We start from the raw sequence: 72,089 nt of genomic DNA on the forward strand, positions 1-72,089 counted from the left end.
TAATAATAATAATAAAAAAAACTATATTTTATTCAAACAAATATTACTAGAATTATTGATTTTTTGAAGAGTAGTAATCATAAGAATTCAAATTAGATGCATCGGACGCAGGAATTCAACTCCACACTCCAAACACATATATGAACTCAACTCTACACTCCAAACACATATATGAACTCAAACAAAACAATTTTAATTTGAACATTACAAACATAAACATATAAACACATGAGATCTCCATGTATAAAACCTTTCTTAGATATCTAAAATAAACATTAAGAAGGATTTGAACTAATTTATCATAAGATTGGAGTTTCATCTCCAACTTCCACCCCTTTTTATATTAGAATAAACCAAAACAATTTTAGTTATCAAAATGGCTATTCAAGGCAGTGGTAGGATATTTCAACCTAACCTTCTCTCAATAAAGTGCAAGTTGGAATCCTTTTGCACACAATTCCTTTAAATTCAATTTATATTATTTTATAAAAATCATATATATTAAAAACATTTTAGACACTTAAAACTCTATTATCTAAACGAAAATTGCACTAACGACTAATGTGAAACATCTGATTATTTATTTTGTTTATTACGATATAAGTTCGTTTCAACTATTCAACAATGTTAACCAACGCAACATTCAATTGATCAATTCACTGTCTTCTTAATTAAAAGTAGGTGCATCTGAATTTTCACTTTCACTTGCTACTAAACTTACTAAAAATATAATAATAAACTATTTTGATATGTTTGAATGAATACAGATAGTGACATGGCTCATGGACAAGCGTGATTTAAACGATGGATGTATAACGACGTAGATAGGCATAGAAATTGAGTTTTGAATGTTGATAAATTTTTAGTTTGGGTTAAATATGTTGAAATTGTTAGAAGTATTCCAACAAAACATAGTAAAAAATCCTAAATGATATAATAATATCAAAATGTGAATGTAGTAAAATAAAGTATAAATTATAGAAACATGGCAGGTGTTAAGAGAAGGAAATCATATCCGTGTAGTTCACTTCACTATGTTGTAATTAACCAAAATTAGTTCGCATATTTATTTGAGTTTTATTAAAATAGAGTATACATGAGAATTTAGCGGCTATTTATATGTTTTCTTTAATCTCAGTGTTTCATTTTCTTTAAATAGAAAACTACACCCAGCTTATAACACCATCCTTCACCAATTCAACTTTTTTCTTTCTTTCTTTTCTTTCTTCTTTTTTCTTTTTTCTTTTTTTCTTTTTAATTTACAATTTTTTTATATATAAAATCTTTTTCATTTTATAAGTTTATTTCGAGTAAACGAGTCATTAATGAATATTCTAAAAAGAAGGTGTCATTAATGAATTACACATTTAGATGAATGAAAAGTCAAAAGTTGGGGGATTCTATAACTATTTGATTTTTCTTTTCTTTTTTTTTTAAACTTAAGGTTAAAAATACAACTGCTTTTTTTTTTTTTTAATCAATATTTGCCTACCAATATTTTACATCTTTAAACCAAAATTTGAAAGAAAAAAAAAAGGTGATGATTTTTGTTTTTATTCGAAAGTTTCCTCATCGTAAAAGAATAGTGAAAAAAAGGTAATAAAGTCCGCTAAATACAAAAAGAAATGGTAAATTTAAAAGAGTATCCAGCCATATTATGAAGGTTGATTTAAGAAATAAAAAAAGTTATGTACCAAAGACTTAATTTTAGTTTATGTTTTCTCAAAAAATTAAATCTTAAAAGTAATTCATGGAGTTGGTTTATGGTTAGTGTCTTTTTTAAAAGTATACTCTATTATTTAACTAATTTTAACGTAATTAATCGATGTGAGAGTTAAGAGAAAATGAAATTGAAAAGTACAGAATAAAAAAAAAACTAAATTTCTCACATCATTTGAATTATTTTCCATCTCCATCATAAAAAATGAAATATAGTAATGCTTGTGAGGGAGGAATTCAAATATATTGAATTAAATGAAAAGTGAGTTAGGGGAAGATGAAAAAATATTGGATAAAAACTATGAAAAAGAGGAAGAAGAAAGTTGAGTAAATAAGAATGGAGAATGAAATAGGATGGAAAAAGAAAAGAAAGGAAAGAAAAAAGAAAAAGAAGAATGAAATTTAGAAGTTTAGATGTTGAAAAATAGTATTCATAGAGAGTTGAACTAAAAAAGAGAGAAGAGGGTGAATTAAATCATTAAGAGTGGAGGGTATTACCGAATATAGGCTTGAATTTGGGAAGTGAAAGAGGCATCCAAGAGGGGGATGCAATAGTGAATTCACAATAAAACGGGGAGGGTGTAAAATGTAATTATGTAAAGAGAGGGAGCACTTTTTGGGGGTTTTGGAAATGAAGTATTGAAAGGATAATTAATATTACAAAATAATTTTAGTTATATAAAAAAAAAAGGGGGGAAAAACCGGGAGAAAATTTAACGGTGAACGGAGAAAATGGGAAGCGGGGAAGGAGTCTCGATATTTCCTATATAAACCCCCATGACACATTGCCTTCCCTCATATTTGCATTCTCTTTCTTCCTCGCTCTTGCTTGCTCTGACTCTTAAATCAAAGAGCTTCCTTTTCCTCTCTCTCTCTCTCTCTCTCTCTCTCTCTCTCTCTCAATTTTGTCTCTCTCTCTCCACTTATGCATTCAAGGATTCAAGGACTACCCATAAGGTAAAATTCTCCTACCACAAATACCCACCAATTTTCTTTTCTCCCTTTTCTTTCAGCCTATAAATTTGTGGGCGTTCCTAAGATCAGTCTTCTTCCAGTAATGAGATTCAAATTGCTTAATTCTTGCCTTTGACTATTGGTTGGTTACATTACTTTTGAATCTGTACTGCCTATTATTTATTAGATTTATATTCGTCGGTTCGATCTCTAAGTTAGGTTGTTCTTGATTGGAATTGTAATGAGAGATTGGACTCTGGGATTCAACTGCTTTCGGTTACTTCTTGCTGCTTTGTTAATTTTGACGACTGAGGAAGAGGAATTGATTGAAGGCGTGTGCATGATTTATTTGTTTTTCTCTATTTCCCCCTTTTTGCCCTAGAAAGATGCTTGTTGGTCGTGATTAAATATTGGGTTTATTTGGTTCAATGGCGGCTCCCTTGATCTGGTGCGATTTACTGGATTTTCACTCGAACTTTCTTGCACTGTTTTCTGGTGCCTTGAATACCTAATTGGTTTGACACGCGGACGTTGTTGTTCTGTTTTTGCCAATTAAGCGTCGTGGTTGAGTTAAAACCTGCTCCATACTTTGCTCCATCTTTACTTGGTGTTCTTTGTCGTGGCTAGTTTGGTAACGTTACTGGTTCTCGTTTGGAACCATTTTTGGACTTCTGAATCACGTGCAATTTAATAATCTGGATGGTGTTGTATGTAGTTTCGTAAGTTGAGGATTCTACCGAAGGTTATACATTTTACTTCAACAAATTTTGTCGTGCACACATGACTGATATTTTAATATCACTTCTCATATAAGTTTGTTCCCTATTGAAGACTTGATTTGTTTACATTGGAGCCCATAGGATCCCTACAACGTTGAACCATGATGATTAAACCTTTATGAATTAAAACTTGGATCTTTCCTTCTTTTTTTTTTGCCTCATTTACTGTTCTTGTCTTTTAATTTCTTGCACTTATTTTCCTTTTTCATCTTATAATGTGGTGATGATTCTTTCTTTTCTATGTATGGTATATGACTGTATTTCATTCATGTATCGACTTGCAGTTGAGGTTCAAGGTTTATTGGTCTCACATCCTTTTCAAGTTCGTCATTGGAATATCAATAGGGACTGTTAGCAATTTAGTTTTTATGCATTTTTGTATGACATGGGTTCTCGAGGAAGATTACTATTTGATCTTAATGAACCCCCTGTCGAGGATAATGAAGATAGTGATGGTCTTGTCTTCCAGCCTCAGAAGGCTCAACCACCTTCAAATTCCCATGCGTCCGACTTGTTTCCAGCATCAGGAGGTTCCCAAAGACTATTAAACAATCATGCGTTTTCTCATGCATCTTCTGTCTCAGGTTTTCAGCCTTTTGTTCGGAGTAAACTTGGTTCTAATACTGAAATAGGAGAAGAACAAAAGAAAATATTAGATCAAAATTCAAGGACTACGTTATCATCTAAATTAAGTAATGTTGAGACTGCAGCCCCTGCATTGGTTTCTGGTCCTAGAGACACTCAATCAGTGGAAAGGGAAGAAGGAGAATGGTCAGATGCGGAGGGTTCTGCTGATATAAATGGGGGCAGTGTTTTGCATAAACAGTTAAAAACTTCACAAGAGAAGGGCCTACTTTCTCCTTCCCGTGATTTTTCTGAGAATAATTTATGCAACCTCAAAATTTCGGATAGCACATTAGACAAAAGTAATAATCATGTTCCTTCAACATCAGATCCGGAACCAAATGATAGGAAAAGTAACAGTATCCTAAATACAGAAAGCAATGTAAAACTCGATACATCTACGGATACTGTGCAGGAAGAAACTGGGTTGCTTCCAAAACAAAGAGAAGTAAAGGGTATTGAAGCAAGTCATGCTCTAAAATGTGCTAATAACCTGGGAAAGAGGAAGATAGATCAACATTTAGAAGCCAAGCTTGGGAAGAAGCGTACTAGGCAGACAATGTTTCTTAATTTAGAAGATGTGAAGATGGCTGGGCCTATGAAAACTTCAACTCCTCGAAGGCAAACATTTCCACCTCCTATAACCACTCGCATTGTGAAGGAAGTTCATAATAATGCAACCCAAGTTAATGAACGTATTGGGGAAAAACAAACTAATAAAGACCAGAAACAAGGTGATGTTTCAAGTCAGGAAGGAGGTATTTCCTTGGAATCTGGTGAATCTAAATTGGACAACAATGGTGATATGAGTTCGGGATTACTTGCTCGGCCAAACAGGCCAAACAATGATGGAGATATCCCACCAGAGGCATCCTTACCTCCAATTCCTAGACAAGGTTCATGGAAGATACCAACAGATTCAAGGTTGCAGAGAAACATGCAGGCCTCCAATCGAAAACCAATTATATCTAATCAAAGTTCTGACCACAAGCAGATAAATAAGAAGCATCTTCCTTCCAAGAAGCAGAATTCTGTTAGTACTTATCAAGACTCATCAGTTGAACGACTTATACGGGAGGTGACAAATGAAAAGTTTTGGCATCACCCAGGTACAATTATTATTTTATTTGTTATTTCTGAAGGGGTGTTGATTTCTTTCTAGGTTATCTCATTATGCAGTTGTGTCCAAAGGTTTCCATCAAATTCAATATTGGTTGGGCTGCTTTAACTTTCAACCGTTTTAAATTTTGCATTTGTATCCCATGGATCTGAATTTTGCTTTCTAGTTCTCATTATCAAGTACACCCTATAGTATGTGTACATTAGGATGAAATTGGATTGTGAAACAATGGTGTTACTAGTATGCAGTCAATCATTTACCTGCTCATTTTGATTCTATCTCTTATTCTTACTGAAATTGTGGGTTAAGTTGGATCCCTCTAGTCGTGGCTATAAAGTGTGATGTTTATCTTGCTCAGGCCCACACATAACAGACGGGATCCTTCAGCGATATGAGGTGGGTTTTCCTCTAGGGATCCTGCTGGATAGAAGGACATCCTTTCATGTTGAATATTAAACCACAAATTTCTTCTATGCTTTAGCTAAATCGCCCTTTATAAAAAAGAAGCAGTTTACTTGGTTTTTGAATTAACTATTACTAGCTGTTTGTTTTTCCACGTTTCTTTCCACTCAAATATTTTTTGCATTTTAAGCTTGTGGTGTAGTTAAAGTCTTAACTTTCTAGGTATAAACAATGAAATATATTGAATAATACTAGTGTTACTATTTCTATGACAGTAAAATGACAAAAACAACTTCCATTACATGCAGCTATTGCCTTATTTTCCTTTTCTTTCTCAAAATTTTATTGTTTGGACCACTGCCAATTTGTTGTAAATTGTAATTTGGTGGTTGGACGGTCGTTCTCTGGCAATCAGTTTATTTATTTATTTAATTTTGTTCTCTATCATTTAACTGAATGCATTTTCATGTAACAGAGGAAACTGAACTCCAATGTGTTCCTGGTCGGTTTGAGTCTGTGGAAGAATACATCAAAGTGTTTGAACCTTTGTTATTTGAGGAATGCCGGGCTCAACTTTACAGTACGTGGGAGGAACTATCTGAAACATTCTCGAGAGATACACATGCGATGGTCCGTGTCAAGAATATTGATAGGAGGGAAAGAGGTACTTGCAGTTTTATTTGCAGCCTTTATGTTTGCATTATAATATTTTTAAAAAAATCAATTTCAATTAGTTTCATTTCAAGCTATTCAGTGAGTTGAAAGTTTATGTTTATGTTTTGGTTAGCTTCATAATTAGAACAAGAGAAAATAGGCTTGAAATTATTTTAGTATATTGATATGTTGCAGCTTATTAAGTTGGGTTAATTTATAAACGGTGCTTTCGACCAGCAAGATTAGGATTTATGTGATGTGCTATAATATTTTGCAGCATATTAAAGTTTTTTTTATAAAATATATCTTTAATTTTGTTGTTATCACTATCTTCATTTGTGTTTTGTAAAAGTCTTCCCCTTTGTGGAAAAGGGCAATCTGTTTCTTTTCTTGTTTACTAGATCTGGTAAACTATAAAATTATTGCATACAATGCCAAAAACAAAGCTATCTTCTTACTATGCACACTGAAATGTAGTTGCTAAACCTGCCTTATTTTCTTAGGATGGTATGATGTAATAGTTCTTCCTGTGAACGAGTGTAAATGGTCATTCAAGGAGGGTGATGTGGCAGTTCTTTCGAGTCTTAGGCCTGGATCAGGTTTGATATAATATTTCTTCCAAGCTTGTAATAACTGTGATGTGGCTGCTTTTCCGTTTCTTGCTAAAACTATCCTTATATATGCTGAGCAGTTAGATCAAAGAGGAACAACAGTATGTCTGTTGAGGATGATGAAGACCAGGAATCTGGTGGACGTGTGGCTGGAACTGTTCGAAGACACATTCCCCTTGACACCCGTGATCCTCCAGGGGCTATTCTTCATTTTTATGTTGGGGACTCGTATGATCCTAGTAGGTAGGTTCATATTCAATTTCTTCAACGTGATGATGGTTGTTTCCATGCCATTTTATGTGGGGAGTGCATCAGTGCACAAAATGTCCATAACTCCTCTTGTAGAAGAATTTTGAAGATAAACAATTTTCATTTTTATGGATCCTACTTGTGAGTTTCTAATTAGTAGCTTATTTCAGTGTATAGTCTTAGCGATATTTTTGTTATCCTTTAAATGATGCGTGTCTATAATGCTGCTCTGCTTGAAGGCACTTGTCAAGTATCTTCTCAATGTAGTTCTGAGTGGTGCCATGTGAATTCTACTCGGAAGTATCTTCCAAGTACTATAGTCTATGTGTACTGCAAAGAAATTAGCACTGCTTGCAGATATCTTCAAGTCCCATTTTTTATACAACGGTAGTACTTTTGAGTTCCAGTTATAGAGATTACTGAAAAATTAAACAGCTTATTTACTCAGCCAATTGTTTGTTTTGGGTCTTGAATGTGAATTTGGTTTGCATGTGACTTTGACATTTTTTAATGGATCTGAACGGTGGAGGATAAATTGGTCTTTACTTTGCTTGCTCTAACTTCTATTTAAGGATGTATTTTTGGCAATTCAACTTTTATCACTTTTATTTCTATCCGTAATTAGTATGAAGAATTGTTGTGTATAGTTGGAAATTGGGACTACTTTGAAGTAACGTAGATTTAATGATGTCGATTTCTTATCATTAGTGCCATTATTGTTTTTCGACCAGAAAAAGAGGCTATTTAATTTATTTTTCAAAATTCCTGTGGGTTACTCTAAAATTCACCTTGTTTCCTATATGATTTTCTTAAATATGTATAGATTTCTATGATTTTTCATATCATTACTTTTTCTTGAGTCGCAGGATTGAAGAAGATCATATACTCAGAAAACTTCAGACAAAGAATGTTTGGTTTTTAACAGTGCTTGGTTCTCTTGCAACAACCCAGCGAGAGTATGTTGCCCTGCATGCATTTCGTCGGCTCAATATGCAGGTAATGGTGTTGGCATATCTTTGGATTAAAGGCTGCCTTATATATTCCCCTTCTAATTATTATCATTCTGCCAATTGTTTACTATATGTATCAGATGCAATCTTCGATCCTTCAGCCTAGCCCTGAGCAATTTCCAAAGTATGAGCAACAATCGCCTGCTATGCCCGAGTGTTTCACGCAAAATTTTGTTGATTATCTGCATAGGACCTTCAATGGACCCCAGCTATCTGCAATCCAATGGGCAGCAACACATACAGCTGCTGGTACGAGCAGTGGGACAGTCAAGAGGCAAGAGCCATGGCCTTTTACACTCGTACAAGGGCCTCCTGGAACAGGTAAGACACATACAGTTTGGGGAATGCTGAATGTTATACATCTGGTTCAATATCAGCACTACTATACTTCGTTGCTCAAGAAACTAGCACCAGAAAGCTATAAACAAGCTCATGAGAGCAGCTCAGATCATGTCAATACTGGATCCATTGATGAGGTACTCCAAAGCATGGACCAAAATCTTTTACGCACTCTTCCCACATTGTGCCCTAAACCTAGAATGCTAGTTTGTGCACCTTCAAATGCTGCAACAGATGAACTTCTTGCTCGTGTTCTTGATCGGGGGTTCATTGATGGAGAAATGAAGGTGTATCGACCTGATGTGGCTCGAGTTGGTGTTGATTCACAAACTCGTGCTGCCCAAGCAGTTTCTGTTGAGCGTAGAACAGAACAACTTTTGGTAAAAAATCGAGACGAAGTTTTAAGATGGATGCACCAGCTAAAAGTTCGTGAAACTCAATTAGGTCAGCAAATGAATAGTCTTCAGAGAGAACTTAATGTTGCTGCAGCTGCTGTTCGCTCTCAAGGTTCTGTTGGTGTTGACCCCGATGTTCTGGTTGCTCGTGACCAAAACAGAGATGCGTTGTTGCAGAACCTTGCTGCTGTGATAGAAGGTAGGGATAAAATTCTAGTTGAGATGTCACGCCTCCTTATTTTAGAAAGTAGATATCGTCCTAACAGCAATTTCAATATGGAGGATGCACGAGCTAGTCTTGAGGCTAGTTTTGCCAACGAGGCTGAGATAGTTTTCACTACAGTATCAAGCAGTGGTCGCAAATTGTTTTCTCGACTTTCTCATGGTTTTGACATGGTAGTCATTGACGAGGCAGCCCAAGCAAGTGAGGTAGCTGTTCTTCCCCCCCTTTCACTTGGTGCAGCAAGGTGTGTGCTCGTTGGAGATCCACAGCAGCTCCCAGCCACGGTTATCAGTAAAGCAGCAGGAACATTGTTGTACAGTAGAAGTCTCTTTGAAAGATTCCAGCAAGCGGGATGTCCCACTATGTTGTTATCGGTGCAATACAGAATGCATCCTCAGATACGTGATTTCCCTTCAAGGTACTTCTACCAAGGACGCCTTACTGACAGTGAAAGTGTAGCTAATTTACCTGATGAGACATACTACAAGGACCCTTTACTTAGACCTTACACTTTCTTTGATATTACACATGGGCGGGAATCTCATAGAGGGGGTTCCGTTTCATATCAAAATATTCATGAAGCGCAATTTTGTCTTCGAATGTATGAACATCTACAAAAAACCGTGAAGTCATCAGGCATAGGTAAAGTTTCAGTTGGTATTATAACACCTTACAAGCTCCAATTGAAATGTCTCCAACGTGAGTTTGAGGAGGTTCTGAACTCTGAAGAAGGGAAGGATCTGTACATTAATACTGTTGATGCTTTCCAAGGGCAAGAAAGGGATGTGATTATCATGTCTTGTGTGCGTGCCTCCAACCATGGCGTTGGCTTTGTTGCAGATATTCGTCGAATGAATGTAGCATTGACTCGTGCAAGGAGGGCTCTTTGGGTATGTTTCTATTTTTTCTCTCCACTAAGCTTTTGTAGTCACTCTCACTTCTACATAGATACTTTTACTATTATCTGACAATTTGAATACTCTGATATTGATCTTCTTTCAAACCAGGTAATGGGTAATGCTAATGCTTTGATTCAGTCTGATGATTGGGCTGCGTTGATCACTGATGCTAAGGCAAGGAACTGTTACATGGATATGGAATCTCTCCCCAAGGACTTCCTTGGACAGAAGGGGTCTACTCAATCTACTTTGCCTGGTAAGAACTCTTCCAACACTAGGGGTTTGAGATCTGCTCTTCCAAGACATAGGACTCTGGATATACACGTGGAGTCAAGGTCTGGAACACCATCAGAAGATGACGAGAAATCGAATTCTGCTGTAATCACTAGGAATGGGAATTACCGGCCTTCTAAGGCTGCTGTAGAGAATTCCTCAGAAGACTTAGATCAGTCAGGTGACAAATTGAGAGATACTTGGCAGTATGGTATGCAGAAAAGGCAGGGTTCTACTGGGACTGTTGGGAAAAGAGATATTTAATCATGGCTTTTGAATTGGATTAAATGATTTAGAGGAGGAAGCCTCTTGATAATTTTATGTATGCATCCTCATGATGCTCAGCTTTTGAAGCCTACCTTTCATGCTGATCCCAAGCAGTGTTCAAGTACGATATTGTTGTGACAAACTTAAACCTAATCAATTGAAGATAAGAGCAAAACCATACAGTAAGGACTTAGGTTGCACAGCATCTGCAGACATCTGTTGTGGGGTGAGAGGGACCCATATTTTTGGTTTAATGGATCCTTTTGGGTTACTAGCATAGCGAGAAAGGTGAGCTTATTGTTTGAGACTTATCATGAAGTTCGGCCATTCGATTCCTTTGCCTCACAGTATAACATATGCGTGTTTAGGAACCATATCATGGCGCCTGAATGTTCCATCACAAGTTACAGGCTATAATGGAATTGAATTGGGTCTTGTGGTCAGTGGAATTACTGTCCTCAATTACCTTGACTCGCTCGACGGTGAAACCTAAAAGCACTCATGGGAGATGGAGATCCAACTCCCAGGGGAGCTGGCCGAGGTAGGTAAAAATTCACAGGTAAAAGATGCTCAAAACATTATTTTGGACAATAAATGCATAAAAGATGCCAGTTCAAGTCCTCACAGGCAATTAAGAAGGTGAGGGGTTGGAATAGTGTGTTTTCTCGGCCTTTTTTGAGGAAACATTATCTTCAGCCCTTGCTTATTTTGCATATATGGTTAAAGGGAGCTAAAATTATATATGGGCAGCAACAGCTGGGAATAGAAACCAATTTGTACAGAAACTAATGGGGAGCAGGGGTTGTGTCTGAAGGCATCAAAATTTTAAATGGGCGTTAATACCAAATTGATTTGTGCATATACCCCCCTTCATTTGAAATTATAGTAATTCTTTTGTTGAAGTTCCTCTCTTTTTCTACCACAATTTAAACTGCTTACCACGTTTAATATTTATTTATATATGAATTGAAATTGTTCTTGTGGCGTCCATATTTGTTGGTTATTTGGACAGGAAAAGCATTACACGTTGGAGTTAGGTTATTAATGCCAATTCATGGGGGTGCGTCTTTCTGTTTAGAAGCTTTGAATTGATAATTCCTCTTTGTTTTCGCTTGTTTATGCTGTCTTGTCTGGAAATGAAAGGAAACCAATATCCTTACTTCAAATAGAAAGATAGCAATAAAAGAAAAAGTAGTGGAAGGTGTTGAAAATGGATTTTGAAACCATCAATGGTAAAAGAGGAGACATTTCTACAAATGAGTAAGAGGTCATGTGTTCAACATTACATAATGATCATTTAGTTCGAAATTAACGTTTACCAGTTTTTTTACCCTCAAATGTTGCATTTCAATCCTTTGTATATAAGCATTGTTAGTCTGTTTTGGACGTCTTCACTTGAATTTTCTCTGTATTTTCCTTCTCCCAGTTTTATTTGTTGCATTTATTTCAATATTGTATGCCTCATCTTAGATTGTAAGCCTCATCTTAGGTTGGTGTTGTGCTTTCTAGTTTCGGATAGGATTGAAAGTGATTATGTTTGGTTGGAGGATTTGGTTTTAAAGTTCTTTAATGCTTATTTGTTGATATTTCTCCGTTCTCGGATGTGTTGAGTATAAAAAAAGATAATTGTTCTGAGTTTGATATCAGCAGTTTACAAAAAGGCACTACAGGATCTTTCTTTCACGTGCTCCTACCACCTTTTGAGACAATTGATGCTTCACTTTCTGTTTTTGTTAATTTAGGTGCAAACATTTTTACAATAATAATAATAATTATTTTGACCTATCCTTTCCTTCAATTTTTGTTTCTTGCTATTTTGTACTTAAAAACAGAACTATTTTGTTTTCATTTGATAATCATACAACGTACAGGAACCCTTCTTTTTTCTTTTCTTTTTTTTTCCATTGAAGGCCATTTCATTCAAAGGATCCAACCATGATTACAGGACTCACTTAAAAAGAAGAGATGAGAGCTAATTCATAATAATACGATGAGCCGGAGTCGCTTTTTCAAAGCTAGAAAAAGAATGGGCTAATCGGTGCGTGGCCCATTTGCATTACGGGCCAATCAAAAGAAACAACATTGGCTGACTCAGCTAACTTTACAGTATCATCAACAAACCCGGTTAACTCCAACCAAACAAGAGCCTTAAGCTTAACATCGTTGATAAGGATAACACAATCCCACTCCACAAAAACGTGGTGGAAAGAGTCGTGGACAAAAGAACCAACATCTGGAGGACCTCAATGGGCCTTTTGTGGCCAACTCTTTCACAGCCAGCTAGGATGAGAGAGTCAAAAAGAGTCACGAACCACCTAACTGATCTTGTCCATCCTCTTAGAATCCACCAGTCATGATACCAACCAACTCCTCCAGATGCAGGTTGATCTTGCCACTCAAAAACCAAAACTTCTGCTAAAAACCAAGTAAGGAGTGGAAGAAAGAGATCCAAATGCTTCTAGAGAACTTGAAACCCCATAAGATGTGGTTCACCGATTCTTCATGAGTCCTGCAAAATAAGCAAAGAGGGTTAGTAACAGTTAATGATATTCCCAAGTGTAAGCAGAGCATTAACCACTGATTTTCCCACCGTTATCTGCACCCTCGGGGGCACTTTGGTTGGTTTTGCTTCATTTTTTTGTTCTCATACTATTGATGTTCTTTTTTTTTTTTCTTTGATCTCAACCATCTATTTTTCACTCTCTTACATGATCACATCTGCAATGCATTGAAATCTATTCCAATAAAATTTATCTTTTTATATAACTTCATTGTAAGGGAATATGGCATGCTTTATTATGAATTACCTCTTACATGTTTATTATTCCATTCAATTTTCTTATTCACATTAAATAAAATAAAAAATTTCAAGTAAGGATCGGATGCAACAAAGAATCTTAATTTTGAAGTGAGTGTAAAACTAATCACAAATAAACTCCATACGTAAAGATGAAATACAATACAAGGATAGCAGTGTAATAGGAGAGCTGGACCTCTTACCTTAATGAAAGAAATAGAATTATGGTTGAACTTCGGGGAGTATATCCTTTTTTTTTTTTCAGCAGATAAAGTGCACCAATAATTATTTTTAGGTATTAACATGAGCAAATCTTTTTTAATTTAGGGTTAGTTTTTTAACACTCTAAGCTTAGTTTTCAATTATTGTACCCTCTACAATTTTTCAAAAAACCATCTATAATATGATTTGAAGTAAATTAGTATTCAACCAAAATTTAAAATTTTTAAAAGTTGAAAGAGATACAAGGCTTTTTTATGGTCGCTAGATTTTGCAAACGGACATAAATGCAACAATTATTATTATTATTTAAGTATAAGAGTTGTAAAAGATTTATGAGATTTTGTTTAGAATATCTATAAAGTGGGGGAACAAAGATTATGTGAATCAATGGTTGAATTTTTGCCATCAACTAGAATTTAGGATATATGAAAACATTTTTCTGGATGAAAGTGGAGATGTCACATCAATTTTGAATTAAATTATTGATCCAACCTGGTCATTCTTTTTAATATATATATTCTTCATATTCTCCGGCCAACACACAAAGTACAAAAGTTCACTTAGATTTACTTAAGAAAAACGGATTTCATTCTCGTGCTCAGGAAGATTTTGAAGGTTTTCAAGTCATAATAAATTTTTAAATAAATTTTATTGTTTGTTATTGTAACCAAGGAAATGCTTTGGGAAATAGATTTCAAGGGCCATAAAAGAAAATCTGCTACATAAAGTTGTTTTTGTTTTTGAAAGAGTTCAATTTTAAAAGATATTCATATCATTGTAAAACAAGAAAAGTGCTTCTTTTCAAAACAAAAAATAAAATATTTACCAAATAAGATCTAAATTAGTTGGATTGGATTTATTAGGTTCTACAAAATTTGAAGATAATTTAGAGTGTTTTTGGAAGTGATAGTTGGATAGTTGAATATGTTTATAATTGATTTTTAGTTACTGTGGTAAATATCTATTTTTATTTATTTTATTGTTAAATTATAATAGATCTTTTTTGTTTTATTAACAATTTAATAATATACGACTTCATTTAATCCAATCACAACCTACGTGGTCAAAGATTGGGTCAAATGATGTGACTGGACTCGATTAAAGGAAGTTGTGTACTTTCTTAAAAAATTAATTCTCAAAATTAGTCCATTGTTTAAATTATAAATGATAGTTATTTGAACTTTGGACACAAAGAGAAAGAATGCAAGAGGAAGCACCGTACTTGAACTACGTTGGAGAAGTATTCTGACTTGTCACATACATTCACGAAACCTCAACAATGACATTTTTAATTTTTTTTCATTTAAAATTTTTGTTTTGATGCAATACATTTGGTTGTACATTTTCAGTTATGTCAGTTAAACAAATTTTGAAAAAAAAATATGCACATTTTTAGGTAACTTTTTTCTTTAAGTTTTCAAGTTTATTTTTGCCCCTTAAGTTTCTAATATGACCATAGTTTTGGTGTAAATAAGAATGTAGTTTCGCATAATTCTACATTCAAAATTGAAATTCCTATGAATTAAAATTTACAATTACGAACTAAACATGTTCTTGATCTCTCTCTACAACATCTTCGTCTTGTCATCATCTACATCGAATAGGTCTTTGATCCGTGTTTACAACATTGAGTCATCTTGTCTTCTGAATAATATATATTTTTCAAGGTTTGATCACACATCAAACTCAAATCCTTGTAAATCATGTTCCACCGAGTAATTATGTATGTCTTGAACAAAATTATTATGAACGATTATAAATAATATAATTAAATAATGTATATGTTATAAAATTATAAAACAAATTATATTAAATTTCTTACCATACAATAATAATAAGCATCATAGAGTGTGATAAGTCATCTTGTAATTGACATGTATCAGGAAAAATAGTCATATGATACGGTTGGCTTGTGTGTTGCTTCTTCTTGTACACAACAATCATAACGTGTATGCCACATTGTGATATATTCATCATGAATCTTACTTCATTCTTTATTATATTTACCTCTTAAATCAATTTGGTGTAGTGTCAGGTCTATAAAGCACAATAATATGGTACGATTTGCAACATACCAAACTGTCGCAACATAGGATTTGTAAATGACACTCTGCGATATGGAAGCATATTAGATTGCCCAAGTATGTCTACACCTATTTACCATTATGACATCAATCAGAAGGCCCAAGTTGGTCAAATATTTGTCGATATATGAACAATATATTTGCTAATTGTTTCAATGCAAGTAGGACATTACTCCATCTAATGTGTAAAAAAAAAAAACAAACAATAAGTTATAAATAATGTAAATATCTAATTACTGGATATTATAAAAAACAAATTTATAAATAAAATAATATATGGAACACAATGGTCGAGCAATTGAGACTGTAATGCAACTTGTGGTGCTATAATAGAAAATCTATCATATGCCCATATTTGCTGTAGCATTAGTGACGTAGATATTTCCAAGGATTGTGCATTCCTGGCTCGACACACTATAAAGCTATGCAAGACATGCAACGTCCCAAAAGTACGTACAAGTGATAACTCGTAGAATTACAAGTTATTAGTCTCTTTTATAGAATAACGAGGCCAAAATGTAGAAGAAGCATATCAAAACGCGGACATTTAGTTAAAAACGCATAAGTACTTAGAAATATACTTTACATAAGTGTTATGTCTATTTTATGCAGTTTTCAGTGTCTAAACGCAGGTCTATGAACAAAAGAAGAAATTAGCAAATCATAGAGTCTCTCGCGAGAAGAATAGGCAAGAAGACCAAATCACAACATGAGAAGCAGTTTACTAGACTACAAAAATATTAGTTGGAGATGATATGACATGTCATAGACAGTTTTCAGCGTACAACACTGAAATGTTCAGAAGAACAGAAGTTTTCCCACCAAAAGCTGCTTATAAAAAGTCTCTTTCACCAAAGAGAGGGGGCCTATATGGGCCATGGTAGAGGCTTGCATGGGCCATATAGAGAGAGATTGGAAGGAATAGTCTTTCCTCCGTTTGTAAAGCCATTCTCTTCTTCTTTGGTTAGTTTATAGAGTGAGAGCTTAATCTTCAAGTGGAGAAGATCCCATATTTCCCATTTTTCTCTAAATTGTAATATTCTCCATCTTCTTTATCTTCCACTTTTGTATTTCTCTGTAATATATGTGTTCATATTGTACAATGGCCGAAGGTCTACATTCTTTAATATATTGCATCATTATACCTTTTCAATCCATCATGTCTTTACTCTCCATCAATCAATGTGTTATTTTTGTAGTTTAGGTTAGTGATAAATTCTTGATAAGAAGTTTTGCTTATAAATTTTATTGCGTTTAATTGAAATATTCTCATGTTTGGCTAGCGTAAGTCGTCAACTACCTAAGAGGGTAAGTAGCAAGGACATGATTAACAGGCGCAAGGAAGAATTTTATCTTCCTTTGCGTGATCACTTTCAACTTTTGTATCCTGAAAGTCGAACAAGTTTGGACATTAGGCGCTGAGAGATTGCTGTTCTTAATCACGAAGTCCTATACTATTTACAAGTGATGTCTTCTAGATATACCCCACCTACTCATACTTAGTCAAATGGATCCCGAGAGGTGACCATGTGGCATATAATGGCTTTGAGAGAAGCACACCTTAATCATGAGCATGGTTGAGTATGTTATACCAAATCAAGGTTGTCACATTACTTAATCTTATATGATAATGCATAGACATTCCTTCACTCACTTCTCATACACAAGTTAGTTTGTATTGTCATTTCATCATCTTAATCCCTCTTTACAGACTCTCTAGGCTTAGTTTAGCAGTTTAGTTTAGTCTTACATTCTTCACATTTGTTATTCTTTAATTCATTTATACCGCCTAGACGAGAAGTAGTTTCTAGAACTAATATCTTGAATCAATTTCCTGTGTTCGACTCTAAATCATCCAAGTAAACGTACTCTTTCGTCGCTTGCACTTGGACAAGCAGTAGGAAAACTTGTACTGAATGAGGACTTTGTATTTGATATAAACACAATGATCCTACGCGTTCGTGTAATTGACATACGAGTGAGGGTATCCTATACAATGAGTTTGCATAAGACCAAACCACAAAATAGTTACCACTAGATGTATCTCTGTTAACTAGTTAGGTTTATATTTCATTAGAATGACCTAGGTAACTTAGTCTTAATCCTGAGTATATTATGAACTTCTGTTCGTGAGGGATTGTCCTTTGATTTATACGAGTGAGAGTGACTAGATTTTCGACTCAATATGATTATCATTTTGGGGACAAGATCGAGTGAGGAGCTAAGAACATAATCACACAAGATGAAAATTCACTCTACTTCCCAACATTAGGGTAAGTTGTAAGGCCCTGATCGCGTACCACCAACATGATAAAGACCTTGCGGCAAGAGTGCTTAACGAAGAAATTTCTGATGGTAGAATATATTCTGCACAAGGAGTATGTGTGAGGCCCTGACCTGAAGAAAGGTCATTCGGATCAAAAGGATCTTTGATGAGGCTATTTTAGATAAGAGTATAGGACATCCTGAGAGGATATACACAAAAAGGGGAAAATGTGACGCAAAGAAGAATACATGTCTAAGTTATATGACGCGAATAAGTTGTGAGGAAGAAGCCTGGTGTTGGTTGCCAAGAGTTAAGCATTTAATTTAGTAATATGAGAAGAAGTACTTATGCTTAAGGGAGTTGGGCGAGAAGTTGGTGTCTTGTTGACAAGACTAGACGACTCTATGATGGAAGTAAATGTTTGTTGCTTCACAAGAAGATAAAGAGAGTTAGACATTTTAAAAAGTTTGATTTTCCAAGAAGATAAGGTTGGTGTCTCAAGGGAACGTCCAATCGCTGCTGGCATTTTAGCCTACATGTTAAGTTCGGATTGGATGCACGGCGTGACAAATCGGCAAGGAGACACATGTAAAGTATTAAAGTGACCATTGGATGAGGAAAGTTGCTATAAAAGGATTGAAGGGCGAACATAAAAGGAAGTTTTTTTCTTTTACTTGAAAAAGCTAGTTTTTTAGATGAAAATAAAAATGAGAGATGAAATTCTAAATGGCTGGTCGAGGGAATCGCTGGGCAAGACGAGGAATCCAAAAGCAGAGAAAGAAGGAGTTGAGGCTAAGTATATGTGTGAGTTACACAACAAGATTCAACGTGTTTTCTGAGTTGTGGTTTACTTTTAATTCTTTTATGTGTTTGTTTATGAATTATGAATGAATGTTGCGTGTGATTTTTCCTAAACCCAAACGAGTATCTTTGTACTGAATAATGTTTATTTCTGTGTATTCTTTATAGGTAGAATATTTGTGAATCATTCATCAATAGAAGAAATGTTTTACAGATGACTTACATATATAGTTAATGTGGTGTTTGTAAACTTGATGAGCGAAAAATGTATTATGTTAATGATTATCTTAAAGTATTCCTTTGTTAATGCTTAGTATATGATATATTGTACTACTGCATTATTATGTAAGGAAAATAAGTTGGAAAGACTAACCTTTCTGTTTACTATTTGTAATTGTTGCATATCGAGAGAAGATAAGACCTATCTCATGACACTGATTGGGTATGAGTCCCAGGTAAGTTGGGGGAGATTCCCAGATCCCAGAATGAGCTTGTTGTGAAATGACTCCAATGTATGAAAATTGTAGAGCTCGTTGAGAGAAAGATGTTGATGAGATGCTGGTGTAGTATAACTCCCGAGCGTAAGAATTTAAATGTGGTGAGATGCTGCTGAACATCTTAGGTAACTTAAGTGATCTTGGCAAGGAAGAATCCCAGGTCAACGAGGGGAGATTCTCATGTCAATATGAGCTTGCAATTATGATTGTTGTACTAGTTGGTAACTTATTATGTGGTTATTGATTGGTGGTGGTTATGGGGTGTGCTCTAACCGTTCGATGTGATGAACTTTATCTATTGTGGCATATTGTTTATTAATATGTGGTTATTGATTTCTTGTGATTTCTCAAAAAGTTTTTCTTAAAACCATCGCTCACTAAGTCTATTTGACTTATGTTTTAAGTTTTCCCCTCCTCAGGTTGTCAGATGTTGAAGTTGTAAGCCCTTATTCCATTCTCTTTTTATTTTCATTAATATTTTCTAAGCGGTGAAAAACAAGTTTAAATCAAATTGGAAATTCTTTAAGGTTGAAATGTTTTAATAAGTTATTTGGAAAAAATTAGTTGGAATAAGACTTGTGAATATAAGTATTTAAAAAGAATGAAGATAAGGGTAAATAAGTAGTTAAAATTGAAGTGAGGACAACATGGTAATTTCATTTTATATTTTTATATATTTATTTATTTCAAAAATAAAAATAAAAGGAGAAAGTTGTTTTCTTCTTCTTGATTCTTGTTCTTCACTCACCATATTCTCCCATTCTCTAGAAATTTCTCACGTCGACGCTCTTCCATCTTCCTCGCACATGGGTTGCGAGACAAGTCGACAACGATGTAACTCGTCGATGTCGACGAAGCTCCTTTGACGTTGGATGATGACCAGCACAGTGCGTCGCCACTATTCATACCGTTTTGAAGCTGACGACCTTGATCGATGTTGCTCTGTTCGGTTCCTCCGTGGGTTTCGTCATCTTCGAAGTCGTTCAACACCTAACTAACTTTTGTCATCATTTAAGAAGCTGAATCGCTACTAACCTTGTTCCTTCCAACTTCCTCTCGTCGGATGTAAAATTCGGGGTAATTTTTCCTTATTTTAGTTGGGTTTGTTGAAGATTTTCCAATACCCATTAAGTTTTGACTTTGATTTTGTAATACCCATTACATTTCGTTATCGGATTTTGAGTATTGGAAGATTTTAGTCACTATCCAGTTGCAAGGAGAATCAAAATTGGGTGTTGACACAAATTTGGGCCAAATTGAAGTGGAAAAAATGTATATTCGTGGGGATCTAGTCATTTATTGTGAGTGGTTTATTTTCAAGTATATGTTTTTATTATAAATTATATATGCTACTATAGTACGCTATGATTGTTTTATAATCTATGTGTTAGAAATGTTTTGAATATGATTTTCAATTTTCCATGAACTCTTGTTTCGAGACTGTGGTTGAACTTAAACATACTAAGCAAGTTTTAGATGACAACTGGTTTATAAAATATTCATTGATTTATAACTAGACTTGAAGGAGTTCTAAAAGAATGTGTTGATGGCTGCAAATTGAAAATGATTTAAAAATGTGTTTTAAACCATGATTGGTTTTAAACTTGAAATATATGATGTTTATGAAATAATATTAGTGATTTTCCTAAAGGCTATGTGAATGTGTTTTGGTAGCGCCACCTACGATTGTCAGGGGGTTTCGAGGCTAAAAGAGGTCATGATTGAAGATCCGAGAACCTAAGCCTAGGTGAGGAAATGGATGGAGGATTGAGATATGACTTTGGGCCTTGTTTAACCTATAGTGAGTGGTTTTATGTGCACGTAGGAGTGGATATGGAGGTTGTTACTGTGGTAGGTGCTAAGTATGCATGGGCTTCGTTTGACTGCTTGTTTCTTTGTGAATATGGATGACGTGTGAGCTATTCCGAGTCGTGTATTTAGTATGCTATCATAGTTGAATTTGATGGAGGTTGTTACCATGATAGGTGCTAAGTATGCATGAGCTCCGTTTGGCCGTGTGTTTCCTTGGGGATAGGGATCACGTGTGAGCTATTCCAGACCGTGTATTTAGTATGCTATCATGGTCGGATTGGATGAAAGTGGCTATCATGGTGGGTATTAAATATGCGTGAGCTATGTTTGGCCGCATGATTCCTTGATCATGTGCCAACTATTCTTGGTCGTATATTTAGGCGTCTTGCCATGGTTGAATTGGGTACAAATTTGTTGGCTTGACTTGCAATGTATGGTAATTTATGATTTTAACGTTTTAATTATTACTTCATTATTGACGTTATATTTTAAACAGTTTGAGAATATGTTTTGCAAGCTCTTATTTTTTAAAACTTGTCACTCACTTAGATTTAGCTCATGTTTTCAATGTTTTGTTCCCTCCCCCAGGTAGCGGTCAAGGACCAAGCTTCTGTTGAGTTCCCCGTCATTAATTGTGGACTCTGATTCTCTTTGAATGTATATAGTAAATTTTGTATTCCTTCATGGGGTAGTTGGAAGTAGCCAGAGTTACACTGTTATGTGTGTTTTGAGAGATTCTTATTTGTACTGTAACTATGTTATAAATAATATCTAGTTCGGATATGAACCTTGCTTGAAATTCTGAAATAGTTTGGATGAGTGTGTGGTGAGACACACTTGATATGATTTTTGTGTCTAAAGACTGCATATATGTATAGAAGTGTAATTTAATCTCTTTTCAGGTTTGGCTAACCCATATTTTAGGGGAGATGCTCTCGAAAATTTTATAGAATTTCTTAAAAAGTATTTTAGCAATCTTACGTTTGCAAAAGAATGTTTTAAAGAGCCGATTCACACCATGATCCAGATTAAAATTTAATATGTATATGATACACATTAAAATTATATGTTATATAAGAGAAATTTATATTTGAATATAATTTAAATTTGGATTAAATTAAATTTAACAAATAATTAATTGAAAAATAAATTAATAGTTTAGTTTAGTTTTATTTAATTAAATTTGGTTTAATTTAATTAATTAAATTTCAACCTTATATTTAATTTAACAAATAATTAATAGTTTAATTTAATTTGATTTAATTAAATTAATTAAATCAAAATATGTTATATGAGATATATTCATTTAAATATGATTTAAATGAAATATTAATGAAATATGATTTAATTAATTAATTTTAAATTATATTAAATAAAATGGAAACGTGGGTGGTTCTCCATGTAACTCATAAATCTCTCTAACTCCCTTCTCTTTATCGTAAAGAAGAGGTTGGTAGGTGTACAATAATGAAGAGTTTTTCTCTAAAAGCTGATGCTCTACGATTCTACGAAAATCTACTTTTTGTAAAATTTCCTTTTTCCATTCTTTGGTTCCACAAATCAAGATCTCTAGCTCAAAGAATATAAATGTTTTCAAGTGGCGGTGCCCTAATTGGATGAGTAGCATATACAAAGTTGACAATGAAAGTAAGTGTACTTTTTTCCTTCTCTCGATTTTTTTAAAGCATGCTTAGCAATTGAAATTAGTTTATATAATTGTTTTTCCAATGCACTGGTATTTTTTAAAATTCAAATTAAATTTGAGTCAAGGTTTTGTTTAATTATTCTGTCGCGTAGGGCTCTTATCCCTTCAATTGATACGAGAGTTATGCCTCTAACTTAACCATGCTATATGATCCTTAGGTGTTGAACAAAGATGAGTGGAACCTTGAAAGCCTTAAAAGTAGTTCATAATGAGATCCATGGTTAAACTCTATTTGAGGGGCAGTGTGCTCCGAGAAGAGGAGTTAGCTTAGATAGAGCTTGGCTGATGGATGACTATTTGAGCGGATGATTGTGATCATTTGTTCGAGCAGAGAGGATTATTAATGCTACCAAAGTCCAACATCAGTTAGATACGGGGATGATCTTAGGTATATTAACTTAGGAAACATATCTCTATACCATGCTATGAATTTAAGCCCATTTACACTATATGAACAAAAATCATAAACTTACTTTTTTACAATAGTTTCAATCTCAACCTTATTTTTGTGTTATCTTTTCTAAGTGTGTACAAACCAAAATATATGAAAATAATAATAATAATAATAATAATAATAATCATACCTTAGAACTCCTAAGCAATGAATGATTAATGGTGTGACGATGACGGTGACGAAGATGGGGAAGACGATGACAACGGAAATCCAAAATAAGGCTTCTGCGGAAAGAGATATAGGATTTTTGAAGTTGGAAAAGTCGTATACCCAATACACTACTCCCTTTTGGAGGCGTGGACTGGGTACACGACTTGACATTGAAGTTGTGTACCCTGTTCATAACTTCGTGTATGCCAGACAACATGGTAGCGTTAACTGTCAAACAAGACAGACATCTAAGCGATGTCATGTATCGGGTACATGACTTCAATGCTGAATCGTGGGCTTGGTTCACGACTTCAAAATCGAGTCATGTACTGGGTACACGATTTAACCTAGTCATAGACCGAGTACACAACTTCACTACCCTATTTTTGACAATATTTCTCCACCAACCTTATTTTTTACAATATTTTCAAAGATAACATTATAAAAAAAATTTCAAAGCATTGATAAAACCTTCTATAATCAAACTTTCTAGTTACCCTAAAAAAAGTTGAAATACATTCATTTGAAAACTTTGTATTAAAAACGTTCCTAAACTTTCAAGAGTTTAAAAAGTGCTCTAAATTTTCAAAAAGAGTTAAACAATACTCTTATTGTTAGTTTTGAATAAAAACCATTAAAGTTTTGTTTAAAAAACACTCTAAACTATTGATAAGTTTCATACCCTTTCATACATAACCTTAAACTTAAAAAAAGTTTTTTAAAGAAAATAATCTCATTAATTCAAAATTTACAAATATTTTTATCAACCAAAATTTTTAAAACATAAAATTTCACCAAATTTTAAATAATTTTTTTCTTAAAATATACTAAAACAATAACAAGTCAATAAAAATAGAAATTTGTGAAAAATAGAAAAAATAATGAAATATTTACAAAAAAGAAAAAACTTAATGAATTTTATGTTTTCTTTTTTTTTGTATGAATACAAATAGTTTATTTTTTGTTTCATTTTTTAAAATTATCATAAAGACACACTAAACTTTTTAAAAATAAACAAACTTTTTTAAAATACTCTTACGCCAAAATATAAAAGTTAAAAAGTAGCACTGGCGTTGTACAAAACAAGCGGTTAATATCGTCTTCACCAATTTGCTTCTTTTTTTCTCCATTTCTTCTTCAATACAGATAAATAAATAAACAAAATTGCACACTTTGTTAGCATCCACACATTTTAAGTCTTAAACGTTTTTAAAAGGAAAATTACATAAGATAACAATTTTTTTAAAAAAGAAAAAAACAGCTCACATCAACTTTTTTTTTTTTTTTTTGCATATTACAAATATGACAAGTAATTAATGATATCAGATAGCTATCAGATAGTTATAAAAGGACTATCATAGAGTTATATGCTTTTAAATTTGCTACTAAACCTTATTATCGTAACATTTTTTTGCTATTTTTGCAAATGTCCTTTTTTAAAAAGTTGTATGTTAATTAGAGATGTCCATGGACTAGAGATGAGAATACCACTTCTTGTCCCTGTCCCCATCATCACGAATTTTACCTCTAGGTACGAGGCGGGGGTTCCTCACGGGTTTTTGATAAATAAATATGAATGACATATGCATACATATCTTTTTATTTTGGAATTATAGGAGATTTTGTGTAAATAATTTTTTTTTCAAATTTCAAATATAATTTAAAATAAAATCTGGAATTGAAACAAGTTTTTGAACTTCAAAATGAGAAGAGATTTGAAAATGAAATCTTATTAACCTTTTAACTTTGGCCAACAATTGCAGAAGTCCGATCTTGAAACCTTATGACTGATTGATACGGAAATAACATTTGTTTTTTTGCCTTCAAGAACTTCCATTTCAGCAAAATTCTGGATACCCAAGAATACGATGACAAGTTGAGCTGTTGAATTTACTGACTTTTGAAAGGAAAGGAATCCAAATCACTCGAAAAGGAAAATCCATAAAAAGAAAATAAGAAATAAATTAATGGCATTTTCCAATTTCCCCGCTTTGAACTTTCAAGTGTTGAATTACCCAAATCACCAAACAGTACCGACAAGAACTCGAACCCCCTACACGGTGTCATCAAAATCACTCTTTTTCAAAGCAATTGAATCTGGATTTCAAAGGGTCTCCCCCAACTCCAATCCTTCAACCCTCTCTTCGCTAATTCCTCTCAGCTGATAATTCATTTTATCCATTTTCTTCACACTTACTTACTCTACGCTCTTCACTGATGATACCCTTTTTCTCTCTTCAACTACTTTTGTATGGTTTGAACTTCCAAGAATTCGCCCATCCAACCAATACCCACTTCCATTGATTTGGTATATTTTTTTGTTTTAATTGTTAACCTTTGATTTATCATACTTTTGCCTAGCTTTATGAAGTTGTATGGGTTTCTATGTCTACCTTTCTGAAGTTTCCTTCGTCATTTTTCGATGCTAGATCAAATATCTGAAGGAAGATTGTTTTTTTTTTTTTCATGTATGGTTTAGCTTTACATCCCATGTACTTTGAATGGAGAATTAACTATGTCATTTTGAGGTTGATGGTGGAAAACAGACAACATAGGGCACCCATTTCTCCGTTTAACGACTGAAAGAAAACCTCTTCATGTTGTGGATTGTGAAGACATTATTAGTCAGTTTAATGGGAGTACTAGAGGTGGCACTTTGTCTATATCTAAGTTTAATTTTCTAAGAAAAGGTGGAATTGATGAATTTTCCAACTGTTTAGTGCAATATTGGATATCAGTAGTTGAAAGTATTTGAGTCCTTATGATTTATAATCTTGATCATGATAATAAGTTGCAAGGACTGTTCAAATTGTGATAGTTAACATTTTGTTACTTCATTGATAGTGAAGCTTAAAAAACTAGAAATCAACAGTGTTGTAGTTAACATTTTATTAATTCTTATTATGTGTATAGATCCTTTCATCAGATCTTTCAAGCTTTATAGTTTGTGGGTGAGATCTCTCTTCTTGTGCGTGCCTTTTAGATGCTTCTTTTGTTATCGTTAGTTCATGCATCATCTTTTGCCATATTGGTAAGTGTTCTTGAGATACAGCATATATGCTCTCTTCTCTATCTGAAATAATGAAATTCTCTTTGTTGGGTAGTTTGAATTATAAAAAAATGTGGTACAAACAGGTATTGAGTCTTGGAATTCTGGAGGCTGCTTAAATCTGAAATTTGTTTTTTGGCCAGGTGCACAATTCAAAAACCATGTCTTTAAATTTAGAGGTACCTCCTTCAAATGGTTGTGAGAAAGTTATATTATCTGAAGAACAGCATATGAAGGTATTTTTGACAGTTACAGCATTTTTTAGCCTCTTCATACCAGTGCTAACTGTCGATTGCTGCTAATCTTCTTGTGCGTGACTAAGAAGGTTGAAATGCTGCATTTTTCTAGTTGCTTAACTCTTACAGTTTTCCTTTATTTCATCCTACACAGATTTGTGAGGTGCGAAGGCTTTTAGGACCCTTGTCGGGTACGTCATCAATTTACTGTTCGGATCTATCCATTTTGAGATATCTAAGAGCAAGAAACTGGAATGTGAAGAAGGCAACTAAAATGCTGAAAGCAACTTTGAAGTGGAGGTCAGAATACAAACCCGAAGAGATTCAATGGGTACATTACTGCTTACTTTTGCCAAATCTTTCTGAAGTCATGCCCATAAGCTCAAAACGACTCGGTCTTATTCTTTCTTGTTAGCTACCTGGCTTTTTTTGTTTCAATACGAAGAGGAAGCTATTACTTAATTCAATTTCTGTTGTTTTCTGCTTTTTTATCCTTCTTTTGCCACATTTTTTTTTCAATTCAAAGGGTTCTATATGTTGTAATAGTTCTTGTTTGACAAGGTTTTAATTCTCTACAAGCTATGGTGTTATATGCATTCAATAGTTAGATCTTTATTGCAGGATGAGGTTGCTCATGAAGCTGAAACTGGGAAAGTTTATTGTGCGGACTGTAAGGACCGACATGGAAGAACAGTGATAGTCATGAGACCTTGTCGCCAGGTTTCATTTGCATTATGCAGTCCTAACAGAAATCTACTGGACATTTCTGAATTTTGGAAGTTCTTGTTGCTTGTAGCTATTTTAGAAATAAGTGCTGGGGATGGGGTAGTGAGATTGTCTGGCACATTGACTCTTATTAATGAAGATGTTTTTCATTAAGTGAATGAAATGTTTTGACTTATATATTTTAAATGGGATCTCTAATGAATAAGCAAACTTGGAATCCTTTATATTTAGCTTCCAAACAGCTAGCTTAACAAGTTCGTGTTTTCCGTCTCAACCACAGAACTCGAAGACTGTAAAAGGACAGATTAGATACTTGGTGTATTGCATGGAGAATGCTATTTTGAATCTTCCATCAAACCAGGAGAGTATGATCTGGCTGGTTGATTTCAAGGATTTTGACATGTCAAATATCTCATTAAAAGCAACAAAGGAGACTGCACATATTTTACAAGAACATTATCCCGAACGCCTCGGATTGGCAATTCTGTATAACGCGCCCAAGTTTTTTGAACCCTTCTGGATGGTATAATTTATTTGAAGAACTAACTTTATGGTTTCTTGTCATTCAAATATCTGAATTTACTGTACATCTCACTATGATTTGTGGCCCATAGGTGGGAGTAGTAGTAGTACACTGCCATTTCTGTTTTACTTGCTGCAATTATTTGTTGTTTACACTACTGGACAAACGTACTGTTCCATTTACAGGTTGCAAAGCCTTTCCTGGAGACAAAAACTGCCAACAAAGTGAAATTTGTTTACTCTGACGACGTAAACTCAAAGAGGATAATAGAGGATCTGTTCGATATGGACCAGCTGGAGTCTGCGTTTGGTGGAAACAATAATGTTGGTTTCAATATAACCAAATATGCTGAGATGATGAAAGAAGACGATAAACAGATGCGTTGTTCCTGGTCCGCGGTAAATCCTAATAGCCTAGCCTCGGAAAAAGCTCAGAGTAGCGGTCTAGTCGGTTCTCAAATCACTAACCGTTCTGAATCCTCAGAGAATGAGAGGACAGATGGTGATATTCATATAACTAGAAAAGCAGATGGCAACTGAGGCAGAATTCAAGTTAACTCATATAAGTTTGAGTCTGATTTTTTTTTCTTGGTGTTTGGCATTCTTGCTATGAACAAAACAAAGCGTTTTGTATTTCTTTTATTTAACAATTCCTTGTCCAATTTCTTGTGGACATGATTAGAGCAGGGGTGGGTTCTTGAAATTTGTCCATTATTATCTGTGTGAGTTGACAATGACATGAAGACTACCACCATACAATAATCTAAACATATTTGGTTCTGTTAATATTTTGTTAAAGTCAATAGTTTATTTCAGAAAAAGAAAATGAGATGATTATGAATTGAAAATGAAAAGAAATGACAAAAGTGTAATGATTTGTGGAAAAAGAGAAATGTTCAACTAGTGTTGTGCATTCAAGCCATCCTTCCAAAATACCTTTCTTTTAACAAATAATGAAAAAGGTTCAGTCCACTTCTATCAAACCATTCCCCCCACTAAAAATTTTCAGCTCAAATTTCTCTTTTATTTTCTTTACCCACAAGTAGAGCAAGAGATTCAAACAATATACGTTACATTTTCTTCAGGGATCGAGACGTGTAGGTTCAAATTCTACGTTCCTATGTTCAACTACTATTTCTATGTTAGTATGATAGGGGTGAGAATTCAAATAATAGACCTTTTTGAGTCGTTGGATGCAATAAAAAACTCACATTAGCTAGGTAAGGATAAAATTCATAATACATATGCAAGAATAATTATATTCAACCGTATGAGATTTTCTTGAGTGAAATAAAAAGGAAAATCACGAGGGTCATGTTTAAAGTTGACAATATCATATTATTACGGTGGGTGTGCATCAACTATCGATCACAATGCCCTAAATTGACCAACCATAACCAATTTGGTCGAATTGGTTATCGTACTTCCTTAACATATTCCTATCACTTACGTTGCACTTGCTTTTATGAGATGTTGAGTATGATGAATTGTCTATATTTTTTTACAAAACAAAGAAAATCATAGAAGTGTTTCTTTTCTTCTGTGGAGAAACTTTATTCTAATAGGGAGTATCTAAATCAATCACATTTTTTTGTTATAAATGATATAGATATACAATGAGATATAACTTATTTGCCAAATAGGGAAATATTTAGAACAGACTTTACCCAGTTGTTATCATTCTTTTTTTTTTAAAATAAAAAATAAATGCAAATAAATAACAAGGTAATTATATAGATAAGATAGAGATTAAATGAGATTGATAATTAGTTAAATTCTGTGTGTGTTAATGATTGTGATTAGGACAAAGGAAAAAAAAGGCAGTTGCAATATTCTTAGGTACAAAGCAAACAAGTTTGCTTAAGAATTTCATATTAATCAATTTTACAAGATTATGCAGAAGGAGAGAGAGAGAGAGAGAGAGAGAGAGAGAGAGAGGAAAAAAAGAACAATAATTGGAATCTGAAATCTCAACTTCAAGTGAGCTGTTTCCACATGTGTGGATTTCAAAGTGTATTTAAGTATATAAATGGACCACTTAATATAGTGGACCTTATATTCTTTCCTCCTTAATTCCATGAAAATTATGTACATATTTACATTTGATTAACAAAGTGATTAAAGTTATAATATTGTAGTTAATCTAGAAATTAGATGGAGATTTAAGAATAATTAAACAGCGCATAATTGTAATTGTTGGTTTCCTTAGAGTAAAATAATTATAATATTTGAAGAAATTTTATCGGGACCTGGGGTCGGGCTTCGAATATACTGAAGTTTTTATTGGTGGGCCGATGCCGATTCCTCGGATTCCCAGTAATTAATTTTTTTGTTGCACTATTCTTTTTTTTTTCTTTTTTTCTTTTTTACTTTCCTTTTCAATTTACTTTTCTCACTCACTCTTCCACTTTCGTAAATTTGGTATCTTAGTTTTAAATTGTATTCCCCTATTCTTTTATATATTTAAATAATGATATCACTTTTTTAATTAAAAAAAGTTTAAATACTATTTCATCTTTTTTATTGTTTGAGTTTTATTTAATACTATTTATACTTTATAAAATGTCCAATTTTAATGTGATATGAAAATATATTTACAATATTTATATCAAATATACTAAATAAATACCCAAAAACATCTTTTTTTTTTAAAAAAAAAAATTTACCGATTAAACTCAACATTTGAAAAGACAATTAAACATTAAACAAATTTAAAAAATACATGACCTATTTTACCCTTTGAAAAATGATCTCTTTCTTAGCTCTTTTTATTTGGTTCCCGACTCCTCTTAATTATTGAAACTTAATTTTAAAAAGAGATAATAATTAAGAATGACATAGCTATTATATTATTGGAAATTAATGAATTTAATTTACTAAAAGAATTTTAAGAAAACTTTTGCGGCCATAATTGAGTGGGATGAGAGGAGAGATGAGTTTAGTTTGAAAATTGGAAACCCTTAATTTGGAAATTCAATTTTTAGGTTTTGAAAAATTTGGAGTAAATATTTGAGTACATTAGAATTTAAAACAATGTTTATTTATTTATAAAATTGGAAAAAAAGAAATGGGGTTATTTTAGGATAGCGAGAAGGTAATAGAAGAGAGGGGGAGTGTGTGGGAAATTAGAAGGGTAAGCCTTTTGAGAGCTCAATAATTTAAAAGGGAAATGTAATAAATGATTTTAGAAGTAAAACACTACAAATAATTTGATATCTGAAATGGACAGGCTGACGTGGATCCCCCTTATTTTTATTTTTATTCATTACATGAGATGAGTCACCATCAGATTATAATGAACGGACCAGATTCGTTCCTCAGTTGCTGCTTCTCTTTTATCTTCTCCCTCTCCTTCTCCTCCACTTCCCCTTCCCTTCCCCTCCCCTCCCCTCCACTTCCTTCAATTCTTCTTCTCCAAAAACCAGAACCCTTCTTCTTCTTCTTCTTTTTATTTATTTTATTTATTTTATTTTTTATTTTTTTAAATTCTGCTTTCTTTCTTATAAATTACAAGTATGTCTTTGGGGAAGAGGTCACGTGCTCCCATCAGAAAAACGCCGAGCATGACTGAGATCACCTTCGATCTGGGTGGTACTGGTTCCGCCGCCGAACAATTCCCCCCATCTCTCGGTTATCCAACTAACACCCAAATATCAGGATACCAACAAATGGTTTCCCCAAGAAATTTCAGAAGGCATTCAGTTGATCTACAAGAAAATGCTAATTTCCTCAGAGCTTGTTCTCTTTGCTCTCGCCCTCTTGTTCCTGGTCGAGATATTTACATGTACAGGTAAATCAATTTCGATTCATTCTAATCCAATAAACCTAAATTTGATATTCTATTTATGTGTTTTAGGTTTTAAAAGGGACTCTGTTGTATTTTCAGGGGAGACAGGGGATTCTGTAGCGATGAATGTAGGCAAAAGCAAATGAAGCAAGATGAGAGAATGGAGAAGTGCAGTTTAGCAACAAAGAAAGCGGCAGCAGTGGGTGTAGCGGTGGTATCTACATCGGCTGGTGTTCCACCTCAGATCTCCGGGAAGGGTGAAACCGTAGCTGCTTCATAGTGTTGTTGTATTGTACCTCTCTATCTATGTTCTTCCAAGTGATATTATTCCCTGAAAAAATTCATCCCTATTTTCCAAAAGTATTTTATTTTTCTTTCTTTTATTATTGGGAATGGAAATGGGATTAATTCCTTTCAACAAATTAAAAAAAAAAAAAGAAAAAGAAAAAGAAAAAAAAAGGATCGATTTTTGATAGCTTGTTCTTATTCTCCTATATTATTTATTTGTATATGTTATTAGATTGATTTTTCCAAGTTGATCAAACATGCATACCCAGAAAAATGAGTGAGGGGTTTAATAAAAAAGAAGGAAGAAGAAAGGTTAATCCAGAATGGGTAAACTAATAAGATCAACTTCGTTAGAATTGAATGATTAAAGAAGGCAAGTGCAAAATTTCGTAAATGAATAAGAAATGGAAAAATACAATCGTATATTTTTTTGTTTGTGTTTCAAAGAAACAAAGAAGTTAATTGGAGGGGAAGGGAAGGGAATCTGAGGCCTTGTCAGCATGGCATGGAATGGGGCCCATAAGGCATAACAAAAGAATATATATTTCACAAATGGGAGGGAAGATATTCACATCAAAAGCAATTTTGCTTTTTTAATTTATTTCTCAAATATCTCACCACCACATAATATTATATTAAATTAAATTAAAAAAGAAATAAAAAGAAAAAGGGTTTGGAGCAAATTTAGAGATGTATTCTTCTGTTCTACTCCGATTCCAAATAAGAGTGTGTTTTCCTAGCAGCTGCTTCCACGTGAATTCATAACTTCCTCACAATACAATACTCTAATCAATCATTTTATATTCACTTTCAATTACTCTAATTCTTTCATAATATATTTTTACACAACACCTTCCCAACTAATTACATTCTTAATTAATAAATACATTGCAAAAACCATACACGAACAACTAGTACTATAGGAAATTCATTGGGTTTATTTATTATTATTCTTCTTTTTTCCTTTTTTCTATTATGGTCTTTCTTATGATTTAATTGACATCATTTAATTCTCTTTATTTTAAATTAAAAATGAAAAAGAAACATGATAGAGTCTGAGACTATAAATATATGGCTTAAAAATTTATCAACATTGTCAGTGAACTATTATTTTTCACATCTCACAAAGATCTCTCCCCTTCTTTTTCTTATATTATCAAAACACAATTCTTATTATTTTATATTCCTATGATGATTTCCTAGCAAATCAAATATTTTTTTATCTATACCATTTGCTTTAGTTTCCATTCATTTAAAATTGTTCAAAAACTACCGTGAGTAAAATTATAACCAACAATAACATTTCATTTTTTGTTGTGTAGATTTAAAATTTACTGTAAAGATTATAATTCAACTCACCTTTATAAGTACCAAATGATTAAGAGATCAATTCCAAATTTTCTAAGTTTTTCATAGTTCGTACAGATCATGTTATTTTTCATAGTCCCCACGAATCATGTCGTACATTCTCTCTCTTTTTTTTTTTAAATATTAAATTTTTAATAAGAAGAATCTAACTTTTTTTTTTTACCATGCAAACAAATATATATTTGTTGATATGTGCAATTTTCATATATATTTCTACATTTTTATGGTTTTAACATTCACGTATTAATCAACATTGTGTATATTTCATAAAAGATCTATATGTATAACAGATAATGAATAAAATGTTTTTATTATAAATGTATCCATTGTGTTAATTTATCGATCTAATTTTATAAATTTTGTTTTAATAACTTTTCTTAAAAACGGTTACCCACACATAATTGATGTTTATGTAAAATTGAGATATCAACATTTTCATCACATGGCTATTTTAATTTTTGTGATTCGAAAAGGAAAGGTGTCGAAGTTTGGTGTGAAACTTTTATAAGACAATATGAATTTAACAACTTGGACCATAATAATTGTAAAGTAAGAGTTTATGAATTAAAAAGTTTGACTAAAATAATGATAAATATTTTAAGCCAAAAAGAGGCTTCAGAATAGCTCTATTCCTTGAGTTGGAATTTGCTTCATCCATACTAATTCAATCATAATAAGCAAAACAATTAAGAAATTGAATATTGATCAAAAGGCAACAATAATTTAAAATAGTTACTTAAACTTGTAATGAAAGTAATTGTTACCTTTTCTTTTCTTCTTGCATCTAAGTTATGATGCTTGATGGACATGTCATGACAAGTTGTAGAAGTAGGGCCATTATATTCAAGACTATGATATAAAATATTCAAGAAAAAAATTTGAATATTTTTCAAATAATAATTTATATTGTTATTAGAAAGGTTGGCTCGTTAATTATTGCATTGATAATAGTCTACTTCTTCCTTTTCAACTTGACATTGATAATGATATCAATAGATAGTGAAATTGATATATATATATATATATATATATATATATATATATATATACTTCAATGAAGATCAAAGAGGGTTTGTCTAAGTAAATTAGATTATCAAATAATAATATATGATAATATTTAGGAATTAAGGAAACCAATTTTTTTTAATATTATAATTTTTTTTTTTTTTTTTTTGGAATTCAACTCAAGCTAGAATACCTTAATGGTGTATGTTTACTTCTAAAATATGTTTTGCAATATATATATGGACATGCTTCTTAATATAAGTATTATTAAATTATGCTTCAATAATTATTGAAACTTATTCAATATAATAAATGAATAACGAACATATAAATATAACATCGAGTATCTTGTCTGGTTAATATGAAGTATGAGTTAATTATTAAATATAAAGGTTTATATATTAATGAATCAATCAGAAGGATAATACAAACCACAATGACGATAATACACACAATGCATGAGATGATATATGGAAGAGTAAAAAAGAAGATGACGATGGTACAAACAATATATGAGATGATATGTGTTAAAATTAATTAGGGTTTATTGAGTTTATTCATATTCAGTATTTTCTTTTCTTTTATCTTTCTGTTCACATGAGATTTTTGGAGAAATTTGCTTCGTGGAGTTGAACTTGAGTTGATCTTGTATTTTTGTTGATTTGATGTGATGTGGTTCGATCTCTAGAATTTGATCATCTGATTCTCACTCGATTGGATACTTACGCTTGATGTGAGGATGCAGAGCACTTGATGTTCTTGAAGTTGGAGTCTTCGAAGAAAGCTTTGTATCTTCAAAGAAGCTTCAATCTTCGAGGAAAGTTGGAGTCTTGGAAGAAACCTTGTATCTTTAAACGAGCTTCAATCTTCGAGAATGGTCGACTTCAGAAGTTAGGGAATCTTCTAAGTCTTTGAAGAATTCTCTCTACACCTTTTGGAGTAAAAAAATTTCCAACCTTTACCAATGTGGAGAACTCCTAGAGCTCTTTGGTGGGTTTTATAGACTTGAGGCTGATTGATCCATGGACCAGACCGATGGGCTCAACCACATGGATTTGGGTTATATTTAGCCTTTGAGCTCAATCGGACTTAGTCCAAGTAAATAATATTTAATTGAACCAAAATAATTAACTTGATCCAATGGTTATAATGAAAACATGTGACAGCCAACTTTATGTTTTCAATATTAATTTGGGACATATGTTAATTTTAATTAGTCCCAAATTCAATTATATACATTTTTCATCATTAATTTAGTAAATGAACTGACAATTTGTGATTAGTCTAAAAATTTCATATTCAACAAGTTCTTTTCTTATTTTTTTGAGTACGTTCAACTTTACATATTTATTTATTGAAACATACACAAAAACATTACACCACAAAGGTTTTTATCGGCCCCAATACAGTCAAAACAAATTTGACACATAAAGTGTACTGACTATATATATAAATTAATAATTTATTACATTGAGTTATTTTATTAAATTAGACATATTATTTGATATATTTAATTAAGGCGCCTAAAGATTTATAATTGACTATGGACTAAATGGGTATTCCTATTTCTAGATTGATAATTAGAATTTGTGAACTAGTATATAAAGTGACTTAGAGTTATAATCTCCAACATACCAAAACAATAAGCACCCAGTCTTTCTTATATCTCATCAAGGAAAAGATCTATTGAAGACATTTAGGCAATAGTCATGTTATAACCATCACCAATTCTCAAGATAGAATCTGGTATGTAACTTATTTTAGATATTTTGACATAAATGACCTTGAGTTAATGTATTTATATCTAGATATAAAGTACATAAGCTAACAAGTGGTATCATAGCATAAATTTTATATTCGCATAAATTTTATATTAAATTATTAGAATATGTTTGTTTTTTTATTGGTTTCTTAATTAAATTATTGGTAATTAACTAAAAGTGTTAAAGAAATCCAAATTCAAAATATGCTTTGTCACTAACGATGGGGTTTCAATTGAATCCAATTGTTGGAGGTGAATTTGAACCTATTTTTGATAATGCCCAATTCGGTATGTAACTCAAGCTACAATGTCCAATTAGGTAATATTAAATTTGTAAATCTTTGAATTAATTGTTGATTGATTTTATTAATATGGTGTTTTTAAACTTTCTTTGTTAATATTTGTGAAGTTGTTACGGCCACTATCTTTTACCTCTTAGCCATGAAAACAGTAAATTAGTGTGTGTACGTTTTTTTTTCTTTTTTTTTTTTTGGTATTTCAACGTAATGATTTTAGTGAATTCATTTAAAATTGATCAAGATAATTTAGGTCTATATTTATTCAATTATTTCTTATGTAATTAATATTTTCATGAACTTGAATCTAAAGTTTGATCATTGGAAGCTTTAAGTTTAAAATTTGATTATTTTTGGTGATATTCACGTGTTTATGTTGCATTAATTATATTTTTATGTATTGGATTCTTCCGTGAATTTTGGTAAAGATTTTTTTGGGTGTTCTTCTTCCATTATTTTTACCATAACAAAATTATTATTATTGTGTCTTATATTTTAGATTGAAATGGGTCAAAATAACACGTTACCAAAGTAGCCTTTGTTAGCTAGATTTGTTTAATTCTAAAATACAGGATGTGCATATTAATTGATTTATGCAAATAATTATTGGTCCAAAGAAAGATAATCATTTAGCTAAATTATGAGTATGCATGTGGTAATTAGTAAGGATTGCTCATGTGAAAAATAGTTTGTCCAAAGAAAGACTAATTTTTTGATAAAGTTTACTTTCAGTACTTTGGTTACTATGGTGAGAGTACTATTTAGGGTTGATGATGTTTTAGGCATCTTGTAAAAGGGACCCACCATATACGTGAAATTATTTTATCATATTTTATATTGTGATATCATGTATGTATTAATTGTGAATATATCATTTATTTGTTTGTTTTTTTTGTTTAGTTGGTCTTACTCAAATATCTGAAAGTCCGAGTTCAATCCCTAAGTTGAATGGATCAAATTTCAAAATTTGGAAGAAAAGCCTAGAGATACTTCTCAAGTGTATAGATTTGGACCTTGCATTGAGGATTGATAAACCTACTTCTACTAAGGAACGAACAAATACGACTAATATTCAAAAGTGAGAACAGTCAAATTGCATGTGTCTGATTATCATTAGGCACTTCATTTCAGAGCCTTTTCGGGGTTTTATAATGGAAAGTGAAAATGCCAATAAGTTCCTTGTCAAAATTAAGAAATATTTTGCTAAAAATGAAAAAGATGAAACAAATAGTCTTTTAACTTCTTTAACTTCGATGAGGTACGAGGGCAATGGAAACACAAGGGAGTACATTATGAAAATGTCCAATCTTGCTAGTAAATTAAAGGCACTTGATATCGAAATACATGAAAAGTTACTCATACACTTGGTACTTATCTCTTTTCTTGAACAATTCATTTAGTTTAAGATAAGTTATAACATTAAGAAGAATAAGTGAAATATTAACGAGCTTATCACATAATGTATGCAAGAAGAAAATAGAATTAAGAGAGAAATGACAAAAAGTGCTCACATAAAAACTTAACTTTCGTGGTAAGAAGAAAAGGAAGTCTACGAATGCCGCAAAAAGAACATCACAACATAATATTACAAGCTCTAGAGAATTCTTATTTCTTCTTCTGTAAACAGAAAGGTCACCTCAAGAAAGATTGTCCCAATTACGCCAAATGATGTGTAAAGAAGGATAAATTTCTTACTTTGGTTTGTTCTGAATTTAATTTAGCTTTTGTACCTACAAATACTTGATGGATAGATTTTGATGCTACTACTTACATAAGTGTACCTATGCAGATATGTGGAGTCGAGTGCCAAATGATGCTAAAAGATTCATCAATGTGAGATAGGACAAAGCAATTCCAATCGAAGCTATTGGGATTTTTAGATTACTCTTAAAAACTAGTTGTTCTTTGAATTTGAACGAGAATTTTATTGTATATTCTTTTAGATGGAACTTAGTTTCTATTTTCTGTTTGGACAAATTTGGTTTTTGTTGTTCTTTTGGAAATAATAATGTTAGTTTTTTTCAAAACTCCAAGCTTATTGGTTCAGGTTCTTTAATTGATAAATTATACATGCTTGACTCTTATGCTTCATCTAACAAGGTCATGTTATTTAAATCAAGTGGTATAAAGTGTAAATTAAATGCAAATTTTGCTATGTTGTGGCACAAGTGTTTAGGTCACATCTCTAAACAGAGAATTAAGCGACTTGTGTAAGATGGAATTCTTGATTCCCTTGATTTAAGGAAATTTGAAGTGTATGTGAAATGTATTATGGAAAAACATACAAACAAAAGAAAATTAGATGCCAATAAATGTCTAGTCGTCTTAGAACTAATACATACAGACACTTGTATTCCATTCCCGACTTCTTGGGATGGACAACAATACTTTATTATGTTCATAGATGACTGTTCAAGATATGTGTATTTATATTTAATTCATGAGAAGTATCAAATTTTGGACGTTTTCTAGTCTTTTAAAGTTGAAGTTGAACTTGGAAATAAAATTAAGGTTGTCAAGTTTGATCGTGGTGGTGAATAATATAATAGATGTGATGGATCATGTCAATAACATCCAAGATCCTTTGCCAAATACCTAGAGGAATGTGGAATCGTCCCACAATACACTATGCTAAGGAAACCTAGCATGAATGGTGTGGCAGAAAGACGAAATAGAACACTTAAGGATATATGGTAAGAAACATGATTAGTTATTCTTCTTTACCAGAATCCCTTTGGGGTGAGTCACTAAAGCAGTAACTAAAACCCCTTATGAGTTGTGGACAAGAGCGAAACCTAGTATTTGATATCTTCACGTCCGGTATTGTCTAGTTTAGGCTAGGCCTTACAGATCTAACGAATGAAGATTGGACCCAAGCATTTTAGATGCTATTTTGTTGGGTATTTTGAACATTCTCGAGGTTTCAAGTTTTATGATCCCACTTTGAGATCTTTTTTTTAGACTGAAAATACCATATTGCTTGAGTTAATGGGGGAAGATAACATAAAGAAAGTTGTCTTTGAAGAAGAAATAATTTCTCTTCCTAATGTGGGCATACATGATGTTCATGCTCCAATTCCTGACTTCACTACTGAACCAATTATAGAACAAGACAACAATGAAGTCCCCATTGAATTTGAAGTTCAAATTCAACAACCTTAAGAAGTGCCATTAAGGTGGTCCATTAAAGAAAAAAGAAGTGCAATTTTAGATGATTATATTATGTTTCTTCAAGAACATCAAGATGATATGGGCATAATGGAAGATGATCCAATTGACTTCCAACAAGCTCTATAAAGTTGTAACTCTCAAAAGTGGATAAATGTTATAGAAAGGAAAAAAAATCCATGAAAGACAATGACGTTTGGAAGTCGGAAACATGGATCTGAAAACTGTGTTTCTCAATGGAAACATTGATGAGATGAATTAATATGGTAGAATCGGAAAACTTTGTACCTAATAAGTCAAAATCTATGGTATGCAATTTGAAGAAATCCATCTAAGGTCTCAAACAACCCTCTCGTCAATGATATCACAAATTTCATGAAGTAATTACCTCTTTTGTTTTTTAAGTAAATATAATGGAAGATTGTGTATATCATAAGTTTATTGGGAGTAAATCTATTTTTCTGGTGTTATATATTGATGACACACTCATAACATGTAATTATGGAAGTTTATTGTATGACACTAAGAGGTCTCTCAAAAAGAATTTTGAGATGAATGATCTTGGTGATGCTCATTTTGTATTAGAAACTTAAATACTACAAGATTGCTCTCAAGGTATTTTGAGATTGTCACAAAAGAACTAGATTGAATTTTTTTCTAGTAGATTCGACATGAAAGATTGTGCATTAGGAGATACCTTTGTTGCTAAAGGTGATAAATTTCATTTAGGTCAATGTCCCATGACAATACTTAAAATTAAGGAGATGCATAAAGTTCCGCATCAACTATTGAAAACCTAATGTATGCTCAAATTTGCACGAGTCCAGATATTACGTTCATAGTTGGATAGTTAAGTAGATATTTGAGCAACACGAGAATGGATCATTGAAAATTAGCCAAACAGGTTATGAGGTATTTACGGAGAATAAAAGATTATATGCACACTTATTAGAAATATGAAGTTTTAGAGATCATTGGGTATTTTGATTTTGATTATGCTGGATGCAAAGACACTTTACAGTCCACTTCAAGCTATATCTTCAAGTTAGCTAGAGGAGCCGTGTTCTGAAAAAGTGTTTAAAAATACTTATAGCTTCTTCTACCATGGTTGCATAGTTCATAATATGTTATGGGGTGTCCAATCTTGGAATATGGTTATGAAACTTTGTTATTGGGATATAAATAGTAGTTGGCATAAAAAGACCACTAAAATTATTTAGTGACAAATAAGTTAGCAATAATGTATTCCAATAATAACAAAAGAAATACAAAGTTAAAGCATGTAGACTTAAAGTTTTTAGTTGTAAAAGAAATAGTTTAGAATTGTCAAATTTTGATAGAATATAGGAGAACAAATTCCATGGTCGTAGATCCATTAACTAAAGGTTTATCGCCTAAAGTTTTTCATAAGCATGTTGCTCACATGGGTGTTAGTCAATTTTATAATTCCATGGTTTAGTAGGAGTTTGTTATTAAGGAGGTTCTTTGACCTTAATTTTTTTATTTTCTATATAAAATAAAGTTGATGGTTTATGTTTCATTATTTAAACTTATTTATCATGCATGCAGTTTTTAAATGCGGTTTAGCATTAATTTTTTTAAAGAATAATCTCACTAAAAATTTGAACCAATTGGAAATATGCATGATCTTGACAACTTTGCATGTAATTTCCATGCTATCCATTCATACTTGATCATTAACTTAGTTACCGAGAGAGCCTATTATGTGATCTATTTAATTAAGGCCTAAGATTCCTAATTGAGTATTGACTAAATAGGTAGAAGCCTATTCCACGATTGATTAGGATTTAATGGAAACCCTATTTGAACTAGTATATAAAAAGACTCAAGGTTATAGCCCCCAACATACCAAAACAATAAGCATTCAGTCTTTCTTGTATTCCATCAAGAGAAGGATTCTGTGAAACCCCAAACTTTCTAAGACCATTGGAATTTGTTAAGACTTAGTAAAAATAAGAAAATGTGTTTAAGATTAAAAAAAAAAAATTTGAAATTTGGTTAAGTATGCAAGTTAACATTTTGGCCATAGAATAGACGTTTAGAGGTTTGTTGTTGGCAATCAAAATATATTAAGAGTTTATTTCAAGGTTGGTTAGGCGTTTGGAGGTGGCCTAGGCAAGAAGAGTTGTGTGAGAACCTCTAAAGAGGTTACCTTGCATTTTGATGCGTGACTGAGAAGATCAAGTAAAACTTCTAAGCATGGTCATTTGGCTGAAGGCTAGGCGAGAAAGATGCCTCGAGAGGTTATCTAGTAGAGATGTCCATTTAACCCACGCGGTCGGGGCTCACGAGGACCTGCCCCAAACGAGGCGGGGAATCCCCGAATATACAAGGAATAAGGGAGGGCGTGGGAAACTTTTTTTCCCTATTTGCAACACGGGGTTGGGGATGGGGAATACCGCCCCGATTAATAATATATTTAATTATATATAGATATATTAAATATAAATATAAGTAGTTATTTATTTAATAATATGTAAATGATTAAAAAAAACATATTTTGGTATTCTTCATTTCCTTCTTTTCTCTATTCAATTTTTAAATTTTTTTTTCCTAATTTCAATGTTTATGTTGTATATGTACATATTATTGTGCTTTGACTTGTGATTTGTAAATTTTTCTTAAAAAATATATATTGTTGTGTCTTAAGATGTAATTGAAGGCTTGGTTAGAATACTTATCGATTGATCTTTGAATTTTTTTTATGAATTTTTTAATTTTATGGATGAATTTTTAAGAGTGTCTTCTAATAAATGAATATTTATTTTTATAAACAAAAGCTAGAATTTAACATTTTAATGATTTTACATAAGAAAATTGATAATATTCTATCGAAAATAAAAAAAATATTGGAAATGTATATACATTTAAGTAAATGCGGATTGGAAAATGAGGTTAATCTTAAAAAAAAAAAAACAGGAAATATTTCCCCATAAGGAACCCGATCCCTGTGCAATCCCCGCGGGGAATCTCCGCCCCGTTCCCCGTGGGAAAATTGACGGGATGAAGAATGGGATACGGGGTGGGGAGTGGCATCCCTGGCCCCGCTCCGCCCCGTGATCATCTCTAGCGATGAGAGGCTAGGCGAGGAAGGCATAACAATGCGTTTGGAGGTTTACGATAAGGCAAGAGAGGTTAGTTTCACTTGACGTTTTAGCTTGTCTATAAACATTAGGAGTTTTTGTTAGGTGAGAAGATGAATAGATGGGCTTGGTCAAGTTGATTCCAGGTGCCATGTGCATGCATGGGTTAAATTTCAGTTAAAGGAGGTGTCAATAAAGTTTCATGCAGACTTCAATATAAATAGGTCACTTTGGATTAATATTTCTCACAATTCACCTGTATGTCTTGGCTTTAACTAGTCTCAAAAGATAAAAAACTGAGTCTATTTTCTATTTTGGTGCTTTTGGTTTATGTTAATGGAAGGACAATTGAGCTTCAAATGAAACAAGTGAGAAAAGTCAGAATTTGGATGATTTTGAGTAAGGTGCACTTCCAGAGAGCTGTAGAGTTCATCCGTTGGAATTTGAAGCTAAAATTTTGAGGTAAGAAATTTAAGCTAATTTAAAACAACTTCATAAAGGGAAGTAGTTTCATTTGAGTAATGTATCTAAAGATATGAAGCTCTAAAGTAGAAGTAAGATTCTGGTCGAATTTGAGTTTCTGGAAAGATGAGGTTATTGGCCGAGTATCAAGGGTTTGTTAGGCGATTTGAACGTGAGGGTCGGATTAAAAGAGGTTAGCATGACATTTTGGACTGTTGTTAAACGCATAAGATGTGCAAGGACGCATGCGACTAAAGGAACACGCGACAAGCCTGTGCATGTGAAGGTTATGCGAGATGCGTTGTGCGCGTGGGATGATCAAGCGAGATGCATGAGGCATGCGAGGGCAAGGCCTCTTCCAAGGTTAGCATGCGACTGGCCTGCCAGGCTATGTGCTCGTGGGCAGCCTTTGTCCCCACCCTTTGTGCACCAACCTTACTTATTGGGTGTTTATGGGTTGTTTTTGATATTTTGAAAAAAATTAAGTAAAGTTTTGATGTTTTTGGGATAAAAGGGAACTATTTCGAATTAATTTCCATTATTTCAGGACAAGAAGAAATCACACAAGTCTACAGATCACGAGTTTGATCTACAAATCATTGAGTGAAAAATGAATTTATTAAGGGATGAAAACTCATGACAACGAAAGATTTTATAGAACAATTTCTCAACTTAATTTGAGAATCCCAAAATACCAGTACATTTGTAATATTTAGAATCAAAATTCTAAATAAAAAAACTAAGCATGCATTTAAATTAAAATATACAGAGAACTTACTCTTGTTGATGTCTCTGAATCTATAATCTATCGAATTGGAGACACCACCCATCAGAGACCTTATCCTCCGGGATGAGATTGGATTGTGGGAGCTAATTGAAATGGAAAAAGGTTTCGAGAGAAACTATTTTACATAAAAGCAAAATCATTAGTTTTATTTTGGTTGAGAAAAACAGTTTTTCTTATGCATATTTATAATTTTTTTTCGTTCATGAAGTATGAAAGAGAGAAGGAAAGAATCATGATTTAATTAATTTTAAAAATATAAAATTAATATAAATTTTAAATCAACTAATTAATTAACAATTATTCAATTAAATAAAATTAATATTTAATTTAATTTAATTTTATTTTATTTAATGAATATCTCTACAATATCTTATAATTTTATATTAATTTAATTAATTAAAATTTAATTAAATAATATTAAACTAAACTATTAATTAATTCTCCAGTTGATTAATAACTAAATTAAATATCTTATACTTAACTTCATTTAAATTTGAATAAATATCTTATACTTAACTTCATTTAAATTTGAATCATATTCAAATGTAAATTTCTCTCATAACCAATAATTTTAATATGAACCCAATTCACATTAAATTAATACTTGAACTCATTCAAATATTTTATCTCATAAATTAATTTTGAATCGTATCCAAAATTAAGTTTATACAATAAAGTTTGATTAACATATAAACTTTATATTTTTAATGTATTACCATACATTATACTAATTTCCAAAGTAAATTTAAACATTTTAAATTACAACTAATATAAATAAATCTAATTACCTTTTATGAGCTAAGAAGATAACCTAATAGACTTAAAGATCAGAAGCTACAATGATATGTGACTAAACTCATTAACCACATTAATCAATATTCATTAACTATGTATAGAATCCACTAAAGACTCGCAACTGAACTCTTTTCACAGTAGATATATGTCTGTGTCCACAGAGATAGACCAATATCAATAAGTTAGTCTTTCACAAGTGTTTGTAACACCAGCTGGATCAAATTACCGTTTTACCTCTAGGTTACCTCTAGTCCTTAAATATCATTGCTCATCTAATGAAAAACCTATTTATGGTCCAACCAATAAACAGAAGCTCCTCTCGTGCCATAGAGAGAGTAGGGTCCGTTGTTCATGTTCCGGAGACACTATTTGAGGAAACATTCATCTACTTACCCTAAAGTAGGAAATGAGTGAATTTCATCTTATGTAATTATGCTTCTAGTTCTCTATTTGATCTTGTCCCCAAAATTATATGCATATTGAGTCGGTGATCTGACCACTCTCACCCGTTCAAATCAAAGAACAATCCCTCGCGAACAAAAGTTCATAATACACTCAAAATTAAAACTAAGTTACCTAGGTCATCCTAATGAAATAGAAACCTAACTAGTTAACAGAGTTACATCTAGTGGTTTCTATTTTGTGGTCCAGTCTTATGCAAGCTCATTACATAGGATACCCTCACTCGCATGTCAATAACACGAACGAGTTGAATCATTGTGTTTGTATCAAATACAAAATGAGTCGTATCCATAGTGTTACCAAGATAAGGTACCCAACCTTATTCCTATACTATGACCCTTTAAGTTGATATCGAACATTGATTATCAAGCAACTTAGGATGTTAGTTTATTGGATTTGGGTTATTAAGATAGAACTAATAATATAATCAATAACATTTATTGAAATTATAATAATAACATTTTATTAATAACGGTCAGTGGATTATATTTACAATCTATGAGTTTTAGGACATAAATCCCAACATGAATGAGTTTGAAGTTGATTTATAAATTTCATTATTTATCAAATGTTTTAAGCATATCTTGATGATTAAATGTTGAGTTTACTCTACAGATCTATAAGTATGTTATTTAGAGATCATTTCAAAGTATGTAATGTATTTGTGCGAAAGCTTATTAATTTACAAAGCCATGTTTACAAGTATGTTAAGTTCTGAAATAGAAATGTTATTGAGATAGAAAGTTGTTAAAAATTACGAGTTTAAATAGAATGATTTTAAAGAGAAAACCATGGTACTCTATATATCGAGTTCTCGATGGCCAATGTGCACATTCAGGGGTATAAGGCTACGCTGAACACTTAACCACTACCAACGAGTCCAAGTAGGATAGTGAGACCAAAGGTGCCCTGCTATCTTGATCAAGTTTATAATGCAATAGCATGACCAAAGGTGCTCCGCTAGATTGATCGAGGTTTGGTAGGATAATAAGACCGAAGGTGCTTGTTATCTTAATTGAGTTTTCCTGGGTATAGAGTATACAAAGATAAATGAGTTTATTTAAAGAATTTATAAAGATGTTATGTTTATGTAAGTTTATGAAAAGGATTTAAGTATGTTTATTTTACAAAATCATCACTCACTGGCTTTTTAGCTCATCCTTTCCAAATGTTTTATTCTCTTTCTAGGTACAAATTTTGGATCTCTTCGTGCTGAACATACTGCTGTCAAGCCAACTTAGTTCTCATGCAAGGACATTTTCTTGTTTTAAGTTGTTTTTATAATTGTTCAAATATTCATATCTTCAAGTTAATTCAATTTTCATGTTAAGTTTTATAAAGATATTCATACGGACTACACTACGGTTTAAGTATTTCAAGTTTAAAAGCTTACACTGTTAAAATGTTTCATGTATTTATGTCAAGGGTCAATTGAGGTTGTTTTAGAGGTATTCGACTTTGACTAGCTTCATGCCACGTCTCGGGATGAGTAAGTAGGTGCTCGGAACGGGGTGTGACAGATCCCATTAAGGCCATTCAGAGTTTTGATTAAGGAAGACAATAATCATTTTATAGTCATCGTCAATTCTTGAGATAGAATCCATTATATAACTTATTCTTGACAATTTGACATGAGTGATCTAGGGTTAATCTATTATATAGATTTAAAGTATTTAGCTAACATCATAATTTCAAGTAAGAAGAAACTTGACTAAAAAGAGTAGATTTGGTCAACAAATGTGCGACAATATTACAAGTTTTGGGAACAAAATGTAAACTCAAACTTCCCCGTTTGATTCAATAAATCATAGGCTTCTGCATACACAACCTCAAAAGAAGATAAAGAGAAATCATATGTACAAAGGGTATTAAGAATTAACTTGACATCAGACTGCACAAGGAACACACTCCACCCATACTCCAAGCCAGTTTGGAGCCCCAAAAGAAAGGCAAAAATCTCATAAGCTTCTATTGCAAAGAAACATCTCTGTAAATTACATGGGCAATAACAATATTGCTACCCTTATTTTGCATAATTACCCTAACCCAATACTCTTCTTGATTGGATGACACGCAACGGTCGACGTTAATTTTTAAAACACCATACATTGAAGCACACCATCTACACGAAGGAAAAGCTCCCAAATGCATGCTACTGCCAGGATTAGAAACACCAAGCACCTAAAAATCTTCAACCTACACACTATCAAAAGAATTCAACTCATCTTGGCAGAGTCTAACTATTTTGTTATCGTTTTGGGTTCTATGTTCTAAAACTCATTATTTGTGAATGTTAAACTATTCTATTATTCAATAAAGCTGTTATTAAGGTATTATTCAATAAATTGCTATTGAATAAATGATTTACTTGTTATAAACTTTGAGTCCAATAAACTAAGGTTCTTTGACTTTAGGATGTTAGTATGAATGATAGAACTTTATGTATTGACATAAAAGTGGGTGAAGTTTGAATTGATAGTCAAAATGGTATATAGTACAAGAATAAGGTTGAACAGTTTATTGTAAGGACACTATATATGCATCCTGCTTTTATATTTAGTAAGTGATATGATCCTAAATAGTTCACGTGGAGAAATCTGAGTGAGCACATTCTATACAAAGAGTTTGCATAAGATCAAACCATGTGATAGTTTCTTTAACATAATTTACTTTTTAAAATTGATTATTTTGACTTTGATGACCTAGGTAACTTGACCTTAATCTTAGGGTAACTATGAACTTTTGTTTACTCAAAATTAATCTTAGACCGCATAGGTGATAACTTGTAGAAATATAAGTTATTGTAGCCTTTTAGGTAGAATAATGAAGCCTTAACGCATAAAATAGAAAGAAAGTACGTAGTAAAATAGATAAAATGATTAGGTTAAGCGTTATGGATTACAAAAGAGTTGTATGCCAATCTCGCATTTTTCTTCTAATTATACAAGTTTTCAAGAGAAAAAATATAGAAGAGTTGCTAGGTGATAAAACGTCAGATGAGAAGATAATGGGACCAACAATGCGATCATAAGAATGAAGCTAAGCGTTCTAAAGTACTAGAATCAATCAAAAATCGAGAAAAACTTGAACTCTAAATATTAGATTGTGTAATAGCAGCTTAATCCTTCAAATTGACATACAACTTAATAATAATTACCATCGAGTAACTTAAGAGTATGCGCTACAATTTTTCCAACTTTCAATTATTTAAAAAAACTATTACATTTTGAAGAAGCCTATATTCACGTTATTCTTTTAGCTTTCACGTGACATTGTTTTCTTTTCTTTTTTTAGTTTTAAAACATTATATTTTTTAATTTTTAATTTTGAATTTAATTCAACTTTGAACGATCACCTTTTGAATTTTGATTACCAAGAGATAGTATAAAAAACATTAATTATGAAAGATAGAACACTAAATCAAGATTAAAAAAGTTAAAATCTGCAGACCAAGATGAAAATAAATTCAAAGTTGAAAGTAAAATTACTAAATTTGTAAACGTATGAATTAAATTAAAATTAAAACTTAAAAAATAGAAGTATATACAGAAATATATCTAAAATTTAGGAAGTGTTGGAAGGTTTATTGTTTCTTTTATATATATTATCGAGATTGACCAAAAACTAAAAACTAAAACTAGTCCATCGACCATCTTACTTTTTATAATTGGGAAGACAAATTTATTAAGCTCGAAAGCAAAGCATGAGTCGACAAGCGTCTCGAAAATGTGAGGAGAGTGGATTCGGGAATGGAGAAATGGGGAGACCCAAATGTTCATACTGTCCTTATATGCTCTCCACCGACGTTCACCACCTTTGTCCATTTCTTTTGATCGCACAGTTGGATTTTAGGTTCGTACTTGTTATTTTTTTGTGTGTTTCTATGTGCTTCACAGCTTTCTTTTTTCTTTTCTTTTCTTTTCTTTTCTGCTCATTTCGTACCATGTGATGTCCCTTTTAGTTTTTACTACATTCAAATGAAGTCCACATCTACTTCTAACAAATTTTCATTCTATAACTTTTTACTTCCTTAATTATCAAATGTTGATCCCCTCTATGCATATTTAACTTTTGTTAATGCTATTCACTTTTTCTTTCTAGTGATTTTTGCCATTACCGTAACCTTGGAAGTAAAACTTGGAAAATCAGTACCGTAACCTTCTCTTGTGCACTCGAACAGAGTAATCAATAAAAATAACATAGAGTAATCAATAGAACAACAATAAAAGTTAGAGGTGGATGAATAAATTGACAACTCATACTACCAATTCCATAATATATGAATTGAGTTGGATTACTTTGATAGCTGATCAGAAAAATAGTAAACTTAGCAAAATTAAATTTAAATCGTTGAAATAGCAAAATCGTAAGAAATGAAAAAAAAATACTGCTACAAATATGTGTCCTCAACGAACTAATATCTAAAATACAACTATTCCAAAATCTCAAATATAATGCTCCATAATGGACTCAATCTCTCCAAAAATAACCATTACATTATCCCCTAATTTTTTCTCTTTCAAAACAATAAAATCAATTAAAAGCCATCAAAATCTTAATTTCCCCCAAAAAGCACAATTTCACCTCCATCAAAATAATCTCTAAATAAAAGTTGAGGCAATTAGGTGTCTCTTACTCGTGCTTCAAAACCCATATAGCATCACAGATTTTTAAACGGACGGCGAACATCAGCAAAAGGTTCAAATCCTTTACGGAATCAACAACATTGGCAAGCATTCTTCAAACGTATGATGAGCATCAACAGATTTTTAAACGGACAACGAGTATTGGCGAGCATTCTTCAAACGTACAACAGAACTCTTCAAACGTACAGCAAAATAGTCGTCTTCTTCAGGTTTTTGCATCAACGGTTTGAACGTACGATGAAATGTACATCGTGCTTCAAATCATTTGAAACCTTCTTCAAACCCTTCAGACATTCAGTGAGCACTGACAGTGACTGCAAATAAACGTTCCTTCAAACAAACGTTCAGAGAGCATTAGTGAAAGAGCATCTTCTTCTTCTTTTCAAACAAACGTTCGACGAAAGATTATTAACAATCGTCCTTTTCTTTCCTTAAAACAAACGTTCGACGAGCATCAACGGTGACTGCAATATATTAATGGAAGGAAAGTTGCATTAGATAACAAAAATATTTAGCAAAAAATAGCCCATGACACATCTTTTTTGCATATTGCGAATATGACAAATATGATAAGTAATTAGTGATATCATAAGATTATCATATGGCTATTGGAGGGTTATTAGAGAGTTATAACTTTTAAATTTGCTACTTTTGCAATTTAGAAAATGTAATGACGTGTGTCCTATTATCATAATTTTTTTTGCTATTTTTGCAAGCACCCCTTAATGGAATATATTAAAAGGAAAATTGTCAAAAATGGCAAATTTGACAAAATATTTACAAAGTATAACAAAATTTCATATTATATTAATAATAAATACTGATATTTTTCTATTAGTGACAGTGATAGACAATTATAGAAGTTTTTCAATTTCTATCGTTGATAAAATCCAAAATTTTGTTATATTTTGTAAATATTTTAGTTCATTTTACTAGATTTGAAAATTCCTCTATATTAAATTTAGATTATGAACGTATAAAAATACAAAACAATAAAAATAAAAAATATAAATAAACGTATTTTCAACACTTATTAAAATTACATGTTTTCTGCATATCACATTTGCCTTGTATTTGGAATCTATAGGTCATAAATATTTTGTAAATTTTGTTATTTTTGAAAATTTCTCTATATATTATGTATTATTTAACTATATACTACTGAAATCGTTAGTAAATGATTTATATTATAATGATGTAATTAACTAAGCATCTAAAAGATATATATATCCCGTTATTATAAGGAAGAATGTTGCAATCTCGTCCAGCAACAAAATCTCCAGATTTAGTTAGGATTTAATAATGTTGAAACATGGTTTGTAAAATACATTGGATTTCCCCAATTCGTCCAAGCTTACCTTAGGATGGATCCATTAAAAGACATTGTATTTTGAATCTACGAACTATCCTAGAATTAGGGGCAGAGTTGGGATTAACAAAATTCATAAATACATGCGTCCCCCAGGTGCTAAAAATATTATTTCCACTAGCTTTTGCTATATTTCCATATTATCTTCAAATATAACCCATATTTTAAGAGTTGAGAATACAATTCAGATTATTCTAGTAGCCAACTCAACCAATTCGAAAATATGAATTGGATTCTCAACTCGTTTACACCCCTGATAAAAATAACAAAGAGTAAACAATAGAACAATATTAAAAATAACAAAGAGTAAACAGTAGAACACATGGAGATTAAGACAATCATAGAACAAATCAAGAATAAATACTAGAGATCTTAAGAGTTGTGGAAACTCTTTATTAAAATAGCTTATCTTTTATTTTGTAAAAGAAATATAGCTAAAATTTGTTAGTTATAACTTCTTGTTTGTCTAAAGATTTAACTAAAGTCTTACGGTATAATATATACCTTATATCATTTAATTTGAAACTACATACATACTAAAATACAACTAGTTTGTTTCCAAAAACACAATAAACGTAGGTATCTTACTGAACCACTTTAAAAATCATGTGTGATCTTCTCCTTCTTCCTCTCTGCATTTTCATCATCTTACCAGCGAAACCCATAAAAGAATCAGAGAAAAGAAAGTAAGTAAGAAGAAAGCTTGGAGAGGTTTTTTAATCTTCTGTAATCAACATAATCACAGGTAAAGTGATAAAATAGGGAAAGGTAAAAACAGTAGAAAGACAACTTACTTTTACATGCAAAGACGTGGATGTGGACTCTATATCACCATACACCTGGTTGTCCCTTCAAAAATATATTAAACTAATTAATATGAAAGGCATTGACACCTTAATCACTTCCAAAATTACCTATTTATCTAAAAAATGTTAGAGACCTTACGCTCCAACAAATTTTCTCTCCCTTTGAATTTTATTTTATTTCTTTCTGTCTTCCTCCCTCCTCTACTTTTGTTTCTTTTTTTTCTTTTTCTTTTCTTTATGCCTTCTTGTTCCTAAGGATCGAAACTAAGAAGAAAAAAGCTAAGAGGTAGAGGGAGAATTCAAACAAAGGAAAAAAATTAAGAGAAAAGTTGTGTCCAAAGAAAGAAGGGAAAATAGGTAGAGGAAGGAGGAAGAAGAATTTAAAAGGAAGGGAAAAATAAAGAAAAAAAATGTGGAAACTGATTAGGAACAAGAGGAAGAGAAGCGAGAGAAAGGAATGAGGAATGAGGAATGAGGAACAAGAAGAAGAAACGAGAATTGGATTTTACAGTTCAGCATCAAACTGGATTCAATGTCAAAACAAAAGAGTTTAAGAAAATTTAATGAGGAGTAGTTAATTCTATAACTTGAGTGGGGTTAGATTTGATTTGGACATGGTCAAAATAGGTTTCAGTACAATTAAGTCCTGGATGGTGGTGTTGTGTTTGTGTACTCACTGGTTTTATCCCCATTTTCCATTCCCCACTTCACAACTAATCTCACCTGCAATTTAAACCCCAACCCTACTTTGTACCTTTTCTTGTTGGACTCCATGACCAAGTGGGTATTGATTAAAATTATTTTTCATTAGGGCCACATTCTCAGTGGTGGGCTTCCCTTAGTTTTCATGCTACTGCCTTCCGCCAGTTGCTTTCTTAAAGAAGTTATTTAATCAACAAATTTGCTTCTTTTTTTTTTTTTTGTGGGGAGAGGGGTGTCAAATCCTAAAAACAATTTCGAAGTCTCTGATGAAATCTGTGTCAATTCCATTTTCTAATTTTCGGTATATTAACATCATTCTGTGAAAAGAACAAAATAATTGAGTAATGAACGATGAATGTAATTCTATCTTCCACCTTCTTGTTTGACTCAAGAACACAATACAATCCAACTTTCCCATTTACACCTTTCTTTTATCCTTATCGTTTTCTTTTCTCTTTTTTTTCCTTTTTTTTGGAATATGGAAATGACCCCACCTCCTTAAGCATCCCACTACTTATAAACACTGTATGCGTTGAGCTATACACGTCTCAATTTGGTGAGTGCCTCTTATCTTGTCTCATGTTAAACAACCAAGTCCCTAACTTTTTGTTCTTTTGCTTTGTCAAACGTCGTTCATTATCTTTGGATTACAAGATGAGACCGCATCTGCAACTGTGAGAAAGATATTGTCTTGGCCTATCAAATCTACAAACTCCGACGCGTGTAGTTTGTCCATCACCACGGGCCCTGGATTTGCTAGAATGAGCTGTTTCCATTTACCAACATAACTTCAGGTTAGGAGTTTTGATTTCAAAAAGTTCATTGATCATCATATTGATTGTTGTCCGAAATTATATGAATTGGTTGTATATTAAACTAGTTGTGCTGATTCTGTAAAAAGGTGAAGATTTTACCTGAATTTCTCGTTTCTTCAGACTCCCATTTAGCTCTTCCAAAGCATGTATGCCACTGGTGTCTATGTCAGTAACAGCTTCAGCATAAAACACAAACAGTATTTAGTTTCATTCCCAACAGTGTCTCAAATGTTAGGTTCAAAGTGCTTTAAATAGATACTCACGTGACATTTCAACTATTAGAAACTGGATTTTGTTCTGGTATAACTTTTTCGTTTGTTCTTCCTCATCAACCAGCCATCTCAATATCCTGTAAAGACAATGAACCTCAGCATCATTTCTCAATATTTACAAAAACATGTTGCTTATCAAGTTGTATTCTCTTAGATCTCAAATTTAGGAACAGCAAGATAGATTAAAATAAGTGAAAAACAGAATGTTGGGGTGCTTGAGGTGACTTTCATCTATCTGTTACCTTTCTTTGATGTAATTGGAGTTGGAAAAGTAAATTGCCGAATCAACTCTCACAATCAAAAGGCCAGGAACCTTGGTTGCTTCAGGATATTGTAGTATGTTTCGGTAAACAGTCGTCCTCGGGATCTTTCCGAGAATTGCAGTCCTTGGCCTGGTAACTTGTAGAAGGATTTTGGCGAAGGAAATGCATACCTACAAAATGTAAGAGAAAAAGGAAATAACTAAAGAAGTTAGTATAAATAAGAAATCTGTTTCGACATTCAGGAGCTTAAGATGAAGCTAGGCAAGTATTATTTACCGCAACAAGAAGGCCTATCTCAACAGAGAAAAAGATGACACCGAAGAAGGCTCCCATACAAGCAACAAAATCAAATTTATCAATCTTCCAAATCAGTTTCACTGCATACAAGTCGATCAGGTTGATCACAGCGGATATGATGATAGCAGACAGAATCGCGTTAGGAGTATATTTGAAAAGTGGGGTGAGGAATGCCAAGGTTAGTAGTACTACAATGGACATCACAATGTTAGAGACTGCAGTTTGGCAGCCAGCCATGTAATTTACAGCCGATCGAGAGAATGATCCTGCAGGAAATGATATGGACACAGACAAGGTAGTTAGGATAATTGTCAGTCATACGAGACTTTATTCTGATACATTTACTTTTCTCTTTTCTCACCTGTTGCTACATAGCAGGAAGACATTGAACCAACAACATTCATGACTCCCATTGCTACCATTTCCTTGTTTCCATCTATTTGATAGTCTTTCATTGAAGCAAATGTTCTTCCAATCGCAACGGCTTCCTAAAGATCAAATAAAAGATTCAGAACATGGACACAAAGAACTACTAAACTTTCTTCCAACAGTAGAGTGGGATTTAGAGTTGGCTCACCGTCAGTGCCACCATTCCTGCCACGACACCAATCTTAAACCCTTTTAGAAGGTATTGGCCTGATAAAAATAAGTCTTTTACAGATGGGGGATTGATTCCTTTCTCTATGTGTTTCACCTTTACAAGTTAGAAAATGATACATATTAATAAAAGGAGATGTAAAATGGTCAATCTTAGCAGACATAGTACTAATTTGTATACTTACAATTGCAACTCCTTCCTTATCTGCATGAGTTATGAAGACGAGAAAGGTAGAAAGTACAACAGATATAAGTGGAGCAATTGCAGGCACCCAGAAGAGCCTCTTGTTCTTCTTTCCCTGCTCCATTTCATTGAGAACAATTATAAGAAGAGGGGCAGGAGAGAAATAGATGAATTCTTTCTTATATTATTGGTGATGGAAGTAAGGAACTTCACCATGTATTTTGCAAATAGAAGGAATCCAAGGAAGGTTGTAGCAATCACTATTGTTTGCCAGTTCCACTGTGACAAAGTATACAAGGTATTCAGTGAGAAAGGAACTCAAATGAGCTGAAGCTGATAAATTTTCATTTTACAATCAGCAGAACTCACTCCGTGTCTCATTGAGCCAAATACGGACTGCATAACAGAGATAATATCTGTTTTCTTTGTGAACTTCTTTATGCCAAGAAAGCCTTTGAGTTGTTGGAGAGCAATGGTGATGGCAGCTCCTCCCATGAAGCCAACAATGGCAGCATGGGACAAGAAGTCAATAAGGAATCCCAACCTGTTCCCAGAGTTTAAATTTACACTTGATGAAGTGGAACTTGAGCGGACAATTTCATAGGAACATATCAAGACATATGAAACTAACGAGTGTATAAAGAAAGTTCTGAATCACCTCAGAATTCCAAGGGTGGCTTGTGTGATCCCTGCAAAAAATGTAGCTGTAAATGCTAGCCGAAGGTAGTCTTTTGGATTTGTAGCAGAATCGATTTCCTCTTGAAGCAGTGTCCCCAACAAGAGAGAAACAACAGCAACTGGACCAATGGCTATATCTCTTGAGCTACCCATAATTGCGTAGATTAATGGTGGAACAAAACTGGAGTCTACAAGAGTTTGACAAAGAATGAGATTAGGCTCACAAGAAAATCTTTAATAAGCAGCATGGTCAGGCGTTAATAGACAACATAAAAACTTACACAAACCATACTCTGGAGACAAATTTGCAAGCTTGGCATACCCAATATCCTGATAATGCAAGATATCAGTCATTAGCTAGTGGTATAATCAATAATGTTTTAAATGTTAAAATTGTGACAATTCCCTATGAAAGTGTAGAACTTATACCTGTGGGATGCAAAGACTAGCAATTGTTAATCCAGAAATAACATCTCCTCTAAACTTAGTCAAATTATAATTTCTTCCCCAATCAAGTATCGGGAAAACCGCTTGGATGCCGAGTATAAATTTCCGCTTCTTAGTTTGATCCTTGAATGAACGGAGAGGATCATCTGGGAAAAACGTTTCTTTCACTGCAGACTTGATTTCTTTGTAGAGTTTTTGCTTTGGAGGAACTCCAACTTTGTGAATGTATCGCTCATCCTGTGCTTGATCATCTGGAATCAAACTTCTGTTATCCATCTCCTTTGTTTCAAGTTTTTCATCAACTGAATTCTCTCTCTCGTCACTCATTTGTACTGTCAATTTATCACCTGAATTTGTGGAACACTTGTTAAAAACGCAAGAATCCAAATGAAACCGATGGACACGGATACACAAACAGAGATTGCCTTTGTATATACATTCAATTCAAACTATATCTAATACAATTGAAAAACTGTAGTTTAAATAATATAGGCAAGGAGGAAAAGACTGACCCCTAGTGAAAATGCGGAGAAAAAGTTTGGATGTGGAAACTAGTAGCCGAGTTCTTTCTTATACACGCATGCACACATACAAAGATAGAAAGAAGGACTAGACAAATTCTTTCACTTATATATATTGTTTTTTATTTCCTGAGAACCACAAAAGAGCCTTAACGTAAGCAAAGTCATTCCAAACGTACCATTAACATTAATCCCAATAATAATCATACTGCTTTTTTGATTGAAGTACAAGCACTAAATTGTACTTGAGACCGACACTAGAGGCTTACAATGCACCTTTCAAAAATGTTTAATTTCCATCAATTCCCTCAAACAGAAAACAAAAGACATATATTCTCCAAAAGGGTACTAAAATTCAAGAACATTGATCAAACTCATAATATATTAAAGAATACCCATCCTGGAAATGGGCATATATGATTTTGATTGTCATCATCCCTCACAATGTAACTGAAAAAGAATTAGAAGAATAATAAGTGAGGTTATACTTTCTTTTTACAAAGTACCTTTTTTCTTGTGTCCCCTGTTGTGCCTCTCATAAAAAAAAGAAGATGCCTTTTTCCTTTATTCAAAGCTGTTTAAGATTTGATTATCTGTTGATTAAGAAGAGATTCTTTTTAACATTAAAAAAACAAAAGGAAGAAGAGTTTTGTTTTGGAATGGAATGGAAAAGTTAGTAGATTTATGTGGCAAACCTTTTTGGTTGCTGCTGTTGTTGATCTTTCCTTGTTCTTCCCCACAGTTGAAGGTCAGAAATGTTTCTGTCTTTGAAAGATCATTGTTGTATGACTGAGGAATTTAAGTTATAAAATAATTTCATGGATATTTATGTGTGTGTGTATATATATAAATGTAAAGGGAAATAAAAATGACGAAAGGATGACCACATACAATGAACCCACAAAATTTCCTATTTTTGGGATGAAACAAAAACTGCCGTGGAGATTGCAGCCACGCATGAATGTGAGTTTATTTTTATATATATTTAGTAAAAAGGGAATAAGTCCTTTATTGTTTCCCTTTAATGGATGAATATTACTTGGTAGATAAATTTATTTTTTGAAAAATCTTAGATATAAAATGTTGATGTGAGTTAATATTATAGTTAAGCCACGTGGAAAATAAGGAAAAGGAACAAAAAGATATAGAAAGAGAGGCTATTAGTTATCGTTGGGAGGTTCTTTTTACTTTTATGAGCCCACAGCCGACACGTCGGATGATGTTGAACATGGTCCGCTTTTAGTCCTTTGTTCAATATCTGACCTACCCACCCTTTCAAACCCCTAAATTTGATACCAATTTAGCACCACATTTGACTATTCAACACCCTTCCCTAACTTTTATTCCTCTTCTTCTTTTTTTCTATAAATATCTCTAAATAATTTTAACTATTTGTAATTCCTTTTTTCTTTCAAACAATAAATAAATGCTTTTAAAATTTTGTGTTTTCATAACTAAATTTAATTTTAATTTATTATTTCAAAATTAAAATATGAAAAGTTAATTTATTTTTAAATATAAATCCACTCTTATTACTTTAGTTACAAAAATTTGTTGTACAGAAACAATTTAAAACAGGGAGATAATATAATAACTTCAACAAATATGTGTTTTTGACTAACCGTTTAGATTATATTCTCTTTTTTTTTTTTTTTTTTTTTTTTTTTTTGAAATTTTAAGATCGAAACTAAACCAATCAAACATTTTTATGAACAAATTCTAATAAATTTGCCAACTCACTTTTGAAAATGTATCATTTATGGTCCTTCCATATCTATATTAGCCATCATATTCTTTCTCTTCAATCTTTTTCTTCTTAAATTAAATCCATTGCTTCTGTCTCTCAATCTTTATGTAGGTATGTGTATATATGCATGTATATATCTATATGTATATGTATGTATTACATAAAATCTTTCCTTGTGTCATATAAATGATATAAAATTTAAATTGTCATCTTATAGAAAAATTTGAAAAGCATCTATATCACTAATTTTGCAATAGTATAAAAATAAATATGTATTTAAACAGTCCCAACTTAACTTTATTCTTCCTACTTTAATCAGAAAAAAGTACTTTACTTTCATTTTTATCACATTCTAAAATAGTATTTATGCACTATAAATAAAATCTTAAAAGTATCTCATTGGAATGGAGTAAAGTTATTCAAATTTTCATCACTACTCCTCTAGTAATATTGTGTTATATACCCTTCAAATAAGAACTTTGAAGAGTAGTAAACAAAAGATAAAGAATCTATACTTTTAATCGGTCTTCTTTGACTAGTAAAAGTTCAAAATTCTCATAATCTTGAGTTATATGCTCAAGTTAACTTACAAGTTACATTATATTTTAACTTTAATTAAAATAAATACACATCAAATGATTGAGAAAATAGTAGGAGATGATGAAAACAAGAAATTACAGGGGGAAAAAGAGGCGAAGATGTGGATCGATTGGTAGACCGATTTCTTCAAATGTTATATCATAAAGAGAGCTTGTAAGCCTGAGAAAATAATGACATTTTTATTATATATAAGTAGAAAATTGAAGCTATCAATTAGCTTAATTGAATTAGTTACTGTAGAAATTAAAATTACAGTTCTTTGAATTTCTTTTGAAAAATTAAAATAAATCAAAAGAAAAAGTACTAAACATACATATGAGAGATTAATAAAAAATATTAATAAAGGAATAAAGAAGTAAATTAAATAATATTAAACATATAAATATAAAAATATTAATAAAGGAAAGAAATAAAATAAAATCATGAAAGTTGAGATTTGAGATATTTTAAGTCAAAAGTAAAAATATAAACGTTTCTCCCCGAAAATCAAATAAAATGGGGACTGAACTCAAATAGTTTCTTTACTTTTGTTTAATTTTTAGAAACCTTTATTAAATTTTGAGAACCACAAATAGAAATGATTATTAAATTTATATGTTTCTTAAATTTCGAGAACTAGAAATAGAAATAAATATTAATCACGTATGTTTGTTAGAAAATGAGAAACAAAAATAGAAAACATGAACATTATCAAACGGGTTCTAAAACCTAAATATTTTCATGGTTTATATTGTGAGATTAAAAAGATAATTTTCTTCAATTACTATTTTATTAGAAAATAACCCGTCATCAAAAGGATTTTTCTTTTTAGCAATTGTAGGCAAAATATGAGTGGATTGATTCTTCCTTCTTCCATCATTTCCAGTTTCACCCTACAATTTGTGTGTCATAAGTTATTTTTAAATATAGTAAAATAAATCAAAATATTTATAAAAATATAACAAAACATCACAGTCTATTTGTGATACATCGAGATAGATCAAGATAAAATTAATGTTTATATCTATGATATAAATATTAGTTTATGGTGGTTTATCATAGATATGTTGTAATGTTTTGTTATATTTATAAACATTTTTAGAATTTTTGTTATTTAAGATGATTTTGTTAAAAGTTAGTGCTAATTTTTTTTGTTTGTAAATACAAAATTTTATAAATTATGTTACCGGGATGTGTATAGAAGGTTCCAGTGATGAATACTCTCTAACAATGCAATGTGTTGGAGTACCATCTCGAGCTCTCTAACAAAACTTAAAAAGTAAATATGATCAACTTAAACATAAGTTAATTGATTACTCAATAATATGCATATATATTAGCTAAAGGAAGGGTTAGATGTTTGACCTTTCTGTTGAATTCTTGTTCATGATGAGGGCAAATTTGTTGGTGGGAACAGCAGCCTAAAAAATTATGTGTAATATTAACAAATTAAAATTTAATTACTTAATTAATTAAAGAGGCAATTATAATCTAGGAAATGTAACCAAACCAAAAATATTTAGGATAACAAAAAAAAAAAAAAAAACATATAAAGTCAGTGAATGATTTAAAAATATTTTTTTGTAATAAATGTTCGGGTGGAGATTTGAACCCGAAACCTTTTGATTACAAGAATAGGTGTCAATTGAGTTAAACTCATGTTGGCCTTTAGTTTAAATCTTCTATTTCATCTTTATCATTTTCATCAAAATTCTTTGAAACTACTTTATCTTTCTTATATTTAAGAATATCAAGATCGTTTAAATATCATTTTACTTAACATGAACTAAACGATTGTTTATCATGGTTAACGTTATCATTTAAATTTGAAGACATTTTCCATCGTTTAAAATGAACTATACAATCATGTGTTAACATGACTTAAACAATCACTTACCATAGTTTACATGATCGTTTAGATTTGAAGTTTTTAACGATAGTTTACACTGAACTACACGATCATTTACCATAATCAACACAATCGTTTTTCATGATCACATGATCGTTTTTCACAATCAACACGATCGTTTAACATTGTCAACACGATAGTTAGATTTGAAGTTTTTAACGATCATTTACATTGGACTACACGCTCGCTTACCATAGTTAAAGCGATCATTTATCATGGTCAACACGATCGTTAAATTTGAAGTCTTTTTCTCCATCGTTAAAAAAGAACTACACGATTGAGTATCATAATTGTAATACACGATTGTTTAGAAAAAGATTAACCGTCCACGTGTGGTCGATTAATCAAGTGTTGACGGAAGCCTTTTTGATATTTTTCATTGTGGACCTGTGGGCTTTTCCATTTTTAGAATTGTTCTATACGTTGTAAATATTTTATCGATTTATTATATTTTTGAAAAAAAGCCCCAATTTTAATGTGATACTAAAATAAAATTTTATATAACTCAATTATAGGATTAAGGGAAACCGAGAACTTTCATTTTCATATGCACATAAATTTTTTTAAATGGAAAATTGTAGAAGTGATATGTTAAGAAGGAAATTATTGTAATAGACAAAACGGCTAAAATATTTATATTAAAATTTTAGATTTTATAAATAATAGAAATTAATAAACACTGATAGACTTATGATAAAAGTTTATTAGGTATCAATGTCTACCATTTTATTGTAAATATTTTATTTCATTTTTCTATTTATAGTTATACTTACTATTCAAAAGAAGCTATATTTTGATCCATTTAGGCTATTTATACCATCTAAATGAAGCTATAAGGAGAAACATTTGTTTTTCATTTGTCTCTCACTCATTAACTATATAGTTTCAAAAATAGCAAAATATTAGAACTATTTATAAAATATAGTAAACGTCTATTAAACTTTATGTAACATATTTTATTTTATTGTTTTCTTTTGTAAATAGTTTTAATACTTTCCTTCATGACAATTATATGTAATTTTGTATTAGTAATAATAATAATAACTCTCATTTTTTCCTATTATTTAGTGTCCAAGGGAAAAAAAAATAGATTTTGATATAGAGGAATTGTTATGAATAGCAAAGAAATTGAAACTATTTATAAAGTATAACAAAAAATTTCTAAAGAGCTATAGAAAATTTGATGATTTTGTTATAGTTTGTAAATAATTTTAATTTTTTTTATATTATATTTGAAAATGTCCCTTTTGATATATTCGTGTTTAAACTGGTTTTAGGTTAATTTTCATAAATATAACAAACTGACAAAATATGTACAACTCAGATAACAAAATTAAAAAGCCATTAAACTTACCATTTAAAAGAAAAAATTAGGTTTGTCCTTCCTTATCATTGTCTTTTTTCTCTTCTGTTAGCTTTTTTCTTTTTCTGTTGTGCGATATTTTTTTTTCCACCGTCTTTTTCTTTCTCCGGCAATTTTTTTAAACATTTCCATTTGCGCTTCCTTTTCATATTAATTCTTTTGCAATTTTTCTTTTCCTTCTCAGTCTTTTTCTCTTCTTTTTTAATTTTTTAAAAAAATTTCAAACTGTTATTTGGTTCAACATCGTGCTATTTGTTTCAAACTGTTATTTTGTTTTTTAAGATCGTATACCAAATATAAAATATTGTAAAAATTGTTGGATAATTGCCAAATGTAAACGACCATGTAAAAAAAAGTCAAATGATCTAAATGATCGTGTTCCAAATATAAAGGTTCGTGTATCAAATCTAAATGATCAAAGTATCTTTGAGATTTGACTACCCTAATTTAAACGATCCTGTGTCAAATCTAAATGATTGCATACCAAATAATCGTTTAGATTTGGATACCCAAATTTAAACAATTAAATTAAATAATCGTGTGTTAAATCTAAACAGTCTTGTAACAAAAATAATCTTAAAATAATCTTTTAGATAATAGTCAAATCTAAACTATCGTTTCTCAAATATATTACATGCTGCATGCAAATTAATACGAGACATTTTTGTATTTTCGAGTATGTGCTTGTGGTTTTTTCCATTTTCGAAATTATTCTAATATAAATATTTTGGTTTGTTGTATTTTTTAAAAGACCTCTTGTTTTTATTTTAAATATAATTTGATATATTCACTAACTTTTTTAAAAAATAATTTTTTTTTAAAAAAAATACTTTGATATATACACATAGAAAACAAAAGAATTTTAAAAATAGATTTGTTATATTTACATCTAATTTTAAAATAACTAATTTTGATAAAATTAGGATATTTCTTTTTATTATTTTTGAAAAAAAATAATTTAAAATATTGACGTTGGGAACCATTATTTTTTTTATTAAAAAAACAATATATTTTTAAATAAGTAATTTTCATAAATATATTTGCAATCGTGTAATAAAATGAAAATGCCTATTAAGCTACCATTTTTAAAATATTTTAGATTTGTTCTTCATTTTCATCGTCTTTCTTTTATTTATTTTTTAAACTGTTATTTGGTTCAAGATCGCGTACCAAATATAAAATATCTATTTTTTTAAAAAAATCACATTGGTTGTTCAAGATAGTCTACCAAATATAAAGGATTTTGAAAAAACATCGTTTAGATTTGGTATAAAAAATAACCAAATCTAAATGTATACCAAATAATCTTTAAAAAAATCGTTTAGATTTGGAATATAAACTATTGGCCCTAGTATTATCATAATAATAGGATTAGGATTTTCTAGTCCAATATTATCATAATACATGTTCTCACTTCCTTTTCTCATCTTCTCCTCTTCTTACCTTTTCTCTCACTAAGCTCAAAATATTTGCCATGTAAAGTAGTAGAAGGTCAAACCAAAGCAAAAATTCTGATAGCAACCACCATAAAAGGAAGCAATATCGACAAAAGCTGAAACAATGTTGTGCACTCAAACGTAGATTATTATAATAAATTCTCATACTATTAGAAGTCACTTCTTATCCCAAGCGCTCTCTTAATTTTTCTTCATCTTTTAGATGATGATCGTTACGTTAAATTTGAGGTTTAAATAACTAAATAAACTATTTTAGTCATTCTTTATAGCATCACACACTAAAGATACTAAAAAAATCATGAGAGGTTAACATCTAAGATCTCCTCCACTGTCATCACACCACCTTAAATCAATGTATTTCTTTTTATTCCTATCTTTTTACATTACCAATTAAGATATTAACATAATTATATTATTTTTAGGTGATATTATTATGTAGATATTATTTTAATATTATTTCCTAAAGTATATTTCTTTTTGGTTATATGTAGGCTTGTACCTCTACTAAATTATTAATGAAAGAGATTTATTTCAAATCAACGTGGTATCCAAGTCTTATCTCTTTCAATTATAGCTGTCACTTTGATTTGAATTCCACATCCTGTTCCCTGCCTCCGTTGATCATTGGTCGACGGAGGCAGAACCATCCTCAATGTTTCAAATCTGATCATCCCTCCTCTTGTGCAAACCGTCGGTCTTCTTCAACATTTCCTCACCAGTCGGTTCTCCTGTTCGTTCTTGACCCAAGATTCCGTTTGTTCGAGCATTCACCAGTCTGTCGCAAATCTAACTCCGCCTTCCACTCTGTCGGCGTTTCTCCGTTCGTCTTCGTCTAAATCGGTCATTCATGCATGGTTTTCAACTTGTCTTTGTTCAGATCTAACGCTCAATCTATCTTACAAATCCCTCAAATTTTGACGCTCAATTCTTAGATCTGTCTTACATGACGAGATCCATTGCTTGATGAGGAGATCCAACAAAATCCAGCTGAAGAAGCCCTTGCCCCAGATCCGATGAAGTCCTCGCTCAGAAATTCAACCTTTTTCGACGCCACCTTCTCCGGCGCCAAACTTCCTCTGACCTTTGTTGGAATTTTTTGTCCTAAAACTCGTAGTTTGTAAATCATATTCTGTTCAATAAAGTTGTTATTGAGAAATTAAATATTATAATCTTAAATCCAATAAATCAAGTTCCAAGGCTATTTTTGAATAAACTTGAACTTTATGTGTAAACATAAACGTGGATCAAGTTCGAGTATATAGCCTAAATAGTCTATAGTATATGAAATAAAGGTTGGGCGCCTTATTTAGAGAAACTATGGATGCGGCCCACTTTGTAGTACAAACGAGGTGATCCTAATCGTTCATGTAGAGACATGAAAGTGGGGGCATCCTATGTAAAATGTTTACATAAGACTGAACCATGAATTAGTCATTTTTACGTTATAACACCGTTTACTGTTTAAAACTGACTATCTCAATTATTGATGACCTAGGTAACTTAGTCTTAATCCTGAGTTAACTATGAACTCCTGTTCACACGAGATTATCCTTAGATCTGCATAGGTGAGGGCAGCTCATCAGCGTTGGCCCAATAAGCCTCCCATTTCAGGGGTAAGATCGGGTGGATAGCTGGGAACATAGGGTACAAGATGGAATTCACTCCTACCCGCTTTAGGGTTAGTAGATAGGTTGTTCTCTTAAGCACTGAATCCAAGTCTTGAACAAGGGGCCCACCCTCTCATTGGCCCGAGAGGGATTAAGTTTATAGGTTGAACCTTAAACCAATTGTTCAATAGTGGATTAGTGGGACTTAAGGAGCAAGATGTAATCTTGGGGGTAAAACGGTATTTTGACCCAGCCAAGGTTACGAGCAACCTGTGAAGGATTAACTTACTGATTATGGTTTTATCAAATGGACACAAATATATCTATAGTGAGGGGAGTGCAACTACGGGACTTTAGTGGAATGACCCGTTAGTTAACGAATGTTGATTAACTCGGTTTAAAAGAGTTTAGCTAGTTAATCTTGAATCGTTGGAGCCCATGATCTATAGGTCCATTAGGTTCCTCTGCTAGCTCATATGGATTAAACTTAGAACAGTGTGATGAAATAAGTCGAATTGTTCGAATTGGGAGAAGAAAGGGAAACCGACAAATATAGTGATATAGTCGTCGGTCTTCTAATTAGAAATAGAGCTTTTATGTTTTACATACTATAAGTATGAATGCGGATTCATACTAAGAAGCTCGGAATTGATGGAATTGGTCAAAAATAGTAAAAAGTCAAAATGTTGACTTTTGACTTTGAAAAGTCAAACTTTGACCGGCCTTATATTCAAATGTGATTTGAATTTTGGAAAAATGAATGCGGATTCATGCTCGGGAGGTTGGAATTAGTCAAGACGGACAAAATGGTAAAAAGTCAAAATATTGACTTTTGACTAAGAAAAGTCAAAGTTTGACTTTTGACTAGAAATATCTAATGACCATTTTACCCTTGGACTAAGTTAGTGGGAAAATCCAACATTTTGTTGGATAATCCCACTAACTCTTAGTGGGATATGTGGCTATATGAGATATAGACACCTAGCCCACTAAGTTCCACTAATTGTTAGTGGAACATTAGGTGTTGAGATTTGGCAAATGAATTGCATGCATTTTTGCATGTAATTAGGTTATAAATAGAGGTGTTTTCAAATGTTGAAGAACTTTTGCCTCTTTTATCATTTTCATCATCTCAACAAAAGAAAAAAGAAACCTTCCAATCCCATTTTATCTCCATTACTTTCTACACCAAAATTGGGTCCCACAACCCGGTTCTTTGTCTAGAGGATAGCAGTTGAGTACTAGCGGTGGTCTCGGTTAGAATTGGTAAGAAGATATCAAACCTTTTGAAAGCTTCAAAGGTAATATTTCTTAAAACCCTAATTTGATTAGTTTATGGTTACATGTTAATTGTGGCAATTAGGGTAGAAATTCGATTCTTTTTCCGCTATGCATGACTTAGTTCTATCAACCTTGACTTCGTCTCCCGCGGTAAACAGTGTCTCCAAGCCAGTCTCACAACTCGCGTTCCATGGCGGCTCATGTTTGATTTCCACTTCTTCACGTCCTTCTCTTCTCAGATTTGCCGTAGCTACCTCTGTTGTAAAACCCACCGACAACGAAGTCCTCCGTTTGTTGTTCTCAGTTCAGGCATCACTCAAATCCATTTACGCATCTTCTTCTCTGTTCATCGTCGACCTCTAATCCACACAGATTTGTAGTACCTCCACCCACATTTGATTTATACCAGATTCGCAAATGAATCCTCTCACAAATGTGCATCTCCGCTCTTCTCACCTTTGAAACCACCGCCCACCGATGAACGACGTCGTCATTCCATCTGTTCATCTGCCTCTCATCAATCTCTTCCAGTTTCGCCGCCTCCATGTTCGCTCTCTATTTGTGAAGCTCGCTACCATGAAACTCAGCTCCTCGGATTTCCTCTATTAATCCGCTGCTGCTATAACTCGTTGTCCCTCTCCAGTTGTCACGAGTAGCAGATCTCTGTCAATCTCTTACTGACGCACGAACTAAACCACCTTTGTTCTAGATCTCCGACGAGGTCTCTGAAGCAAACCTAACCGGTTCCATATCTATTAGTTTTTGTTCAGATCCACGTTTTGATGCTCCGTCAGCTTTGCTCCGATCGAATTCGACTCCGTTTGCTCGCCACCACGAATCTTTGGTTGTGTTTGTTCATCTGTCTATTGTGAAAAGCTATGCTTATCTTCACCTACTATGGTTTAGTTCGTTCCATTCCAGTGCGATCAGATGACAGCTTTCGTCCTGCTCCGACTCTGCTTCCATTCGATCCCGACGAAAGGCATAATTCAGATCTCGCTTTTGTCTTATTCCAATTCTACTCCATTTTCCTTTGCTTTGCTTAAAGTTTGTTTTAGCTTGTTTGTGTTTGTTTTTCGTGCGTTTCTAATTCTATTCTAGATTTCTTAGTTTTTAGCAAACTCAAGTTTGTGATTTCAACCTTAAGATTGAGGGAGGGTAATAACGTGATAAGATTATTTTTAGGTCATATTATTGTGTAGATATTGTTTTGATATTATTTGCTTAAGTGTATTTCTATTTAGTTATATAGAGGCTTGTATCTCTACTAAATTATGAATGAAATAAAGATTTATTTCATAAATTTAAGAGAAATTTTTAAAAATCAATTTATATCCGGACTGACTAATGTATCTAAAATAAACGAAAGAAAATCACATTTTGTCTTCTACAAATATTTGGCGTTTAATAAAAGAAAAAATTTCTAACAATATTTTATATTTTATCTCTAACTAATATTACTTCATGAAGTTAAACTTACGTTCTTGTTATTGTAATTTTCTCCGCTTCCTTTTCTTTCTTTCTTTAATTTTAGTTTTAGTTTTGTTAACTCACTCTCTAATTTATATATATTACTTTTCATTTTTAATCCACTATTTTTAATATGTTATCCCCATCCTTCCTTTTTCTATACCATTTGCTTAAATCATATCACACTTGACATTACTGTAAAAGATATCCAACAATATAGTGTAAAATACAAATTTAAAATTTATGGAATTGTATCCCAATCTAAATTTATAATTAATAATTATATTATAATTTTTGTTTCTTTTCATTTTAAAAATAAGAAACGAGACTAAACGATAACTGTTATTGTTTATTGTTTCTTGGAAAATTGAAACACTAATAGAAACTCCTTTCATAATCCTTTCTTCTTTTTCATTTTCTATGTTAAAGTCCTGTGTTATTTTTTAGTTTAGATATAATTTAACTATGTAAATTAAAATAAAAATATATACAGAATTCATTAAAATATAAAAAATTAATTATGGAACATGAGCATGATGAAATATACAAAAATCTCATTCCAAAATTACTAAAAAGTATCAAAAGATTTTATTAATAATATGTTGTTAAAATTACAATAGATTTTATTAATAATATGTTGTTAAATTTTGATTTAAAATATTATTTCTGATCGAATTCATTTATCTAATTCAACTCAATTTCACGTAAATAATATTATATTAGTAAAAGAATTTATATAAGGTAAAAATCTAGCTAAGTTTTGATGAAACTAGAAATAATAAATTTAAAAATTTAAAATAACATATAAACATGTTTATAAGAATGCCTCCCTCCCAACCAGCCAACTACCAATTATAAAAGTAAATAAGCATTGGAATCAAATAAAATGGAAACAAAAATAAAAAGAAACTACCTTTCAAGGCGTGTTTGATCCCGTTTTTTATTTTTTGTTCTTTTGTTTCTAATTTATCATTTTTTAACAAACAAATGTGTTTGATAATTGTTTTTGTTTCTCATTATCATATTTTAAGACACGTTTCTAAAAATTAGACAAAAAATGAGAAATTATGAAAATCGGGGTTATGTTTCCCTTTTATTTCACTTCATTTTCTTTTTATTATAATTGTTGGTTGGCTCATTGGTAGGAAAAGCACGTTAAAACCATTTTTGTCTTCCAAGTTTTAGTTCAATTTCCAACATGGATCATTTTGTATATTTTTCTTCTTTTATTAAATTTTCATATATGTTTAATATTTTTTTCTCTCTTTATTATTTTTCATATCTATATGTTTAATTTAATTTTAAATTTTGATTTTTTTAATCTTTAGATTTATGTATTATTTGATTTTCAATTTCATATTTAATTTTAAATTATCCTTTCTATTTAGCTACATTTTTTTTGTTTGTTTTTTCGTGCTTACATCTTTAATTTAATTTTGGATTTTAAACTGGATTTTAAATCCTTCGTTATTTAAATTTATATATTATTTTAATCTTTTAAATTTAAATATTTAAAATTTTATATAGATATGGTTATATGTTATTTTATATTATGGTTATATGTTATTTTATATTTAAATTGAAGAAATTTGTAAAAAATAGAAGATTTGACAAAATATTTATATTTCATAGAAAAATTAAGTGTAATGAATTTTTTAAAATACGGACAATTGACAAACTATTTACACACCATAGAACAAAATCACTAAAAGAAAATTTTGGAAAGGTAAATTAAACGACAATTTGGAAACGAAATTAGAAATGATTATTTAGTTTTTTTTTTTTCACTAAAAGATGATATCGGGAGTAAGCTATAATTTGCATGTTTTCAACCAATTTAAAGCTTCACAAGAGACCTAGAAAACAGTATACTTAGAAAAATGTGAAGAGACTAATAAAATGGAACTCGATAAAAGATGGGAACTAAACAGAAAAAGAGATAATAAGATTAGGGAGTAAAACACAAATGAACATAATATCAGAATTTATATATACCTGAAATGCATGGGATTGGGAGACTGTGATTGCTGCTGCCATCTTCTAATTAGGGTTGATCTACCACCCTGCCACACCCTTTTCATTGGTAAGACTAAAATCATATATTCAAATCTATTTTACTACATTAACCTTTCTAAAACTACCACTTTACTTTGTAACAATTGTTTCTGAGTATTAAGATTGAATGGCATTTTTTTTCTTTCTTTTAATAAACTAATGAGAGCTGTTTAATATTTTTAATAAAATACAAAGTTTATATTAAAATTGAGATATAATTTTTGATGAGTTTTTTAAAGACTAAATTACTATCCATGAAAGTAGACCAAATAAATTGAAACAAATTTTTTTAATCTATTAAACAATTAAAAGAAAAGTGAAAAATAGTAATAATAAAAGTGGGGGTGTGATGCATGAAGAATTAATTACGAAGCTGTGATAAGGAAACAAAGAGGGATGATGAGTAATGTTGATGGGATGTGGGTTGGCGAAACGCATGCTAAGTGATCTACAAAATTCATTCTATTAATTAATACACACAACACTGACCAAAATTTTTAAAATCAACAAAAACTTTTTTATTTCATTTTATTTTTTTAAAGAAAACCCTTCAACAAGAAGAAAAGTATATTGAATAGGTCTAAATTTTTAAAAAAATGTCACATGTTTTCTTAATCAACATGTTGGATAACTATTGATTTAGTTTCAGAAATTAAATTTTATAGAAACTACTTCTTTGCTCAAAGTAGAAAAAACAATCCAAAATTTGAAATCCAAAGAAAATACTTTTTTTTATAGAAGTTATCATAATATTTAACTTATATGAATTTGACCGTTTCTTTAACCAACGTAAGAACCATAAATCGAAATTTTAGGATGAAACATCTCTAAAATTTCAAACTTTTAATTATTACTTTTAGTTTTGGGGAATATTAAACTGAATAAAAAGGTGGGATACCAAGTTAATTTCCAAAATCTGGTAAATAACTATTATTGTTAACTCTTGAAATTTAAAACTTACATTAGAGGAATTGGCAGAAGTAGTTTCATGGTGATTTTGAATGTTGTTGAGGTTGAGGTGAGAATCCATACAAGGCCCAGAGGAAATAGATTCATCACTACCAAGGTTTTGATCATCCTCCATTTCTTTTAGACAACAAACAAACTTTGTTCTTAATTTGAATAAAAATTTGGCGAATGTATATATACTTGAGAAAGTTGAAGATATGAGAGAAATTCTAAGTAAGATTATCCCAAATAAGAGAAAAACAAAATGACAGCTTGTAAACATCAACTATAGATCTTTCAAGTATATAACATCTAAGTACCCAAAAACAAATCCTGTGGGTCTTTCCACCCTCAGATTTGCCAAACTCCGTTTAGAAGATCATCAAATTAGTCTTTGCTCAGGTCTTTCTTATTCACTTTCTCTACTGATATTCTAGAAAATCAAGGGAAATTTTTTAAAATATATATTTAAAAAAAGAATATTAGAATTGTTTATCAAAGAAAAAGAAAAAGAACTTACCAAAACTGGAGAAGAATCAATTCATCTTTATTCGTTCATATAAAGTAATAAGGTCAAATTCTGTTTAGGTTTGTTTTTCTCTAATCAACAAAATGACAAGAAAAAAGAAAAAAGAGAATTAGTATATTCAAAATTTATAGCAGTAAGAGGCAATAGTAGTGGAAGGGAGTGTTTTATGGTGTTTTGACTTCCTATTTTCTTTACTTTTTATCTGCTGTTCAAGTTTAATCTTATGGTAATTGGGCTGATCTTCACTATGTCGAGAGATTTAAGGAGATTCTTGGAGTGTATGTTGTACTTTAGGTTGCTGACTTAGAAGTGCACGAGAGTGGAGATCATGACTGTTAGAGGGAGGCTAACAAGATGAGTAAATTCAGTAGCATCATACTCCGGGAGCCTGTCCTGTTGGTGCAGGTTTCAGTCACGAAGTGGT

The 72,089-nt window shown here is 31.8% G+C and overlaps 4 protein-coding genes and 2 long non-coding RNA genes across 14 annotated transcripts; 5 read left to right on the top strand and 1 right to left on the bottom strand.

Moving 5' to 3' along the window:
- Window positions 1-2,502: 2,502 nt before the first annotated feature.
- Window positions 2,503-11,508, top strand: LOC101207128 (uncharacterized ATP-dependent helicase C29A10.10c). 2 transcript variants are annotated; one of them, XR_969289.2, is made up of 9 exons: window positions 2,503-2,676; window positions 3,737-5,185; window positions 6,074-6,262; window positions 6,756-6,851; window positions 6,944-7,106; window positions 7,979-8,108; window positions 8,203-9,969; window positions 10,087-10,806; window positions 10,887-11,508. XR_969289.2 is itself a non-coding variant. In XM_011655524.2 (8 exons), exons 2-8 carry the CDS (start codon window positions 3,838-3,840, stop codon window positions 10,513-10,515), a joined length of 4,122 nt encoding a protein of 1,373 aa, XP_011653826.1. In that variant the 5' UTR covers window positions 2,503-2,676; window positions 3,737-3,837; the 3' UTR covers window positions 10,516-11,508. The 2 variants fall into 2 exon arrangements, 1 of the variants encoding a protein (XP_011653826.1); XM_011655524.2 differs by having other exon boundaries at window positions 10,087-11,508.
- Window positions 11,509-19,899: 8,391 nt separating this feature from the next.
- LOC116403468 lies at window positions 19,900-21,794 on the top strand. Its single transcript, XR_004216228.1, has 3 exons — window positions 19,900-20,262; window positions 20,385-20,486; window positions 21,586-21,794. It is a non-coding gene; the product is annotated as an uncharacterized LOC116403468 (long non-coding RNA).
- Window positions 21,795-25,256: 3,462 nt separating this feature from the next.
- Window positions 25,257-28,625, top strand: LOC101206891 (phosphatidylinositol transfer protein 3). Of its 2 annotated transcripts, XM_004150475.3 has the most exons (6): window positions 25,257-25,614; window positions 26,499-26,591; window positions 26,746-26,922; window positions 27,213-27,311; window positions 27,598-27,840; window positions 28,026-28,625. In XM_004150475.3, the coding sequence occupies exons 2-6, from the start codon at window positions 26,517-26,519 to the stop codon at window positions 28,377-28,379; spliced, it is 948 nt and encodes a 315-aa protein (XP_004150523.1). In that variant the 5' UTR covers window positions 25,257-25,614; window positions 26,499-26,516; the 3' UTR covers window positions 28,380-28,625. The 2 variants fall into 2 exon arrangements, with proteins under 2 accessions (XP_004150523.1, XP_031740700.1); XM_031884840.1 differs by lacking the exon at window positions 27,213-27,311 and having other exon boundaries at window positions 25,259-25,614.
- Window positions 28,626-31,188: 2,563 nt separating this feature from the next.
- Window positions 31,189-32,101, top strand: LOC101206644 (FCS-Like Zinc finger 6). The gene is made up of 2 exons (XM_004150474.3): window positions 31,189-31,629; window positions 31,726-32,101. Exons 1-2 carry the CDS (start codon window positions 31,355-31,357, stop codon window positions 31,904-31,906), a joined length of 456 nt encoding a protein of 151 aa, XP_004150522.1. The 5' UTR covers window positions 31,189-31,354; the 3' UTR covers window positions 31,907-32,101.
- Window positions 32,102-49,459: 17,358 nt separating this feature from the next.
- LOC101207370 (sulfate transporter 1.3) lies at window positions 49,460-57,542 on the bottom strand. 7 transcript variants are annotated; one of them, XR_004216203.1, is made up of 17 exons: window positions 57,416-57,542; window positions 57,227-57,313; window positions 56,182-56,546; window positions 56,034-56,082; window positions 55,733-55,940; window positions 55,444-55,618; window positions 55,288-55,353; window positions 55,076-55,189; window positions 54,871-54,987; window positions 54,655-54,781; window positions 54,273-54,559; window positions 53,976-54,166; window positions 53,725-53,810; window positions 53,561-53,637; window positions 51,933-51,987; window positions 51,727-51,785; window positions 49,460-50,233 (listed from the first exon to the last, which is right to left on the bottom strand). XR_004216203.1 is itself a non-coding variant. In XM_031884608.1 (16 exons), exons 3-15 carry the CDS (start codon window positions 56,524-56,526, stop codon window positions 51,967-51,969), a joined length of 1,863 nt encoding a protein of 620 aa, XP_031740468.1. In that variant the 5' UTR covers window positions 56,527-56,546; window positions 57,227-57,313; window positions 57,416-57,542; the 3' UTR covers window positions 51,496-51,770; window positions 51,933-51,966. The 7 variants fall into 7 exon arrangements, 6 of the variants coding, with proteins under 6 accessions (XP_031740468.1, XP_031740467.1, XP_011653827.1 ...); XM_031884608.1 differs by lacking the exon at window positions 49,460-50,233 and having other exon boundaries at window positions 51,496-51,770; XM_031884607.1 differs by lacking the exon at window positions 49,460-50,233 and having other exon boundaries at window positions 51,496-51,785.
- On the top strand, window positions 53,072-53,669 carry LOC116403452. The gene is made up of 2 exons (XR_004216204.1): window positions 53,072-53,202; window positions 53,301-53,669. It is a non-coding gene; the product is annotated as an uncharacterized LOC116403452 (long non-coding RNA).
- Window positions 57,543-72,089: the final 14,547 nt, after the last annotated feature.

Source organism: Cucumis sativus, chromosome 4 (genome assembly GCF_000004075.3).
Source record: "Cucumis sativus cultivar 9930 chromosome 4, Cucumber_9930_V3, whole genome shotgun sequence".
NCBI lineage: Eukaryota > Viridiplantae > Streptophyta > Magnoliopsida > Cucurbitales > Cucurbitaceae > Cucumis > Cucumis sativus.

Bases quoted from the DNA above. Each gene is read 5' to 3' on its own strand.
- LOC101207128 (XM_011655524.2), top strand. From the start codon at position 3,838: ATGGGTTCTCGAGGAAGATTACTATTTGATCTTAATGAACCCCCTGTC. The intron at 6,852-6,943 runs GTTTGATATAAT...TATGCTGAGCAG, and splicing joins GAGTCTTAGGCCTGGATCAG to TTAGATCAAAGAGGAACAAC. The intron at 7,107-7,978 runs GTAGGTTCATAT...CTTGAGTCGCAG, and splicing joins GACTCGTATGATCCTAGTAG to GATTGAAGAAGATCATATAC.
- LOC101206891 (XM_004150475.3), top strand. From the start codon at position 26,517: ATGTCTTTAAATTTAGAGGTACCTCCTTCAAATGGTTGTGAGAAAGTT. The intron at 26,592-26,745 runs GTATTTTTGACA...CATCCTACACAG, and splicing joins CTGAAGAACAGCATATGAAG to ATTTGTGAGGTGCGAAGGCT. The intron at 26,923-27,212 runs GTACATTACTGC...TCTTTATTGCAG, and splicing joins AACCCGAAGAGATTCAATGG to GATGAGGTTGCTCATGAAGC.
- LOC101206644 (XM_004150474.3), top strand. From the start codon at position 31,355: ATGTCTTTGGGGAAGAGGTCACGTGCTCCCATCAGAAAAACGCCGAGC. The intron at 31,630-31,725 runs GTAAATCAATTT...TTGTATTTTCAG, and splicing joins CGAGATATTTACATGTACAG to GGGAGACAGGGGATTCTGTA.
- LOC101207370 (XM_011655525.2), bottom strand. From the start codon at position 56,526: ATGAGTGACGAGAGAGAGAATTCAGTTGATGAAAAACTTGAAACAAAG. The intron at 55,619-55,732 runs GTGATTCAGAAC...CTCTGGGAACAG, and splicing joins GCCACCCTTGGAATTCTGAG to GTTGGGATTCCTTATTGACT. The intron at 54,167-54,272 runs GTAAATAATACT...TACATTTTGTAG, and splicing joins AGATAGGCCTTCTTGTTGCG to GTATGCATTTCCTTCGCCAA.